The 60,948-nt window shown below is 35.9% G+C and overlaps 1 protein-coding gene across 1 annotated transcript; it reads right to left on the minus strand.

Annotated features, from left to right (window-relative positions):
• Positions 1-20,303: 20,303 nt before the first annotated feature.
• Positions 20,304-60,012, minus strand: LOC131034551 (protein RETICULATA-RELATED 4, chloroplastic). Its single transcript, XM_057966063.2, has 8 exons — positions 59,230-60,012; positions 41,126-41,194; positions 32,686-32,817; positions 32,531-32,584; positions 32,347-32,391; positions 30,774-30,913; positions 20,694-20,819; positions 20,304-20,573 (listed from the first exon to the last, which is right to left on the minus strand). The coding sequence occupies exons 1-8, from the start codon at positions 59,764-59,766 to the stop codon at positions 20,525-20,527; spliced, it is 1,152 nt and encodes a 383-aa protein (XP_057822046.2). The 5' UTR covers positions 59,767-60,012; the 3' UTR covers positions 20,304-20,524.
• Between the last annotated feature and the right edge of the window lie 936 nt (positions 60,013-60,948).

The following is a 60,948-nucleotide window of genomic DNA, read 5'->3' on the forward strand; positions in this document are numbered from 1 at the left end:
CTCCTAGAGGCAGAATATCAGAAGAACTGGGCAAAGACCTTAAGAAAGTGACCCCACCAAAGTTTGACGGGAAAACCATAGGTGACAGTGCAGAGGCATGGATCATAGAGATGGAGAAGTACTTTCTTCTTAGAGACTTATCTTATGAGACTAAAGCTATATGGGCTGCCTACCAACTCTCAAGAGAAGCTGCTACTTGGTGGGACAATGAGAGAGCACAACATAACTTTCAACCCGGAGAACTTACTTGGAACCTTTTCCTTCAACTTTTTCGAAGCAGGTGGCTCCCACAACACTTCTTCAATAGTAAGATAAAGGAGTTTCAAAAACTAACTCAAGGAAACATGACAGTGACTCAATACTGGGAAAAGTTCTCACACTTGCTAAAGTATGTGCCACAATACCAGACAAATGAGAACTTTAGAATCCGCAAGTTTATCTTAGGATTGCGACCGCAAATAGGAGCAGAAGTGGAAATGCATAGTCCAGAGACCATGGCAACTGCATTTGAGAATGCAACTATGCAAGAACAAAAGTTAATACAGATATATGAAGCTAGAAATAACAGAAACTTGGAGTTAAAGAAGAGAAAGTTTCAAAATAATAATCAGAAGGATGGAACTCAACATATCAGGAACCTGAAGAGGAACAATACTGGGGACAATAAGGGTCAAAACTTCAACAATAGAGGAAACAATAATTATGGCAATAACAAGTACAATGATAGAAATAACAATGGGAAGGATAAGCTAGAGTATAAGATGGGACCCAGAGGTGGGTGTTTCATCTGTGGAGGAAAGCATTATGCTAATCAGTGTGATCAACGCACAATAGAGAAAGGAAGAGAAAGACAACCACATCACCAGATTCATGCCGTAGTTGACAATCGCCAAGCAGACTTCCAAGCCTCACCTATCCAGCTTGATGGTAACCTTTTTGAACATGCAGTTTCCATTCTTATAGATACAGGTGCTACTGAATGTTTTGTGGATACTAGAGTTGTATCTAAGTTAAATGTTAAGCCTGGTTATATGTCTGAACCTTGGAATGTTCAATATGGGAATCGGGCAGAGCAGAGGGTAGACCAATGTTTGGCATGCAGTGAATTACTACTTCCCAACTTCCTCACTGAAGTAAATATTTATGTAGCTCCATTAGGAAGTTATGATGCCATCTTAGGAATAAATTAGTTGACCGAGCATAAGGCTATAGTAAATTGTGAGGATAAACTTGTGGAGTGTTTTGATGACTTAGGCAATCAAGTAAAGATACAAGGGGATAAGAATCCTTTGCAACTTAGACAAATTTCTGCAATGCAACTTAAGAAGGCCCAAAGGAAAGGTTGTGAAATTTACTTGATGCACATTAAGGATCTAAGGGAGGATAACACGGGACTTGATACACACCCTATCCTTCAAGAGTTCCAAGATGTCTTCCCAGAGGAATTGCCAGGATTGCCACCTAAGAGGGAGTTTGATTTTACTATTGACTTGCACCCAGGGACTGAACCCCAATCTAAGGCACCTTACAGGATGGCAACCACGGAGTTATACGAGCTAAAGGTGCAATTGTAGGAGTTAATGGACAAGGGTCTGATTAGACCAAGTGTGTCACCATGGGGAGCACCCGTAATCTTCGTCAAGAAGAAGGATGGTACACTCCGCTTATGCATTGATTATAGAATGTTGAACAAAGTCACCATCAAGAATAGGTACCCACTCCCAAGGATTGATGAGTTGTTTGATCAAATGAAAGGTGCAAAAGTTTTCTCCAAGATTGATCTCAGGTCTGGGTACCATCAGCTTAGAATAAGGGATACAGATATACAAAAGATAACTTTTAGAACTCGTTATGGACATTATGAGTTTGTGGTGTTACCCTTTGGGTTGACAAATGCTCCTGCAGGCTTTATGGACCTAATGAATAGTGTTTTTAGAGATTGTCTAGATGACTTCGTCCTAATTTTCATAAATGATATCCTCATCCACTCCAGATCTATAAAGGAGCATGAAAAGCATTTGAGAATAGTCTTGCAAAGACTAAGGGAACATAAGCTCTATGGTAAATTGTCTAAATGTGCCTTCTTCCAAAAGAAAATACACTACCTAGGGCACATCATTTCCAAAGATGGAGTCTCCGTCGATCCTGAGAAGATCAAGGCAATCACAGAATGGCCAGCCCCTCGAAGTGTTACTGAGGTTCGCAGTTTCATGGGGTTAGCTGGATACTATAGGAAGTTTGTATAAGGGTTCTCTAAGATTGCAGCTCCTATTAGTACACTCCAAAGGAAGGGAAGAAAATTTGATTAGACAGAAGAATGTGAGCAAGCCTTCAACTTATTAAAATAGAAGTTGACATCAGCACCTATACTTACCATACCCGACCCAAATGGACCATTCACAGTTATCACCGATGCATCAGGAGAGGGAATAGGAGGAGAATTAATGCAAAACGAACAGGTGGTAGCTTATGAGTCCAGGAAGTTGAAGATACATGAAGCCAACTATGCACCACATGATTTAGAATTGGTTGCTATTGTTCATGCCCTCCAAATGTGGAGACACTACCTTTTGGGTAAGCCCTTTGAGCTAAAGACTGATCATCATGGGTTGCGGTACATCTTTACCCAGCCAAATTTGAATGCAAGGCAAAGAAGGTGGTTAGAGTTCTTAAGTGAGTACGATTTTGGGATAGATTACATCAAAAGGAAATAAAATCAAGTGGTTGATGCTTTAAGCAGAAGAAGACACCTAGCAGTGATAGCCACCACCCGGACTACCTTGAGACAACAGGTGTTGGATAATCTTCAAGGGGATGAGCATTATGACTTAGTCAAAAATGCCTTAGAGACTAATCCTTCTGACCACCGTTTTGATGGGTACATGTTGGAACCAGATGGACTTCTTAGATACATAAGGAGGATGTATATTCCCAATAAAGGGGGATTAAGGGATTTGATCTTAGAGGAGATGCATAACGTACCCTATGTTGGACACCCTGGTGTGAATAAGATGGCTGCGGATATAAAATCATTATACTTTTGGCCTGGACTTAAGAAGGTTCTGGTAACCTATGTAAGGCAATGTTTTGAATATCAACGAGTCAAGGCTGAGCATATGCATCCGGCAGGGTTGTTATTTTCGTACCGTGTACCGAATTACAAGTGGCAAGTCATTAGTATGGATTTTATCCAGGGATTACCTATGTCCAGATATAAGCATGACATGATACTAGTTGTGGTAGACAAATTGACCAAAGTAACTCTACCTCATACCCGGAAATATTAAGGATGGATCAGTAACCCTAGCACAAAAGTTTGTTAAAGAGATCTTTCGGTTACATGGGGTACCTGAGACAATTATTTCAGACAGGGATGTGAGAATGACTTCACGGTTTTGTACCACCCTGAATGCAGCTTTGGGGACAAGGTTGAACTTTAGCACAGCCTATCATCCTCAGACAGATGGACAAACTAAGAGGGTAAATCAGGTAGTAGAAGACCTATTAAGGATGTACTGTATGGACCAACAGTACAAATGGGAAGATTTTCTTGCCTTAGTGGAGTTTGCATATAATAACTCCTATCACTCCTCTATAGGCATGGCACCATTTGAGGCTCTTTATGGACGTAAGTGTAGGACACCTGTTAGCTGGGACCAGGTAGAAGATAGAGTTTTAATTGGACCAGAATTACTCAAGGAGATGGAAGAACAGATGATATTAATAAAATCTAGACTTAAGGAAGCAGCTGATAGACAAAAGAGCTATGTAGATAAGAATAGGACCTTTCGACAGTTTTTAGCAGGTCCTTACCTTTTGACATCCTGGAAGTGGTTAATCCAGTTGCTTACCAACTTGCCCTACCACTAGCTCTTGCCCGGATCCACAATGTTTTTCATGTTTCATTGCTTAAGCCCTACCATCCCAATATAAATCATATCCTTGATTGGCATTCACTACAGGTACAGGACCCAGAGGTGGTGCTAGTGGAGCCTACTCGAATCATTGATAGGTGTACTATTAAGTTGCGCAAGAGAGAGATCTTGCAATATAAGATCCAATGGGATCAATATTTAGAGGACGGTGCTACATGGGAAAACGCTGAGGATATTGAGCATTCTTTCCCACATTTATTTTGATAGACTCAGTTATTATTTTTATGCATGTTTTGTTTTGTAATAAGACATCGGGCGATGTCTCTTCCTCGTGGGGAAGGATGTCACGACTCGAATTAGACCTCAGTTAGATTTATTTATTATGTCGGATACCTTTTGATTAACTTTTAATAATGATGGATGATACTGTGCGGTTTAGTGACAATGATGATGGTTAGTTATTTTATGATGTTACTTTACTGTTATGATTAATAATACTTAATAATGATGTTTTGTTGATATGATGTCGTTATTTAATAATGATGAATAATATTGTTATGATATTTAATGATGTTAATATTTTGCTAGATTTTTTTATGTAATGGGATCTGACGAATTTTTGTCAAGTATAAGTTGCAGGGTAACCGTCGAAGGCGGACATATGACCGAGGAGGGGTTTTTCTAGCTCGCCAGTAGCAACCTAAGTATTGGAACCCTGTGCAAAGTACCCAGTTAGATTAGCAATTAATAAATTAAATTATGGAGTCTAATATAAATTGATAAAATAAAATAAAAGGATAATAAAAGGATAAATTATTAAATCAAGCTAGAAATTTATTTATAATATAATTATTTAAAAGAGAGTAAATAAATTAATTAGTTGAGTAATTAAAAATAAAATGTATTGATAATTAATATATAAAACATAAAAAAAACTATGTAAGATATAAATAAATACTAAAATTAGAGGACTAATTAAAATAAAAAATGAGATTGATTCAAGAAATTAATTAAAATATTAGTTAATAAATTTAAATAAATGATCAAGGCATGCAAAAATACAATGTTGGAGTAAACTTATGTACTAAAAATATAGACGACATGCGAGAGCCTAATAATTAATTATTTTCTTAAAAACTAAATCTTTAACAAATTGTAATTTAATAAAATCAATTAATTATTTTGTGAGTTCTAATTTTAATAATTAGTTTTATTTTAAGAATTTAATCATGCAAACAATTAAATTTTATTTTTAGAGAATTTAATGTTTATAAATATAGGAATAAACCTGTTATTTGATCATTCCAATTCTTTTTGAGCTTCTTGATTTGTGTGATTGCTATGAAGTCGACAAGGTAGATTGAAGAGATTGTCTGAAATTTGGGAAACGCCTGGGATTCTTCTTTGTCACAGCCAGTTGTGTTGTCAATGCTATCTTCTCGATGTATCTTAAAAATTAGAAACTAGTTTTTGGGGAAATTTACTAGGTTTTTGCATTTTAAATATTTCTAATTAATGTGAAAATTTCAGAGAAAGAAATGACTGAAACATTACGACTGTATTTGGAAAGTCTTGATAGTGGTAAATTCTAACACCAATATTGATTTAAGAATTTTTAAGAAAAGAATAAAAGCAATAAAAATATTTAATATATATATATTAGGAATTGATTTTAAAGATTATATTAACTTAAACAGAGATTCTTAATTTAGAATTATTGAAAATATTAAAATTAAATTTTGATTTGAGGAAATTATATTATAAAGGGAAAATTTATAAAAATTTATAAAGAAAACATATAATAATATTATTCTGACATTAATCCGTGGAGGGTTAATTATTTTTCTGTCTATGAGGGATGATTATGGAACGAGAGTGCTTGTTTATGGGCTAACCAGGGAAGGGTGATTTTCTTCACCTCCCCAATAGGGTAATGATGGCCATCATATTTATTTATTTATTTTTCTCCCTGCCATAACACATGTAGTTAGTTCAACCAAGATGGGTTGTTAGTTCTACATGATTGCACAGGATTCCTTTACTACTAGTTGGTACCTGCTTGCTAGGATACTCCGTTGTGAGGGACGGGAGCTTATCAAGAGCACCGAGAAGCTTATACTTCATTTGGTTGGGCGGATAAAACGCCTAGGTCATATGTCTGTCATTCGGTTTGCGAGAGGAGGTTATCTAGGTCAAATGGAGGCGACACATCCGGAGACAAAGAAAGTGAGAGATTCCAGATAAAATTTTATGTAATAATTGAAGATGTATATTTTATTTCATTGTAAAGACCAGAATGGTCGCATGTAGAAGTTATGAAAAAAGGACCTATAAGGTCACATGATGTAAAGCGACAAGAAGTCGCCATGCAATGTAACTGACAAAGAAAAAAGAAAAGAAAAAAAGGCTACTAACATACTAACCCACTAACATGCATGATTTACTTTCTTAGATTAGTTTTCATTTACGCATGCATGCATGGTCATATTTAATTATTTGGTAGATTATTTAATTATGAGTATTTGCATGTTAATCTAATTCGTAATAATTTCATGCATACGATTTACGCTACTCATGCACACACGTAACTCGACATCGTAACTAATTATGGTTTGCATTCTATTCGGTCCTCATGCGTAATTTTAGTTTGTTATTTTTTTTGCATGCACATTTAATTTCTACATGTTATTTATGAGTTGCATGGTTGTTCAATTACTTATCTATTACTTGCATGTTGATAATTATTGCTTTTGCATGTGCAATAATGGTTAATTTAATCCTTAATTAAAACAGTGAGTTTAAGTTTGGTTTAACTAGGGTTAGGACAAGCAGGTCCTTACAAAACTTAATAGCGCAGCATACTTTGGGGCGGATGCCAAACCTTTCAGCTGCAAAAATATAACAATAAAACATGGATCTTCTAGTGAAAACCACATTGTGGCAGTGTTTGATCCCATAAAAGTAAAAAAGAAAGAGTGTATCCAATGGTGAAAACCTCTCTGAGGTGCCTGAGGATGAAAGGTTTGACATCCTCCCCTCTAGTACACAGCAGGAACGATCAACGATTCTCATCGAGGAAACAAAAGAATACAATGTGGGGACTCCTGAAACTCCTCACCACATACATCTGACATCTCTTTTAACTTCAGAGGAACAACCCAAGTTTGTCGAATTCTTCCAGAAGCACCAGATTAACTTTGCATGGTCATATGTAGACATGTCTGGTCTTGATCCGGATTTAGTCATGCATCACCTCACCATAGCAGAAGGAGCCAAGCCTGTCAAGCAGAAGCTTTGCAAGATGCATCCTCAAATTGCAGTACTAGTCAAAGCATAACTTAAGAAACTCCTAGATGTTGGTTTCATTAGACCAATTGATTATGCAGATTGGATATCCAATATTGTGCCTGTCGGCAAGCCAAATGGGGGCATCTGTATTTGTACTAACTTTAGAGATCTGAACAAGGCATGTCCTAAAGATCACTTCCCCCTACCAAACATCAACATAATAGTAGACCTAACAACAGGACATGCCATGCTTTCTCTCATGGATGGCTTTTCAGGATACAATCAGATAAAGATCGCACCAGAGGATCAACATAAGACAGCCTTCACATGTCCATGGGGCACATACTGCTGGAATGTAATGCCTTTCGGTCTCAAGAATGCAGGAGTGACCTATCAACGAGAAACGAGAAATGACCACCATCTTCCATGACATGATGCATACCATAATGGAAGATTATGTTGATGACTTACTGGCAAAATCACTCACAAGAGAAGGTCATCTAGACATATTGGAGAAAATCTTTGACAAACTGGAACAATATCATGTTCGGCTCAACCCAAAGAAATGTGTCTTTGGAGTAACCTCAGGGAAGCTTCTAGGATACATTGTCTCAAGCAAAGGCATTGAAGTCGATCCAACAAAGGTCAAAGCATCATGGACATGCCACCTCCAAAGAACATCAGCCAACTAAGGACACTACAAGGACAACTACAATCCATCTGAAGATTCATTGCACAACTGGCAGATAAGTGTCACCCCTTTACACACCTGCTACATAAGAACATCTATTTTCAATGGGATGCCAGATGCCAACAAGCATTCCAAATGCTTAAAGACTATCTCATGAATACACCATTGTTGGTCCCACCAGATCCGAGTAGACCTTTATTACTCTATATTTCAGCAACTAATACAGCATTAGGTGTACTACTGGCACAACATAATGCAGAAGGGAAATAGTGCGTTGTTTACTACATCTCTCGCACACTAGTTGGCTATGAACTCAATTACACACCTATTGAGCGAGCTTGCCTAGCAGTAATCTTGGCAGCCACTAAATTAAGGCACTATCTGTTAACACACAAGGTACAACTCATTGCAAAGATTGATCCACTCAAGTACTTACTCAGTAAAGCTGCATTGACTGGCCGCTTGGCCAAATGGGTGATGATTCTCAGTGAATTTGACATCGAGTATGTGGACCGTAAGGCTATCAAAGGGCAAGTTATTGCAGATCAATTGGTTGATGCACCACTCATAGGTGATCATCCCCTCATTTCCAATTTTTTCAGATGAAGAGATATTCATGATCACGACAGCACAACCATGGAAACTATACTTTGATGGTTCATACACTAGGCATGGCTCGGGGGCAAGCATTCTGTTTATCACACCTCAAGGTGACAGCATCCCAAAATCTTACAGACTCACATTTCCATGCACCAACAACATAACAGAGTATGAGGCCTTGATCACAGAACTCAAGCTAGCCATACAATGAAAGTTACAAGAACTACAAGTATATGGCGACTCCCAACTAGTCATTAGACAAGCAACTGATGAATATCAGACAAAGGATGACAAACTCATGTTGTACAAACAAATGGTGGACAAATTAAAGGCATCATTCACTACTATCACCTTTGAACAAATACCAAGAGATCAGAATCGAGCTGCTGACGCTATGGCTACTATTGCATCTCTCCTAGATCTTCCATAGAATTCAACACGCTACGAGTTCTTGGTCGAACAACTTTGGATTCCCGCTTATGATATCCCCGAATCCGAGATGATATGTCACCTTATCGGTTCTGAATCCCCATGGTACGGTGAGTTCTACACCTATCTTCGTGATCACACACTTCCTCCTAACCAATCAAATAACCAACGTAAAACTTTCATTCACCAAACCGCTTGATATATCATTATTGTTGAAACCCTATACTGATGCAGTCTTGATGGTACTCTCCTTTGATGTCTGGAATAGGATGAGATAACAAAGGCCTTGGAAGAGGTACATGAAGGAATTTATGGAACTCATGCAAGTGGCCCGACACTAGCTAAGAAGATCATACAAGATGGATACTATTGGCCATCAATGGAAAAAGACTCCTACTACTTTGTCAGAAAGTGCAAAAAATGCCAAGTTCATGGAGACCTGATACATGCACCCACACAGGAATTGCAACCAATCACAACACCATGGCCCTTTTGTCAATGGGGACTTGACCTTGTGGGTAAAATCCATCCATCTTCATCCAACGGCCACAAATTCATTATTACCGCCACTGAATACTTCACAAAGTGGATCGAAGTTGTTCCACTTACCCAAGTCACTGGCAAGCAAATCGCCTCATTCATCCTCAATTACATCATCTATCGGTATGGTGTACCCATGTCCATCATCATAGATAACGGTCTTCCTTTCAAAAATCAGGATGTCCATGAACTCTGTGAGAAATTTCACATCCAACACCGCTTTTCCACTCCCTATTACCCACAAGGCAATGGTCAAGCCGAAGCATCAAACAAGAACATATTGAGAATCTTAAAGAAGACAGTCAATGATGTCGGTCGTGATTGGCATGTTCAATTGAATCTAGCACTATGGGCGTATCAAACTAGCATTCGAACCCCTATAGGCGCAACTCCCTACTCATTGGTCTATGGTGCACAAGTTATCTTACCTGTTGAGGTCGAGATACCATCTCTACGGGTTTCCTTGCACAATCTCATCGATGATGAAGCATACAAAGTATCCCATCTCCAAGACTTAGAGCTACTTGATGAGAAACGACAAGCTGCATATAATCACCTCAAGGCCTATCAGCAGTGCATGAGCAGAAGCTACAATCACCGAGTTAGACCTCGTACATTTGAGGTAGGTGATCTTGTTCTTTGAGAGAATCCTCATAACCAACCCAACCGAGAACATCAGGGAAAGTTTGAATCAAACTGGCTGGGTCCATATGTTATCACTGTTGTCTTTGAGTCCGAGGCATATCAGTTGGCTACTTCAGAAGGAGAACCGCTAGCAGATCCGATCAACAACATGCACCTCAAACGGTTTTATACATAAGCTGCACAGAGCATCAGGCTCCCATACATACCGGCAAAAACATCAAAAAACATTCAGATAAATGTCCTAAAGAAAATACAAAAAAAAAAAAAAAAAATCAAAATAGTAAAGAGAAAAATCATGCATCCAAACGGTGAACAAACCACTCTGGTGGCACCTTGGGTAAGTGCGATGGTGAAAACCTGGCAAACAGGCACCACTCGTAAAGGCTATGGCTCCATTGTCTTTCATACTTGTTGCGATCACATTCACTACATTCACTCATCCATCAGTCCAAAACCATGGTTTGTTATTGATCTGCAATCAAGGATAGTACTTCATGCGTCTTGCATCTCACTTTTTCATAGTCATGCCTAAAACTGGGGGCAATACCCTTAACCTATTTGATGGAAGTGGATTCTACATTACTTGTGATTCATTGATTCTTCGTTTAAAACTATCTCACAAAATCCAAAAACATTCAAAACTATCTCACAAAATCCAAAAACATTCAAAACTGTCTCTCCAAATACCAAAAACATTGGAAAATTATCTCACAAAATACCAAAAACAATCATCAAAATACCAAAAACATTCAAAATCACAAAAATCCAAAAACATCAGAAAACGTCAAACAAAAACATGGCAACACCTTGTACATACTCATCCGAGTTGATACCAAACAAACATTGTGAAATACTCAAAATGATGATCACTTATCAAAATCAACCAAACAACCAACATCAACACACAAACTATCTTAACAAGGATGCATCCTTCCTTATCAAAACAAAGACAAGATGACATTTTCTTTGACAAGAAAATTCTATTTAAGCTATCAAAATACTTGATTGATTTGTAGGTTATTCATTCATTTATATATATCAGGTTCCTATGCTACTCCGGGATATCCGCAAGTGATTAAGAGTAGCCGAGATGGTTCCTGTGGCATTGTTTGTATGTCTCTTGCAAATTATTCCGATGAAGTTATGGGGCATGTACTAATGGTGTCTACGTGGGAAGTTCACTAAGCTACGTGATCTTATGCAAAATGCAGTCATAGATCACTACGGCTTGCTGACTACAGCGTATACCTCGACCATATGAGCATGAACCATTATCGAGGATCCATATTCTTTATTCTTTATATATGTTGTTTGCTTACAGGTACAATTCTCCATCTTTGGTTCCTACTGCCTCATCCATGCTCGATAATGATTTATCTCTTACTACGGTATGAACTTGTCTCAGGATATGATCGACAAAAGATCAAGGAGGACGTTCCAAGTCATGCATGAAAGGAGATAATCCTTGTCTATTCTGCAAGCAATACTCGGGTCAACTTGATCCATTATATCAAGTTGCTTGTATTAACTTGCTATATCAAAATCCATGTAAGGAATACTCTATTTTCTTACAACATTTTAAAGCTCAATGATGAAAAATAAAGCACTATGGATCATCATTCCATCTCATCTGTATATATTGCATTCTGTTGCATTCCATCCATCCATCCATTCATAAATAGCTACATATCATTCATACATAGTAATGACAATGGATACTCTATTTTCCTCTTCTTCCATAGGAATGCATCATAGGTCCTCCATTTCTTCTATCTAACATCAAACCCCACCCTCGCCCTCTCTATCTTGGTAATCAGCATCACATACCCTACATCATCTCCCATCAACCCAATCAAGCCAATTACTCTGTCTACACAGGCACATCGACTCACACACACCTAGACTATCAACAGATACTCTGATCAAGTATCTTCGGGTCTCAACAGGTAATCGATTATGGAAAACCTAGACTACAATAGGCATTTATCATAATGACCTAGTCTCAACGGGGCTGCTATGATTCACCACAACTATCCATCACACGCACACACTATCAATTGATCAACCAATCAAACACAATCATAACGGACAATTCCATCAATTGTCCAAGTCTCAACGAGTATTTTGCTTCAAATACCTTGACTTCATCAGGCAATTACATCAATTGTCTAAGTCACCATCAAGTCACTTTGATTCACTTACTCAGACTTTATCCTATCCAAGCGAACAACTGACATCAACTGTCATGCTTTGACTCGACCGGGGCAATTAAACCGATTGCACCAGATTGTCCAACCATTTTGATCAATTATATAGCATCAATAAAAACCGCAACACCACATTTGCACCATATCTCCTGCATAACCTATGGGTACTCACTGGCTTGCCATTTCTCCGTATTCACTCTATTTTTTTCCATTCTTTCACCATTATTGCTAATTTCTTCTATTCTACCTTCCCTCCACTTCTCGCTCTTTTTCGAGAGATCGCCCAATTTTTCAAAAAAAATCGGCCCATATCTCGAGGGGGCATACCACCCACTAAATTAACATTTATGGGGCATATTTTTTCACACCTATTTTTCTTTCTTTGAAACGACGCGATAAAATTGCACCGTCTCAAAGAGGGGCAAATGTAGTCACATAAATCTGTCCACTTAATTAAATGAATATTTAGTATTTATTTGATTAATTAACCATCAATCAATAATTAATTAAATTAATATTTAATTAATTCATCTTAACCCTCTTCTTCTATTAATTAAATAAATTATTCAATTTATTTGATTTAATTCACTTAACCAAATTCAGACCATTAATTAAATAAATAAATCATATTTGTTCAATTAAATCTTCTCTCACATTTAAATAAATTAATATTTATTTAAAACCTCCAAAATCTCATCTCTCGCATTTAAATAAATTAACATTTATTTAAATCACCTTTATCCTCCACCCACTTGCATTTTCCTACAAATGCAAGTTGCACAACTATTTGAAATAAATTATTTATTTAAAATCCTATTTATCCTCACCCACTTGAAACCTTTAATGGTTTCCCTTAAAGTCTTCAAACTTAATGGCTTCCTTCTAGAGTCTTCTCAAGCCTTTAATGGTTTCCCTTTTCAAACTCAATGGCTTCCTTCTATAGTCTTCTTAAGTCTTTAATGGTTTCCCTTAAAGTCTTCAAACTTAATGGCTTCCCTTAAAGTCTTCTTAAGACTTTAATGGTTTCCCTTAAAGTCTTCAAACTGAATGGCTTCCTTCTAGAGTCTTCTTATGCCTTTAAAGGTTTCCCTTAAAGTCTTCAAGCATTTAATGTTTTGTCTTCCTTTTTTCTCATTTAAATAAATTAATATTTATTTGAAATGCAAATTACACCATTTAATTGAAATAAATGATTTTATTTCAATTGAAAATCTCAAAATTCCTCCCACTTGCATTCTCCTACAAAATCCACTTGCATGCCTAAATCCCTTCTAGATTCTTCTAACTCCTTCTAATTAGCCTATCCCTATCCTAATCATTGTCACATTCCTAAATAAAAGGAAGTCACTTCTCAAAAACCTCCAAAGTCTTCAATAACCATTAAAGGCTTTATGTCTTCAAATGGTTAACCTCTAAAGTCTTCCAAACCATTAAAGGCTCTTACATAACCATTTATGGTTAACTCACCTTTTACCTTTGGTTAGAGACTTTCCTCTAACTTAACCATCATTTTGACTCATGGGTCTCTTCAAAGCATTTATTTTTTTGACTAAGGTAACCATCATGTCCCCTCAAGAATTCAATGCTCCTTATCTCTCCTCTCAAGCCTCCTCATGGTGACACTTGTCAACATGGGATTGGATTGAAAGTCTCACATGGATTGAATATCTTTCAATCCTAACCCTTGTTAAGATTGCTCAATCTTAACCCTTCATTTCCCCATTTCTTATATAAATAGAACCCTTCTCCTCAAGCAAAGAAAGGAAGCATTAGAGTATTGTTGTTATACTAGTATTAGCATAGAGATTTTTCATAGCATCACTATCTACACTTGCATAGCATTTGCTTATCATATTCAACCATCTTGAATCTTCATATGGCATCCATGGCTAGTGCTAAAAGCTGAGAGCTACACTCATGTGGAACTTGAAGAGGAGAGGAACAAGGGAGGAGCAACTATGAGCATCTTGATTAGCATTTGGAGGTGTATAGTTTATCTATTCTATGTTTGTATGCTTTATATTTCATGCTTAATATCTCTCTTGATATGTCTGTTTAGGATAATCTTTTGTTGCTAACACTAACGTTTGTTTCTTGCGCTCTTGTGTGTGTTGCCATCAAACAGATTTTCTAATCCTTTTTGCAGAGCATCAATATATTTTTTAACTTCTTTTAAATGTAATAAAATAGAATTTATATTAATAATTAAACATATTATTATTATAAATACTTTTATTAATATGTCTCGAAAATCAAATAGTAAGTATATATATACTTATCAAAACTTAAATAGAAAAGTTTATTTAAAAAAAAATTATATTGCATACTATATAAATTCTATTTAGTATGAAATTATTTCTAATTTCTAAAACTTATTTTTAGGAAGAAAAAGTAATTTTCTTTTTAAAAAGAGAGAAAAGAAGTTTCTTTTAAAATTCAATTAGAAACTTAAAATATAAAATTCATATTATAATTGCTTTTATGTGAAAAAGTAACCATTCTAAAGAAAAGTAAGAACTTTAATATAAAATAGTTTTTTGTACTTTCTAAAAAACTAAAACTCCTCCATTCCCACGTAAGGATAAAGAAAATTAAAATAGAAACTTAGCTTTTCATGAGTGGAAGACTTTGAGAGATGAATGATAAGATAAGAACTAATCAACTCATGTACTAAAAAAAAATACAAATTTCTTAAAAATAAGACATTTTTAACGTAAGAAAGAAAATTGATAGTTAGCATGGAAATAAAGTTATGATTGTCATATGGAAGGAGAGCATTCAAAACTATTACAGAGGCGATTCATTTTCTCATGTCTGAATAAATTGAGAGCTTGCAATGAAAAGAATGAAAAATAGGAATAACATTCAGATGGGAATATTATTTGTTTGGGACACAACAAAGAAAGAGAACATGAGCGAGGAGGACTGCTCTTTCATAGCTATGTTTATGCAAGTACAAGAATCAATTATTTTCATTGGCAGTTGCATGCATTTGTATTGAAAGAATGTTATCATACAAAAACTATGTTTTGCATGCTATTTAGATTTTAGTTGAAACCCTTTTATAGAATGTTAGAATATGATGTGGAATCTGGAATCAAATCTCACTAGTTTCCAAGTCTGCAAATAAAGAAATTGAGTTCTATACCTCCTTTAACTCTTGTAGTGAAAACTACATTTATTTAGACTAATACCAATCCCTGCAAGGGATCTTCCCTGTGCATATTATTTACTACTTCGATCTACCGGCACTTAAACGATATCAACACATGCCCCATGATTCTTCAAATTGCAAACATAATATACCATTTCTAAAATTGATGATTCTGACCTCTTTCCTAATAATGGGTGAATTTCCTTAGATGGTTCATGTACTCTTTTCTCAACCTCTTGAGTCTTCTTGACGCTTAGTATTCTAGGGAGATACCATTCCTTAAGGTGCAGACTGTGAATTTCGTTGAATGCTCTCTTCTACTTGTATCTCAATTTTTGGTGCATACCATACATTTAAGATTTCTTTGTTATATATTTGCATAGTGGTTTGTCTCTATGATTCTATGTTATAGTGAAAGTTTATTGCTAACAAGATTTTAACTTACTATAGGCATAAACTCTCACTTTCACCTTCAATCAAATTAGGGATAACACATGTAAATGAAAGTGTAGGAAGTATCTTTTGGGAATGTCAATAAAGTAATCTTGATCTTATTATAAGAGTGGTTCAAAGGTCAATCTTTAAAGTTATTTTAATTCTTTTGTTGAAATTAATAATAATTTGAGAATTTTTTTTCTTAGAACTAAGTGGTTACCCTAGTGATAGTCTCCCTTTTTTGTTGGGTTAATGATCTCATTATCTTTGCATTTTTATTTTTATCTTGAAATGTTGAAAGCATTGTGAAATTTGCGAGTTGTGAATACACTAGCTTAATTGGCTCTATGATGCAAGTTGTTTCTTACTTAGAACTTTTGCATGTTCTAACAAGATAAACATTATATTCAATGCTTAGAAACGGTATATAACCCTGTCCTTAGGATCAATATAAGTAAGAAGTCATGGGACATAGGAATAAGGGTGAGTTAACGTATTATATCTTTGAGTTCGTGATAATTGTAATTGAATATAGTCCTTATTGTTATTATAGATCACATGTGTTTTAGTGACTTGTTGGATATAAATTTTGCCCCATGATGACTTATTCTTTATATTCCCTTGACTAGACAATATAAATATCCTCATAGAACTATTGCATTGAGGTTATTTTTAGATCTTTTAAGTAGAAATGTATAAAGTGCATAGACCATTGTACTTGAGACTTGTATGCTCTTGTACTCTCAACATTTTGTTATGCATAATTGTGTTATTAACATGAATTGAACTTTAAAATGGGCTTTCTTATCAAACAAGTTTCAGATAGATATGCAAGGATTGTGCATTTATTTTCTTATAAGTAAACGGTCTCATCCCAATAACATTGGATTTGTAGTTATCCATCATACATTATATGATTGAGAGGGTACTCAAACTTGTGAATTGACTTCAAGTAGATAAGCAAAGTTGGTGCTTCTATCTGTTTTTGTGTGCTTATATGTGTTTTTGAGCTTATATATGATTGGTTAAAAGATGTGTTGACAATACTTTCAAGAGTCACTAGTATGATGTGCTCCTTTTATGAAATTCATGTATTAATTGATATTGTTGCATTAGCACTAGATGTAGACCTGTTACACAACACAAAATTTCATTATTCTTGTCGAATTTGTATTGTCAGTCTACCTCATGTTGGGTCGGGTATCTTTCGTATCATGAAATATTTCGAGGAAGTGTAACTACTTCGTGGTAGGGCGGATATGTGCTCCGACAATGTCCTCGCCCCTAATGTGATTGTGGGAGACAGATGCCAAAGTTCCTATCTTAGTGGTCTTCATGATTCATTTCTTATGTATTCTTATAATTGACCTTGTGGTCTATTGTAAAGGAACATGCTCCCATATGTTTAGCTTTGTTATAGGTTGTGTATTCAATCTTTATTTTGAAATGTAATTTTATGTCTCCATTCTTGTATATCTAGACATGTGGAATATTTAATGCTTTATTTTATGAATTTTTCTATGAATTATGTAGATTATATTATTTTGAAATTATGGAGGTCCTTACAATGGCATATTTTAAAGGTATATGTTTCCTTATGTTCTACCTTGTTGGCTTATGTCCTCTAGCCTTATGTCAAAATGTAATTTCATGTCTCTAATCTTATATATTTGAATGCACAACATTAATTTATGCTTGACTGTGTATACTTTATGGATAATGTTAGTTTGATATTATGGTGGTCCTTACATGCTATTGTTATGCACACTCCCCCTTAATGGAAACTCTTTATGGGGAAGCATTAAATTAAATTTGGAGCATATAATGCCTAAAGGTCTTATATTATGCCCTTTAAGTCTTACATCTAGGATTTAGCCAGTAGGTGGTGTCATGTACACTCCCCCTAAATGGCATCACCTAGAAGCCAATCACTATACATAGGTTTTTTAAGTGATGGCTAAGACTCCAATATATAGCATGTGCCCATTATCTTTAATGTGCTTTTATGATGGGACTGGAGAGAACTTTTATGATGAAATACTTTCACTCAGTGAGGTGCCCATGATCTTCATAGTGCTTTTCTCTCTTTAAAAATGATATTCTTTGGACGGAGTAAAATAACTTCAAGTTAGATGGTACTTTTACATATATCCAATTGAACTCTTCCATAAATCTTCAAATCCACATTGATTCTTCAAGAACTACTTTCATAGTTAACCCATTTCATTCAAAGAAACAATAGAAGTAGCATTTTTATTAAATATTGCACCATCCATGTAATAGTACCTACACCATATGTTTTGAACGCATATTCTATATTAGAATCACCAATATAGTTAATAACATAGTAATCAGTCAAACTTGATTCTTGGTGCAATGAAAAAACAATCTTATGCATTTATCATTTACCAAAGATCATATAGTATTCCCCATAAAAGTAGCAAGGAGATCAAAATATATTTTCATAAGTATAAGCATGAATAATTAGTTGTCTTGTTTAAAAGAAAAGTAGACATGTTACTACATATAGTAATGATCCATAAAAATTTAAGCAACAGGTGAGCTATCCTTTCAAGGCTAGCTCCCCAAACACTGTAATAGGGTGATAGCCACCCATTATAATGATCAATATAAGATATTTATTTATAAAAAAGGAATCAAATGCAACATAGAGCAACAAGCATCCTTGCAAAGAGATGTATACTCAAATTACGTTATATTCAAATCTCATCATCCTCAATATGATTGAGTCTAGAAGACCTCATCATTATAGTCTCTTAGGCAGTTTTTACATGCATATAGTCTCGTGAGCAATAAATAATTAAAATGTCTCATTAACAGTCACCCAATAAAAATGATTAATACAACTTATGTAGGATAAAAAAGACTATCTATTCATTTATGTGGTTATACCTACAACAAATGAGGCAACTTAATGTGATTATAAATTAATGTACAACATTAATAATTTTAAAAAAGAGGATGAATTAATGAGTTTTAAAATAATAGAAAGGGAACACCACGAGTTGTAAAAAAAAATAGCCTTACAAATGTGTTGATTAAGCATAAAAAAGTTTCCCATCAATTTTTATATCTTCAAATATATAACCTATTGAAATAATTAGTTTAGTATAGACTAATCTGCTCTAATACAATGTTAAAATTCTGATCATTATAAACAAGATAAATAAATAAGATGAGAATCGTAAAATCATAAATTTACACCTTACACAAGATATACATGCGGAAAACCTTTTCGAATAAAAAAACCCTATAAAGTGTCATTTTATTAAAACAATTACAAAATATAGTCTATAATAAATAGATTGAACCTAGGGACACGTGTCGTTACTTTCACATAGCCAATGGTACCTCTTCTACACATTGATACAACTCACTATAAAACTCCAAATTTGCACACTTTCAAATGACAAAGAACCTTCTTAAATATGAGAGGAAGGATGACTTCAATGGTCACAAAAGATGGCTTCACTAGTTACACCCTTTCAGTAACCCCCATTCATAAATAAATTAATAATCTAATAGTTATTAGATTACAATTGTTTCAAATGGGACACGCTTTTTATAACCTTATATTACAACAATAAATAAATGTTATAAGGGTATGACCCTTAATAACATTATGTTCTAACAATAATCTCATTCTAAGCTTTCCCATAATAATTGTGTTCACTACCCACCTGAACTACTCCTAAAGGAACTCATCAGCCTTTATGAATGTACAAAATATTTTCCCAATACAACCTAAGCCTTAACTTTCCAAAAATATTGAAAGTATGTCATAAGATTTACAAGGTAGATGGTACCTTAATCCGAAAAATATGGTCCCTACCTTTTTGTTATTGCTTGTTTCTTTCAACGTAGGGGGCACCTTGAGAATCTATCAATGCATATCATTTTTTATTTTTTTGGGAGGGTTATTCAGTATTATCCAGTCCCCCACCGCATTAAGAATTATCTTTGTTTTACACGATGTTTGGTGGCATCAGCGATTTTCTTCAGAAAAGAAAACCACTTTGGTTTTATACAAGTCTGAGAGCTTAATCATGGCAAAATATGCATGTAAAAATTGGCTACTGTGCAGTCTAATCAAATAAGCAAGAGCAAATTTGGTCAAGGGGGAATAGTTGAAGGGGAACGTGCTGTCAGAACACATTACCATCGACAAAAAAAAATCCAAGGCAGATGTAGATCTGTTCATATAAAAAGGAATCATTTTCTTAAATATTTACGATACAATTCATTTATTGGAAGAAACCTTTGTCTTATGCAAGTCAATAGCTTATTCCTGGAAAAATATGCATGTAAAAACTGCCTAAGAGACTATATTCAGTCTTATTGGATAAACAAGAACAAATTTAATCAAAAGGGGAACCTTTGAAAGGGAACATGCTATCAAACACATTGGCATCAACAGAAAAATCAAAAGACCATGTAGATCTGTTCATTATAAAAAAGAATAATTTTCCTAAATGTTTAGGACACAATCATTGATTGCAAAAAACACTGTTGGGAGGTGTATTTTAAGTTTTGGTGCCATCTCTACTTAAAATAATTGATGCCTCCCCATATGCACTGGAGGACTATCCATCCAAATCTTGATCACAAAACAAATTATAATCTATTTCAAACAACAATTTTACTCCCGTATCTTCTGTATTCCGGTCCAACGAGCATAGTCTACCCACCTGTTCACAAAGAAAATAGGAATACTCTTATCATATGCAGCATAAACTTGCTCTCATTTTAACTTGGAAATAGCCCAAGCTACATGAATGCATTTTTTTCTAATAAACTGAAAAACTTACATTAATGAGCCCAAGAACGTGTTTCCTGTTCTTACAGCAAAGCATAACATGCTTAGCACCAATTTCTGTTTATGAAACAAAGGTTCCAAAATCCTTTGCTCAATAACACCGGCCAATAATTGGTACCTAAATTAAAAAGCCAAGAAACAGTCGATGTTAAATTTACCAAGATCAACTGTATGAGAAATTCACTGGCAAAATATATTTGATAATATAAAATATACATTCAGCAGAAGTCTAACAACCTAGTCAAGCCAAGTACAGGACCTGCATACCAGACACAAGGATATGTTACAATTGTACTATTATCTGACTAGTAGAACCGTTATATTTCTGCAATTGCAAATTGCACTCCATCTAATGCATAAATCAATATCAAAATTTAAAGATCAATTGTCCAGATTACTATTCATCACTCCTACCCAATCACCAAATAAAGGAAATGTCACTTTTGCTTATTGGAAGAGATTCTCCCAGCTGCAAGTTCACCCGTCATTGATGACCCTGGACTGTCATCTTGTAGCTGATTACAGGAGATTCTTTGAGAACCAGAATGGCAGGGTGAAGAGAATTCAAGAATTTCTAGTAATTCCAGCGAGGGAATCACACATAGAAATCTGGACACAGTGGAGTCCCTTCCCGTGTTCATCAAGTTGCCCTCACACTCAAGATATGCTATTGACAGCCGCAACCTACAAAATAGTCAACATTTGCTGAAACAAGTCCTCCATGTGGGTTGTACAATGAATCTGCAGGCCTCTGTTGATTAAGGCTTTGGACAGACCCAGTCTGTATTGAGCCTGTCTTGGCAGCATGATTGCCTAACACCTCAACATTCAAGAAAAGATCCCAGGGAGCCTCCAACCTGAATCAGCCTGTACCATGCAGAATGTTGGTTAGAAGAAGTGAGGGAATGAGTTCCTACTGTCATTTTGTGCCTCATTTGCCCTTCCTTGCCATCAACTAGGTGTCTATCTAAAACCATCACGAGTTTGTGAGTTCCATGTTTTGCATTCAACCCATTGTTTACAACCAATCTAAGATATCCTAAATGGATCTCCTAGATGTCAAAAGATGGAAAAATCCATAAAATATTTAAATCTGGGCTGTTTCTGGTATTTTTTTTAGTGTAAGTGTTACAGTCGGCCTTTTGGAATTTGGGGGTTGTCCATACCTTCATAGCTTCCCTGTTGATCCTGTCATCCTAAGAGTATGCTCTTCGTCAAGTGTTTCTTTTTGGAGTTTCAGATCATGGCATCCTTGTTGAACTTGTCATCCCTAACATGCCTTTCCCCAAAAATCTGCTTTCCCCTTCTAAGTCATTTTTGTAAGAGTTTTGGAGTTTCTCATCCCCCAATACCATATATTTGGCATGTGGTATTTGTTATTCTCTAGCCTCAAAGCCCAAAAGTCATAAAGAATCTAAGTTCTTTGCATACATCGGACTTTCTCACCCATCCCTTCCCCTGGTGCCCATTCCCCTTTATCTCCACTTCTTGATCCCCAATATGTTGCACTTCAAAAAGTTCAAGGCTTTTCAAATTGGACTTTTGGCCTTACCCTTAATCAAGTACCTTTTTCCACCAACTTCGAAAGTCCGAAACTCCGGTGATTCTTCTAGGTCTTTTGGAGTCAAACTGTTGATCATTCCCTAATCAAGTACTCATTTCGGCCCAACCCTGAAACTCTAAAACTCCACCAACTGTTCTAAATAACCTTGCAGAGTAGGACTTTCACCCATCCCTTAACTTGGTACCAAGTTAAGCCTTGTCCAAAACTCCAATCTTAAGAACCTTTCCTTCGTCATGATTCCCATGTCAGCATCCCGACCTCACATCTCCCTCGGCATTAATTCCCTATCACCCCCGACTCCTCAATCCCCGTTCCTTTTCGGGATTTCAGGCTTTGCCTTCATGACATGCTTGTCGAACTTCCCTATCATAGCATGCCAAATCTCAAAACCCCATCATTCAAAGCCTGAAGATCCCAACTACCCTCGAGGTGACCCAGAACTGCCACTAATGCATCTATTATGCCCACCAATTACCAAATTAGATCTGATGGCACCCAAAAATCATTCTCTATGCAGGTTGGCAAAAATTCAAAGCAGAAAAGCGACGCTCAACCCATACCACAATTCAATGATTGATACACCATTCCACAATCTATTATTTTAGTGAATTTCTTGGACAATTTTCTGGTCCTTGCACTCAACTCCACAAACCATCAATGCTCCAAGATATCGCGAGGGCTGCAAAGAATGTTATTTCACATTTCTAGATGATCAAATAAAATCTCGAATGGACATTCTCCTGTAAAGTGCATTAATGAGTAGGATGGCTAGATCTTGGGCGTTCTCTACAATGTACCCATGGTGGATCACCGAATTAATTGCAGATTTGGTGCTCTCCTTCAAAAATATTAAGGACCCAGCAATCTTCATTCAACAATCAGTTCTCAGATCAAACAGACCATAGACAAAATAGAAAAACATCTTTATAATATTTTTTCCTCTTTCTAAAAATTGTTAAAGAAACTTGTTCAAACTTTGCAACCAATAAAAGAAGTTTTTTACCTTTTCTCATCATAATTGTATGTTGTGTATTCTATCACTTGACAACATGGTTTGTGGATCCTTTTACTTCCCTTGCAATTATGATTAGGTGTTCTTACTTTCATGTACAAATGATCTTTTGCCTCCCTTGTGAGATGTATGTTGTATATGCTTAGCCGCAGAAGTTATTTGTGGATTTCTAGTCCTTTAGAACCTATTTCAAGGTCTATTGTGGCTATTCCTCCCTCTTAATGCTTGTTGAACCCCTTACCTTCATAAATGCTTGCAGGACCTGGTGAAAACATAGATTTGTTTGAGTTTGCAAGTTTTTGCAAGTTTAACATGCTGTTATGAGTATTGATGAATAGCTTCGGTCAATATCCTTCAGGGCCGACGATATAACTAATTGGCCTAATTGGCCTATCGGCCTTAGACCAATTAATAATATCGTTGAATATTAAATGGTTAAGTAAGCAAACACAATTTGCATATATCAATAATGTAATCATTCCTTAATGTGCCGATTTATATAAATCCCGCCAACCTTTAAGAGACGTGTTAATATAACTGATGCATAATTATATTATAACTAATCTTCATTCATGGGACATGTTGATTAGAAGCCGACCCTTGGAGGAGTTGTGTTGGTTGAAGGCACATCTGATCGGGTATATATATGAAGTTTTGTATCCCTCTCTAAAACATATCTAAGGACACACTCATATAACAATTCGTGGACATTCTACAGACATTCATTTCTTCAGCAGTTTATTGATATTCTACAGCAGATAGAAGACTATCTACAGCAGGTTGAGCATCAACTAAGGAATTCCGATACTTTATTGCAGATCGTATATTCTCTATATTGAATTGTTGTCATATATATATAGCTTCAAGAGTGAAGCAAATTCTTTGTAAAGTCTCTTGAGATAATTGAGATAATAAAGACATATTTCATTGCTGGGTTTTTCACCTTCAAGAGGAAGGTTTTCCCAGGATAATATCTGTGCATTTGTGTGAATTATTGTGTTATCTAATCTGATCATAAAACATACCAATGAGCAAGGAGAAAATTAAATCTTGGTGCATCACTGTTTTTCACTTTCAGTTGTTTACCTTATCCCTTTCTCTATGAATTATTAGAGTAGGATTAGACATTAATTTTTATCTATGTTGAGTTGGATCAACACTTACACTTGGACATAGAAAGGAACCAGCTTCTCTAGAGGTTTGATCTCAAGTTAAACAAGGTGCCACTTTTGAAATATCAACTCCATCATGTTTCTGAAATATTGAACCAAGTTCAATAAGGGTGCAATTTCAGCTAACAATGTTCCATGATTCTGTCAATCTCACTAAAGATAATATCAAGCATAGTTCACAAACTTATACTCGACTCAAACTTGGCAAACTCAAAATTTAAAAACTCTACTACAAAAACTCAGGAAAAACTTGGGAGCTTAAAAAATGCATACAGAAAGAAAGTGTAAGATTTTCACTCTACAATCATATTTCTTTGTCAATTGATTGCATTTTAGAACATGGTTTTAAGTATACAAGCATTTTTAGGGCATTCTTTTCAATATACAATCGTGTTTTTTAGTCTTTAGTCCCATTTTAGGTCATGTTTATAGTATACAAGGATTTCTAGCACACCTTTTTAGTATATAGTCACATTTTTCAATGTATAGGCATTTTAGGGCACAATTTTTTGGGCAATTTTTTCCCACGTTTCAGCAAGTCACTAGTTAACCCTAGAAAACCTCAACATAAGATGTTTTATATGAGTTTCCAAAACTATGATACCAAGCATGTTGAATGGTGGTTGTACTTTGTGATGTCATAAATTTTAGTAATATTGATTTGTGAACTTTAGCCAATTTCCGCGTTCTTCCAAAAGCTTCTTGGTGTGTTGGGAAAAGCTCCAAACTTATTGAAATGCTCAGGGTTCGTCATCAATGAATTTGTTTTTTGTCAATGAGCTCAATTAGCCTTGGTGAGTCTAGTGATGCTTTCAGAATCGATTTCTGACCTTTTGTGTGCTCTCCAAATTTCTTGGAGGAGCAGTCTATTTTAATAAGCCACCTGGTTGGCTCCGATCATCATCCCAAGTGTTCAACATCATGTCGGTATGATCAGAGTTTGATTCCAATACAGTTTCAGTGCTTTCAGCAACTTGGGTGAGTTATTGAGTTATTAATTAATATTTCACTAGTGTTGTCTAATGCTGAGAAATTATGAATGGACAACTTCGCATAATAGCTCATTTTAAAGATGAGGATGTGTGTTCTATTATGGACAATAGGTTAGGAGCTCTTTGCACATAAAAAATAATATAATTCACCTAAAAGGTCCTTCGAGGGAAAAAAAAGGGAATTATTTTATTTTTAAATTGGTATTTCCCCTCCGATTAAATCATAAACTTGTGGATTTGATATTGTTGTGCTACTGGAATTAACCTTAGTTCGTCCAAAGCTTTTTGAAGATGAAAACCCTCTTGGCCTTGCAAGTTTCAGGGAGTAAAATCCCCCTAACTAGCTGAGTGGTTCCATACAAGGATCACCATTGTGCTTCAAATTGAAGCTTTCAGTTTGAATTGCAATTATAAAGATCTTTGCAGTGTTTTGATGTTGCAGATTTTTTATGTGCTGTGTCGACGAATGCTGGATTGTACCATCATTCCATGCCAGGCCATTCAAACTTGGAAATGCAGGTATAAGGAGGTTTTGATATATTTTATTGGTTGTTTGATTGTTATTATTCTTCAATTTGCAGCTTGTACGACATATGGTGGGTAGATTGCAGACTTTGAGGACCATACCACATGCTGGGCCTTGTCTATAAGGGTTTGATTTCATATAGTGAAGCGCCTAGTTTTGTGAGGGTTTTTAACTTGGTGTGGAATCACCCCAATCAACGTATCATATTCTATGTGTAGACACCCAAACTTGTCATGTTTAAATTAAATAAATATTTTGTTTATTTAATTATCTAAGCCTAATTCTTCTATTAATTAAATAAATCTTTATTTATTTAATTAATTCATTTATCCTCTTCTAGCCTTATTTCTCATTTAAATAAATACATTTATTTATTTAAATTATTCTTTTCCTAAATTAAATAAATATTTTTATTTATTTAATTATCATACTTCTTCTATTAATTAAATAAATCTTTATTTATTTAATTAATTCATTAACCTTTTCTACACATGACACATGTCATTCATCTCTTAATTCCTACACTACCTACCTCTTTCATTATTTTGGTATTTCTTTTACCTACCCTCTAATCCTAGCCGACCTCTCTTTTTACACCTCTCAATCTTAACCCTCCATTTCATATTGTGTCTTCTATTTAAGAAGATGCCTTCTTCATTATCAAACCCTAATCGTTCATGCGAATCACTCATGCTAATGATCTTTCATGCAACTTGCTACACTACGATCCTACTTGCAACCACATTCCGTTCTTTGTTGAACTCTTGTGCATACAAAAATCTGAGAGCAAATATATCAAGCAAGATCAATGGAGATAGGAAGAATGGAGATCAAAACCCTATTGGACATGTGATGGTATAATCTTTGTGATTTTGTTTTATTTTGCATTGTCTTAGGTAATCTTCATATGTTATGGTGGATCTTTGTTGATTGTTAGGCTAGGGTTTAGTGGTTGGATTCATTTAGCCTTTCAATATTGTTATTATTGTTATCCATTTTCACCATATACACTATGCATTATCGTGGTGGAGAAACGGTTACACGGTGAGTTTGATGAAGTTATTGCTGTTGTACCTGTCGTACCAGCAATAAGAATTACTGTTTCAGACTTATGTATGTCTGATTTCTATATCAGACTGATATATATCCTTATTTCATGTTGGGATTTGTTTTGAAGAAGTTATCTTGTTAACTGTCTTAACAAAATTCTGTCCTTCCTCTGCATTCCCACCATTTCCAGTTGATTGCTCATTTAACCCGATATCTGTAATAACCACCTTAGATTTTTATTTTTTTTTGTTTTGAAAAAATTGCATAAATTGAGAGTAAGATGCAATGCAGAATCCTTCCCATTTTCTGATCACCCAGATCCCGGAATGGGCAAGGTGAGATATGCAATGACTGAATGGAAACCAAAATTGAACAGCTATTTGTGGATCGCTTCATTGACCATAATGTTGGGTTTTCTTTAGTAGAGCATCTCAGCATAGATCAAGAAAATGCGATGACTAGATATGTGATTGTTAAATGGCAACCAAAATTGAACAGCTATTTGTGGATTGCTTCATTGACCATATTGTAGGGTTTTTGTTAGTAGAGCATCTCAGTTTAGATCAAGAAACTGTTGGTTTATTCTACACAAAGAACTTGATTATGACTAAGACTGCTAATATGATTTATTCATTTCTGTAAAAGGTTATTATTTCAGCTTTATAGCTAACAGATTGTAACCTCATTGTTTATTGCTCCAAATTTTGATCTAGTGATCCAAGGTACTGGTATCTGATTAAGACTATGGTTAGTAGGTTATTATTTTAGCTTCATAGCTAACAGATTCTATCATCTTTGTCTATTAGAAGCAGTATAAACAAAAAAATCTGATCTTTTAGTTATAGTCTTGTATGTGGATGACCTTGTCCTTGTAGGTAATAGCAAAAAGCTTATTAAAAGGTGCAATCTGGAGTTGGCCCCTGAGTTTAATATGAAGTATATCAGCCTCGTGCACTATTTTCTAGGTCTTGCAGTGTGGCAAGATACAAGGGCAGTCTTCCTAGGTCAATAAGTGCATGTTAGAGATTCCATAGAAATTTCAGATGATAGATTGTTAGCTCCTTGCTACTTGAATGGTTCTGAATCTTAAGTTGACTATTAACTCAAAATTAGCTTTGGTGAATCCTTTAGTGTAAAGACAGTTGATAGGTCTCCTCCTGTATTCATTGAATACTCAACCTAATATTTTCTCTACAGTGAATATATTGACTCAAATCATGGTTGAGCCAAGGCAAACTCAATAGACTGCTGCAAAACATGCGCTCTAACATTCAAAGGGCACAATTCATTATGGTTTAAAATATGTTGGGGATGGAGAGCTAATGCTACATACCTTTGTGGATTTAGGCTAGGCAAGTGATGCTAGTGCTAGGAAGAGCACTTCAGTTTTGTGGTTTAGCTTGGGGTTGGATATGATATCCTAGTTGAACAATAAGCAGGCAATAGTGGCATTGCATAATACATAGTCTCCTCGGCTAGTTGTGAGCTTATTTCACTTCACAAGTTAAATAGAAAAAAATTACTAATCAAATGTTGGACCTAACAATAGTAACTGTGACAATCAAAGTTGCATCAAACTCTCTGAGAATCCAATGTCTTATGGTCATTCCAACAATACAGACATCAGTGCCATTTCCACAGAGACGATCAGAAAGGAGCCATAGTTGTTAAGTATATATGCTCATTTCACAGGTTTCAGATATTTTGACAAAGTCTTCACCAAAAAGGAAGTTTGAAATACTGAGGGACAATCTAAGCTTGACGGGTAACACCTTCCTCCCAAAGAGGGTGTGTGTTGCTTGGCCGTTGTTCTCCTTCAACAGGGCACAAAAATCAGCAGGTTTGTTTTATTTCTATCCTTAGCTAACAATAAATCCTGTATTTAGCATGAAAATGTTTTTCTTATATATAGAAGGATTATAAAGATTAGCTGCTGTTCTTATTTCTAGTACAACGTATCTTATATCTTTTGTTTTATTTGCTTTGTGCATCAGATTTTTAGAACAGAGCTATTTAGCCTATTTTCCTAAACTTGACACTCCACTGAGATGGGTGTTTAAAAATCCTAGAAGCATCTCTTATTCTATAAAAGAGGCGTAACGCATATAACTGAAAGCAGGGCAGAACATATAGAGAGAGTAATTTTGAGTGCAGTGTAACCTTTCAGTTTAATAAAAAATAATTTTTTAAGTGTTTGCTGTTCATATTTTCAGCAGTGTTTTTGCAGGTTATAATACTCAGATCTGCTGTTTTCATTTTAGATTTAATTTACAGTCTGTTTTTATTGAAGTTTTAATTTACAGTTAAGGATCTGTTTACCAGGGTCTGAAAGTTTAACATTCAGCTGGCTCAACAAGAAGTTTGACCAGGTATGTTAGTAGCTATAACTTGAATCATTCACCCAGAAACATGAAAATTGAAGCATATATCAAGAAAAATAAACTTGTGGTCCTTACTGACTACGTAAGCACCAATGATTTTACTGACACATTGACTCACATTTTTTGTCCATATTGCTAAAGCTCTTGATGTCATGTTAGTTGTTGCTGAACAAATTTGTTAAAGAAATTGTTATAAGGTCACACTCGCTATAAAAGATTATACAGTTTATAAAACTTTCTATACCTTGCCTCTTGTTACAATTGATATGGCTTTGGATATTAATAGTTTACAAGAATGGAATACATTTATTGTGAATTTACAAAAAAAATTCCTCAGTTTTAGCTGTGCAAATTCAGAATTACACAAAGAATTTATATCCCCACCAACTAAGCTGGATCATCTAATAAAATGGAAAAATGGTTTGGGAAGGATCTCCAAAAATTGTAGCCAAGCATCATACCATTCAAGTACTTGTGAAGAAGGCATATAACACATATCTTATCGAGTATTTCTATCAAGAGAAGGATTTAGGGTAATGTCATTTTTCATGGCTTTGCATCCTTCTTTCCCTACCCCTTGGGCGCAACGCATTTCAAGCCTTCATAGTTGTAAAAATAAATTCCTAATTGCATCAGTCAAAGGCTTTTGGCATGTCCACATTAATAAACACCTTTAATCAGTATTGATTAAAAAGCTACTGACATAAAAATCTATTCATTTCATTGGACAGATTTTTATAGCTATAACTGATTCAGTATTGCAAACAAAAAAGGCTTGATTCTACTTTTCTAATGGAATTTATAGTTTATGCTTATAGTACGACTAAAGATATCATTCAGATTACGTAATGCACCAGCTAAGTTTCAAAGAGTGATGGCATACTCGTTTAAGAAACTAGATACAGGTCCAGTAGATAGTTTCTTAGCAACTAGTTAATAAAGAATGAACTATGTACATTAATTCAAAAAAGGTATGCATGGATACGTGCACAAGTGTTTTTTTGTTTAGCATGGAGAAGTTAGTGATCATGGATTAGCTCCTGAAACAGATAAAATTCCTGTAACTTAAACCACAAATACAGTGACTATCTGAGGCATGTGGGCTATTACAGACAATGCTGCATAGAGATTGTGGTAACTGGTAACTGTCACTATGAAATGAAGTTAGTCACTGAAATTACTGACAAGTTGACAACCATAAACACGTCACACTTTACCTTCAAACACCAATCCCTTAAAGCTGGACAATCCTGAACATAATCTTGTAAACGCGTATTATATCCAAATAGCAACAAGCTTCACAATACAACAGAATGGAGGGAAATCAACAGGGCTACACTTTTACATCACAATCATCAAAAAGTAATCAACATACCGTAGGTTGCTTGAAACTGCCATATATACTCCATAGGCTACACTTGTGGATATTACTGGCACATCTTCTGCTTCCCCAGCAAATTCTTTATCAACTGCCTTTCTTGCATTTATCAATAAATTTGTTGCTCCCGTACCAATCTGTAAATAATTAACTAGCATGTTACAAACTTATCTATGCAAGCAAAGGTGCAAAAAGGATCAAACTTACTCTCTTTTTCAAACTTTATTGTAGTGAAGTCTTTTTCAAACCACAACATCAAACACAAATAGCCTGACACCAACACCATAGTTAAATATACATTCACTTGATGTACTAAAATTGCTCAAAAGAGCAATGACATCAAAGTAGGGACTCATTGAATTGCCTGTCCTAATGGCTTCCATATCTCCATTATTGGTAACACCTATATAAGTTATATTCCAAATGCTAGCATAGTTGCACAAAAACCAAATTAAGTGACCTTCCTGACATTTCTCATGATTACCTTCAGAATGATATGTTTCAATGTCTATAGCCTTCCAACTTCTTTACAAGTTTCCAGTATCATCTGATGTCTTGAATACTGGATCAGCAAAAATCTTGACATTGCAAAACGAAGATGAAAATCTAAAGACATTTGTATCCAGGGCTGTACTTAGGATGGGAAGACTTAAACATAAGGAATGGCAAAAAATCTATCAATGTGGTATGTTTGGGAAATTGTCAACGTTTAAGCCTTAAAACTTATGACCACATAGGTGGTCTTGTTATCCGTAACAATTAAATTATAGGTTTCTCCTTAGAGAAAAGCATACAAGTGGTCAATAAAGTTCAAACCAAATTAAGTGAAGCTTATGTTCTAGATTTCTCTTTAGAGAACAGCATATAAAAGCTCAATTGACCAAATTGAGTCAAGCTGTTATCAAATGTAAGATGGAAATCAGCATAGCATCATGATCCATAATACCATATCATACATCCAATCAAGAAAATTATTAGAATAGCCATGATAAAATAGTAAGCCATCGTGGATATCATCCTCCACCTGCTACAAGTCTGAAAAGCAATATACAGGCTAGATCCATTGCAAGGTAGCAAGCATGGAATGAACGGACCTAAGTGAGAAGTTTCCATGTCTGTATGGCATATCGGAAATCTACATTTTATCAGCATCAACATCTTGAAGTAACTTTTCTATGGATATCTGACAAACCTTCAAGGTTGATTTTAACTGTTTTTTAAACACATCAAAAATTTAAGCTAATATAGAATTCCTTGTTCCTCAAATGTACAATTAAATCAAAATGCTAAAAAAATAAACTCCTAAAATTGCAATTTCCTTGCCTTTTTATTTGTCAATCCTTAAACACCAAATGCATTTGTGGACTAAATGACGTGCAATAGATGAGCTTGTCCTACCATCTAGGATACGACACATCATTTGCATTCCAATTGCTTTTGTACAAATTATCCACTGCCACTAATTAAAATCAATCTTAGGGCCTGACACATGATTTAATTTGAAAGAAAATTAACCAAGATTCATGCATAACTAAATTAAGAGCAAATATCTTAAATGCATGATTCTTACCAAGGATGCTGAGGTTCCCACACAGAACAACTTTGCTCCATTGCGCTGCAAGAATTCAACACTGTTGAGTTGCCAATAAATAGAAGTTCTCTACTTTCACAAACATGTTAACTTAAATATAAGCAATAGCTTTAATAAGTAAACACCAAAAAGAAACAAGAAAGATATATTGCTAGATTCTTACCACAATTGCTCCTACTCGTTGAAGTAAGGAATAAGATGTGCCTCTCAAAGCAACCTGTAGATCATTAAAAAGCATTATTCTTCAAGAATGAAAAAGAATAGCCAGTTCTGTGATCCATGTTCCTGTCATCAAACCCTCCTGTCAATAGCACTCACCTGGAAAGCATTATCTGGACAGTTGTAAAAGAATTTGCTAATCATTCCAGCTTCAAGAGCAAGTGCCGGACGGAGGGAAACAGTAGGGGCAGGAAGCCATACAAGCATAAAATCTGCAACTATGGCCATAACCTGAAATCAAAACAATATAAAGTGCATAAGAACCAAAAATGTGAAAAGATTCCGTGTGACCTGACAACTTGAAATAATGGTATCTGGATAGGAAAAAAATCGAATACAATGAAAATGCAGTACTGTTACTATATGTGAAAGTGAAGAAAAATATATACATTAACTACAAAAAGAGTCAAAAAAATAGAACTCAACACAACACTTAGCCTCAGATTTCTTTTAGAAACAACTATCATTTAAAAGTACACACATAAAGTGACATATCCTTTAGGGATAAAAGCAGCCGCTAAACTTCAAGTTCAGTATGTTATGAACAAATTACAATGTAGAAATCGCACTATAGCTCAAGTAATGCTAACAATCGCACTGCAACAGCTTTGAATCAATCCAAAAGGAAAGAAACCTTAAAAAATGTTCAAATACTGCTAACATACATTGTAACAAGGTTAGTTATTGTAAGCTACACTTGAGTGTAGCAAGAGGTATTCGTTGTGAATGGATGGTTTACATATCTTAATAACAAGCTTTGATCTCTAAAGGCATAGAAGCACTGTCATTATAATATCAAATTTGTATAAATATGAACTTTCTTAGTATTTCTTTTATTAGTTGTGCTGATCCTGCAGTATTATCTTAACTTTCCTTTCACTCTACTCACCAAATAAAGTGATAGGCCTTTCTCACGCTGTTCAATCCCAGAGAACCACATAGAGTCAGACCTTCCAAAGGATCAAACCTGTATGAGAGTAGGTTTATAGACAATCTGCACACCTGAAGTTGGTATGTAATAACAACCCTGGATTTACTTTTTTAGTTTTTTGCCATATAAGCATCACCATAAACCAACATTGAATATTATTAAATTAGCTGTCACCAAAGCTGATATATCTTTCAGTGCTGATCACAAAAACTGAGCAATAACATTGGCATATACACTTCAGCATCCAACACCAACTAGCTGGAATAATACACTAACACTAATCTACAGCAAGATAAATTGAAAATGAGCATGATAGAGAGCATTGCAGGTCTTTCATAACATGAATGAGCAATTACAGGACCGCTGCTAACAGTTGCAGGTCCAACCAGCAATGTAACTCCTCAAAACTCCCACCAGCCTTGCACAGATTGCCTCCTCCAAAGACGACCCAGCAACTTCACAAATACCCAACACTATTAAATAGCCTCACGACAACAAATGAACAAAAGTTTGCAGATCTGAACGTTCCCTTTCAATCATACCCATCACCAACAGGGTGCTGAAACAGAAGCGGCCAGCAACAATAATTCAAAAACTCATCAAATCTCAGTTTGTTCAGTGCACAAAGATCTGAATACAGTAGAATATTATGAAGAAAATCCCCCAAAACCCTAGGCATTTAACTTATCTTTTCTTTAAAAATTTAAGTTTAATTTGGCATTTACTAATATATTATTTATTATTATGCATTGCCTGCAGTTATTTTGAGTTCTCATTATAGTTCTAAAATTGTTTTTAATCAAAATGTTCTCAGCAATTTCAATGCAAGTATATATATCTTTTACATTTATTCTACTGGATGTTCATAGATGCAGCCTCAGATTGCAAGTAGGTGGATATGCTGGTCCAAATTATCTACAAATACAATTTTGGGACCTCTTGTGTTCATGCATTGAACAATGCACTGAAAGAAACTGTCAAAGTAGATTGGATCAAACAAATAGTCTTGGATGCTAAGGACGTGCAGATGTTTATCTACAACCACCACACATCCTTGGCAAGTTAGCACTATTCACTATTCAGGTCTTTTTATTGGAAGGAATTTATCAAACCTATAGAGACACATTATTCTAGCTACTTCATTCTATATGCACTTAAAGAAGCTGGCAAGGTAGATTGGATCTAACAAATAGTCTCGGATGCTAAGAATCTGCAGATGTTTATCTACAATCCCCAGACATCTTTGGCAAGTTAGCACTATTCACTATTCACTGTATTCAGGTCTTTTTTATAGGAAGGAATTCCTCAAACCTATAGAAACATATTAGTCTAGCTGCTTCATTCTATTGGAAAACATTATTGATGTTCAAGAAGCTTGACATTGATGATCATGTCTAGGGAGTGCAGAGCATGGAAAGAGCCCAAGATTGATATGGAGAAGGGTGAAGGGTCTGGTGGCTGCTGAACGCTTGGAATCAAATCAAGTATATCATTTCATTTGTTGTGATAGTGATTCATTAAGCTGACATAGACTCTCCTAAGAGTGGAGAGACTAATAAGACTTTTGGCAATATGCTTGGTAAGATTAGAGCAAAAATTCAAATGCTAAGCACCGCATCTTAGAATTATATCATAATAATCTTCTTCCCACATTCAGCATAGGTGGGAGCAAACTCTCCTAAACATAGAGCAGCATGTGCAGTGAATCCCAAAGAAAACTCCTAGGTGTGTGAGCAACTCCAATTGATGATGATGTGAAAAAGGGTTTCATAAAAGCCTTGAAAAAAATTGTATGCTAACTGAAGGGAATGATAAACATAATCCCACTTGCTATTAATGGAAGAGTTACTACAAAGTTACAAAATCTAAAGCCATTCAGCAGAGAAGAGCAAATAAGACAAAATTTACCCTAGTTAACCCTTTCAGAAAAAAAATCAGCAGTCAATAGCATTATTCAAATTGCATTCACAGTAAAATATTTCAATACAATAAGAATCAAGTTTGTGCTATTCAAGAAATCGTAAAGATGCAAAAGCTTTAGGTAGCTACAACCACCAACTTCCTAGAACAATTTCAACAACAATTACGTACTCCAACATCATCTGTCCATCAAATCTCCAAACTCAGCATTAGATTTATAACCAAAACCAACTTCAACTTGAACACCTAAATTCATGCAATAAAGCAAGATAAAGCAAAAGCCACCTTTCAAAAATAACAAGCTTAAAAAAGTTAAGTTGACTTGCAAGTTAAAGCAAACATATAATGCAAGCAAACTCTACTCCCACAAAACAAGGAATTGACCCGACTTTAGCTTGTGTACAAGACATGCATACTTAACATTCTCCAACTTGTTTACATTGCAAGGGGAACTACAGCAGCATAAAATAACAAATAGGAGCAGCAACATGCATCCAATCTATACCAATGGTATTTCCTAGTGCTCACTGACTTCATCAACAAATCCATGTCATTCTCCAAGGTATCTAGATTCTCAATGATTACCCTCTTGTCCTCTACCATGCCACAAACAAAATGATATCAAACATCAATGTGCTCTGTCCGTGCATGAAACATAGATTTCTTGGCCAAACAAATAGCACTTTAACTATCACATCAATCTGGACTTTACCATGTCTCAAGCCCACATCTAAGTATAACCTCTAAACCCAAGCTACCTCTTTACAAACATTCAGTAGCCGCAATGTACACAACTTACCTAGTCAAAAGAACAACCAAAGCTTGTTCTTTGTTCATCCAACTCACTACACCACCAAACAACAAAACACATAACCTCTAGTAGATCTCTTGCAATCAATGTCCCTAGCCCAATTTGCATCTATGAAACCTAGTATATTTAGCACCTTGCCCAATTCAGGTCCTCCTTCGTAGCAAGTACAATACTCTAAAGCAATTAAAGTGTCAAAAAGATATTTGAAGGCCTTTTTACTAGCAATCCAATTATTTGCTCAGGTTGGACATAAACCTACTCAAAATTCTTATTGCCTAGTCTTGTACAAACCATCACATACATTAGGCTTCCAAAAGCACTAGCATGCAGAACACAACTAGGCTTCCAAAAGCACTAGCTCACATAACACAATAAGCTTACAAAAGCACTAGCACATGGAACACAACTCATGTCCTCTATCTTATCTTTTGTCTTACAACATTGTTCAACTAACAATTTAGCACACAAGAATAGGAAAATTCATTGGCTTACTATCCTACATTTTAAACAACTATAGTAAGCCATTGTTCATGATCAACTAGGAGGTCTTTCATCATTAGCTTCCATAGCTGAAAACTGATTCTATTGAATTTTTCAATTTCCATTCTTCTAGAAGCACTAACTATTTCTCTATACCTGAAAAAGATTCACCTATAGAAAAATCCCACTAAGACCAACGATTAAGAAACAAGGGTTTACGCTTTTTAAACAAGGATCAAGAGTCGATCAAGCTCTAATAACAAATGAAGGAAATGATGAAAATAATTCTAACTTAATAGAAGATAAATAAAAAATAACATATAATTTGCCCTAGGAAACCCTTTCATGTAAAAAGAAGAAAAACCCAACAAACAGTAGCACTTTTCAGATCGCATTCTTAGAAAAATATTACAAGACAATATGAATCAGTTCTGTACCATTTGAATTATCTTTGTCAACCACCAGCTGACCAGAGCAAAATTAGTCAGTCCAAAGTCATTTGTCCATCTTATCTTCAAACTGAGTATTGGATTTATAACCAAAACGCAACTTGAGCACCCCAACTCATGCAACAAAGCAAGATAAAACAAAAGCCTCCAAAGAATGACTAGTACTAAAAGCAAACTTGCAATGCAAGCAAGCTCAACTCCACAAAACAAATAACTGAATTATCAATTCAAATAACTCCCATCAAAAGTGCACCGACTTCAGCTATCCTGAGTGTGAGTTACAATGTTTACAACACTTGCAAGGCGTACAACACACACACACCTAACCGAACACTAGTTATGAGGTGTAGATATTGAGATAAGAGTGGGTCAAGTTTTTGTTGATCTTATTGGCTTCTCCAAATCAACTATAGAGGATTCACATACAATTGCCTAAACTAAACATGTTGGATGGTGGCAACTTATAGGTAGTCCTACTCCGTCCCTATGCATGATTGTCGCCTACCTTCTACAGTTCCTCTACTACTTAGAGGAATTGGCCTATTTGTAGCTTCATCCACTCTATCAAGAGAAGCAGGCTTACCTCTCATGGAAAGGAGAAACTAGTAGCTATGCATAATACCTTGCATCTCTTAAATTGCAAGAGGATCAAGTACAAAGAGACTCCTACAATGCAATGGGATGTTGAACTTGAGGAGCCTTCACTACTTCATGAAGACAGCAGATAACTAGCATTAATCGGTGTTCCTTTGGAGCAGCTACATAGTTCATAGTCAGAAGGTGATAGTGAATTATGGAGACACAACTAATGCTCAATTCTTCATAAAAGAGCTCAAAGTAATGATAGTGATTGGGCATTGCCATTTGGCAATTTGCCATTTTGGAAGCTGTATTAAGTCGAACATAGCATATTGAGTATTGCATACTCTAATGATATTGGCATAATACATAGAAGTTTTTCATTTTAACATTTGCAATATATACTTACTACTAATAATGTTTCATCTAAATTTTAAATATTTCACATTTCATATCATAAAGTTTTAGTTTTCAAATGTTTCCAAACTTTAATATATATATAAAAAAAATCCAGGGTCCAAATTAATTAACCTATGTAAGAAGTTAGGGAGTTCAACCAACAGTTCAAGTGATGAGCTATATTCTTCACAAACCACTCAAAATATCTAAGGTCCCATCAGCCAATGTAGGAGGTTAGGGAGCTCAACCAATGAGTTGAGAGGTGAGCAAACCACTCAATTTCGAGCCAAATTTGAGCACGTGCAATGGGCAACAACTCAACCAATACCTAAAGGAGAGAACCCCCCCACATTATTCAACCAACGCCAACCTAATATAATTGGGAGAGGATTCGTCCGAATTACTCACCAAAAATCCAAGGACCATGCTCCTAACATCTGGGCCGGTTTGACCAATGCCAACACCCCTGTCCCTTATCATATTTGTCATACCTGTTTCAAAAATCTCAAGGAAAAACTTCCCATACAGAAACCCACCCTCATTTCTGAAACTTCATGTATCATAGATTCAAAAAATAGTTTTAAACGTCAACTCAAATGGCTCTTTTTTGAAACAATGATGTTACAGTGTAATTGTAACTTCTTTTTTAAACAGGCATTACAATTGTGACTTCTTTTTCCCATACACCTAATCCCACACTAAAAGGAGGGGAGTTCCTACCTAGGCTTGAAGACCCACAGCACAACATATTACATGGTGCCCCACAACTCAAACCATAGTCTTACTAGGACAGTGAACGGCTATAACCAGTTCATCTACACCTTATTGGTTGTATCTTCTAACTATAGAAAGCAGATAATTATGAAAATTACAATTGCAGCTTTCCGCTACAGCAGGATTGACCTATGTGTCCCTTCTTTCGTGGTGGACTCTAGTATCTTTTATCATTTATAATTCATCATTAATCTGAAACAAGCCAAAGGATTGTTAACACACAAAAAATCCTTGCACAACAAAAAAATTGCAACTTAAACTTGTAGTGGAAAGGAAACAAAGGGATTTGAAATATCCCCAATGGAATTCACCCCAAATTTTCACCTTTTTCAGCTTGGTTATTTTGTCAAAGTTCAAACAGTTTGCATACATTCCTTGAAAAGTATCAAACTGAAATATTTAAAGAAGTTTCCTGATTTGTTTAAAAGGTTTGCTTTCACTGTTCTGTTGTTTTGAATTTGGTGCCAAGATTGTAATGTAAGTATTTTGCTTTCATGCTCATAAGCCAAATAAACAACTTGCATAACAGGATAGCAAGAATTTCTTGTATTAAAATCTCATATTCAAAAGGCAGAGATAATGATAAATTATCCAACCTGATACATATTGCAGAAATCAGGGAATAAACACAATTGAACAGCGGTAAGCAATCAGCAAGATGAAACTTAGCTCTGCTATTCTTTGTACAATCCACAGTTGGCAAGAAGAAAGCTAAATACTTTTTGTGTATCCCCACTATTCTGATGCTATATGCCCAGAACCCTTAATTTCCACACAAAACGTATCTTCAACTAGCTGCCAATGTAATTGCCACCTTTTGCCTATGAGGAGTCATGATCAGATTTGAAGTTGAATGCAGCAATCTTCATTTTCAACGCAAGTAAAGAATATACTCATTTTAAACTTAATTGCTGTTCAGACTAATTTACAATATGTAGTGAACATTAATCGGCCAAGAAGAATATGGTTGACCCTGGAATCTAAGATAGCAATAAGCTGCCTAGGAAGCCCATGACTCCAAGATGTGGAGGTTTCACACTCTAACACCCAACAATGGCATCGGTGGTTATGTCTGCAAGCATATACGACTTGCAGAAGAAACCCATGAACTTAAGTGAAGAGGCTCCTCTAAAGTCACAGGGAGTATGCCATCCACAAGAGGTGAAAACCATCAAACACCTTGCTGTGCCCAACCTGAGACTCCTGCACTGGTATGAAGAGGATGTAATAACAGGCGACCAACATATTGTTTTGTTCATCCACTCACAATGCTTAAGACTTTTCAAACTCTCATAACCTCATGTCCTTTATTTTCGAAAGGAAGAAAACTCATATTGATCCAGAGACGAGAATGGATTTGAAACTTAAAACTTCCACCCAGCAATTATGTATAATTTCTTCATAAATTCCAAATGCCAATATATGAAATATTTTGTTTCATATGTCCAGCAAAACCTTAGAAAGGAGCATTTGCCTCAAGAAAAATTTTAATTCCACCCACCAAAATATATTTATTCTTTCACACTTAAATATTAGTGTTGCATAATCTCTTTACCCAAAACTTTATTCTGAATAGGAAATCTATGCATCTGAAGTTAATCTTTTATTCATGAAAGTTATACAAATACCTCTGAAAATCACTACAATTCCTGATATTTGTCTTTCCCAAATTTCCTAAAACATCATGAGTATAGAAAATATCATCCAAAGACTGGCAATGTTTAGCATTTTCCATGTTCACTTTTTTTACCAAATCATTGACCAACTCATTGACCAACTCAAGAAACTCTATCCGAAAACAAGTTAAAAATAAAGCCTCAAATGCTCAGAAAACTTCAAGGATTTTCTAGGCAAATAAATGATTAAAAACATAGCAGATGGCAAAGGATTTGAAAGAAATTCTAGTTAAACACAAATATCCTGTATATGCACCATTATTTTCCAGAGATTTGGCATTAAGTAAATGTACTAATCAAATTTTAAGGCAAATATAATGTTTCAAAATCATTGAATCTCCCTGACAAGGCCACTTAACTTCTAGCAATGATTAGAACATACTAGTTAGCTATAATTCCAATTTCCTACTATAAGTAATAATCACAAAGCTCAGATCTAAACTAATGTCGTGCCTGCTTCAAGATCACCATTTCCAGAAAAGATGCACATCACTTCAGAAAGTTAAAAGGAATCCCTTACCACATCTGCTATGACAAAATCTAGCTCTTTTGTGAAATTTTCTCTTCGGCGTTCTAGCTCTGCTGCTGTCTACAAATACAATTTCACAAAAACATCATTATCATAATATGTCTAAAGTTTCAATAATAAGATAAAACATTACACCACTTTTCTTGTACAGTTCATTAGATAATGTTTTCCTTGTATTTTATAACTTCCCTGAAACAAAAGAAACCTTAATATTTTTTAAACATATTCGAAAATTAATTCACATTCGACACTCACACAAAACAACAGAACTGAAATTTAATAATATCAATTATCTAACTAAACAATTTCCTCATTATGACCAAGATATAAAAAATCTTTATTATTTTAATAGCTAAATTTGTACTGCTTTTTCTTATCTGAAAGTATTTAAACAATGCAACTGTAACATATAAACAAAAGCCCCCTAATATATATCCATATGGAAACTACTACTAAATTCCAGATTCTGATTGGATGAGTTGCATTAAAATGTGTCAAGGGTGAGTTCACATTGGAATGGGAATACAGGATCAAGCAGGATTGTTCTAGTCAATGTTCAAAAGTCAAATCAAATAAAGATGTTACCCTTTGCAGTGATGAAATATTCAGCTTACACTCAAAAGCTAAGAACTCTAGCCTTCTATGTTCTTAATCACTATTGTTGCCTTTTGTAATGTCCCCTCTTTTGAAATTAAGCCAAGTTGAAACCCAAAACACCAATCATATATTAACATTTCCCATGGGTCTAATGGGATTAAAACTATAACGAAGAAGGCCTCAAGTAAAGTTAAAATATAAAATAAGGAGGTCTCTTATAATTGAAGTTTACTTTAAATAGTTCCTCTTGAATATTAATCAGAGGTCATAAAGGATATTTGAAGAATTATGCCTTTCGTAGGAAAACTTTATTTAAGAGAGACCAAGCAAGAAGTCAGAAATATCATATCATTATCGAATTCTCTTTATGGGTGCACTTTTCCAAAGTTTCAGAATTTTTCATTTCTGGACAAAAACCTGTGCTTGCTGAAGGCGGATCTTGGGGACAAAACCTCCATCTTCTGGGTTCCTATTTGGGGACAAAAACACTCAAAATTGTTAGAGATAGTCTCATCCAAATATTATGTTTGTGCTTCAGAGATTGGATTTGGGACAAAATTCTCATCTCCATTGTGCTTTAGTCAAGTAATTTGATTAATACATTCTGATATCAATTGATTATTTAGATTACTCAAATCTTTTTCGAAGACAACGAAAGGAAAAGATCTAATGATAAAAATGCCGTTACGAGTTGATGTGTAACTAATTGCTGCTGGAATTACTATTCCACAATCACTATCAGACTGCACAGCAGGTCTTATTTCAGTGGTCGTCACCAGTTTTGGGATGTCATTATGGGTGTTCATGAACAGATGCACCAATAGTAATTGTAGTCTTCCAAATGAATCAGTAATTAAGGTGTGATCCTATGTGGAAGTTGTTGACGTGTTTTTTATGACAGCGTCGAACACAGAATAAAGTTGCCTAACGGTCACTTCACTCTCTCTTGATCAAAGTACAATTGCATGCTAAGATTGCAAAAAGTTCAAACAATCAACTCCAAGGTTCCTTTATGCTACGGACGTGACTCAATTGGCTGATGTGATTGCTAGTAATCCAAGGGGCCTTACGTTTGCATCATTCTTTCACTTCTTTGTTGTGGCTGGAACTCCATCATCAGATATGACAATTCTGCGATGCTGCTACTTCGAATGGACTAAAATGAACTGAAAGAAAAGGGAAAGGGTTCAAAAGGATCTAAATCCACTCCTAAGGGCAGTGATAACAATGAATAGTGCTCTGGTGGACAAATTTCAAATAAACCAAGCTCTGTTTCGCCAAGATAAACTACAACTCCGCAAGAACTGGTGCAATCTTCTGAGGATGTTGGAGGATTTTAATATTGAGAAAAGTGCATCTGAAAACCCAACACAACGCAATCCAAACGACTATTCACAATTGAACTTAGCACAAATTTGGGGGGTTCAGGCTAACTTTACACTGCAACTTACAATCAGCAAGATGCAAAAAGTATGAACCATGGAAATTCATCAAACACCATTACATTCTCCATTGGAATCAAAGCACTAAACTAATTCTAATCTAAGTGAGGAAGGTGAAACCATGCAAGCTTTAAAAAAATAACTTAAGTGGACACCATCAAAGAACAATGTTTCACTATTATTATCTCAAAGCTTATCGCAACAATTTCATACAAAGCTCCCTCTTTTACAAATGAGGGGGGTCACCCCTTATATAGGCTTCAAGCCCTGGCTACATGCAAAACCCTAATTAGGGTTTTCCCTAAAAGATTCTCCACTCAAGATGCAACAAGGTGGGAATCTCCAATTAATAACCCATCATGCCCATATACAATTAATTCAAAAGTACCCAAAATAGTATCCATTGCGCATTAAATGCACCACCTCCTTCAAACTCGCCCAACATGCGTTGAATATTCATCCATGCAAAAATCACCCCATTATGTCATAAATGCTCCATCATTTCCACATGCAGCGGCTGCATGCAAAAGGAATCTGCCATAAATTCAACATGCAATGACCAGGTTGCCATTTGGTCAAATATTCCGGCAATGAATGCGCCACCATACTGCCATGCGTTCAATAGATCCTTGCCATGCGAATGGACCTTGCCGTCATATATCCGCTCCTGCACATCTAGAATTGTTGGAGAGGGAAAATTCGATTCAGTAAGAATTTTCTTGAAGTCTCTTCAACTTTCCTTGCTCAGAGAAGGTTTTTCATCAATTCTGCACATTTCCTATTTTTTAGGAAAATTTCCAAATTAGGGTTCCGCGGTCTAGGAGAGAGAAAATTCTCCTACGAATCCAAATCTGTAAAACTTTTGAAATTTGGATGTGATTTGATGCCCGAGAATGGATTTTTCAATTTTTTTCCCTGGAGGGGAAATTTCTTGTTCAGTTCATCCCTGATTCCTTCCTTGCCTTAGAAATTTTATGTTCAATTCATCCTTGGGTGTATTTCTTCCTTGCTTGGAATTTTGTCCTGAAGGAAGGAATTTCCAACACTTAGCCAAATTTTCACATTTCCAAGAATTTCGTCGTGAAGGAAGGAATTTCCAACACTTAGCCAAATTTTCACCTTTTTCAGGAACTCTGTCATGAAGGAAGGAATTTCCAACACTTAGCCAAATTTTCACCTTTTTCAGGAACTCTGTAATGAAGGAAGGAATTTCCAACACTTAGTCAATTTTTCACCTTTCCTGGAATTATGTCCTGAAGGAAGGAATTTCCATTACTTTGTGAATTGTCCATGTCTCCTTTTCAACATCCCTATTTTTTAGGGATCCTCCTAAAATTTAGGAGCCAGGTTCATTGGATGAAGAATTTCACCCCGATTCCGAATCTATAAAATTTTCCACACTTGGTCGAGATTTGGTGTCTAAAAATAGCATATTCGAAAATTCGCCCGAGAGGAATTATGCGTTTTATTCTTCCTTGACTCCTTGGATTCCATGCCTTAGGCAAAATTTCAATTTTTTAGCTTGGGTGAAATTTTCACCATGCCAAGGATTCATGAATTTTCTTTCTGTGAATGGCTTCATGAATTCAGCGCCCCAGCCCAGACCTGGGCGCATTTTGCTCTTTCCATGGAGAGGTGGATTTTTGCACTTGTGAATGACTTCATGAATTAAGCGCCCCAACCCAGACCTGGGCGCATTTTGGCTCTGTCCATGGAGAGGTGGATTATTGCACTTGTGAATGGCATCTTCAATTCAGCGCCCCAGCACAGACCTGGGTGCATTTTGGCTCTGTCCATGGAGAGGTGGATTATTGCACTTGTGAATGGCATCTTCAATTCAGCGCCCCAACCCAGTCTTGGGCGCATTTTCACCACGTTCATGGATTCATGGATTTTTCCATCATTTCAAGCTCTTCGTCAGGATATATATATGAAATATAACATTTAAGTATAAGAAAGGAAAAAGACATATTGAAGTTATATTTCATATATATTGTCAGGATGTTTGAGAGTGGTTTCAGGTCCATAGGAATCATAATGCAAATTCTAGATTTTGGAAGATCTTCCAAATTTCCAGACTTAGTCAAATTTCAGGCCATTTTCGGATCAGGGTGACATTGATGGATTGATGTGAATTTCTAGACTTGGATGACCATGCTTGCTTTCCTCTTCTGGAATAGGAGATCCAAACTTAGCCAAATTTTGACCACTGTCTGTGCTGAGATGCCACTTTGGGAGTTTGAAGGTGGATTTTCTAGACTTAGAACAATTTTGTGCCTTCCACTTCAGGGATGATTCTCATACTTAGCCATTTTAGACCCCTGCCTGTCTGCTTTCAACTTTCCAGATTTAGAAGTGATTGTGCATGTTGATTCTTCGTTGTCTGCTAGCCTGAACCTGCCACAAATAGACTTTCCCGAAATAGAAACTTTCCAAAATGTCAGAGTTAGAGCTTAAAACAAGACGCAGGAATGACTTACTATAAATAGAAACTTACTAAAAATAGAAATTACTAAAAATAGTAAGTTTGATTTTTGGCAAAATGGCGAGATTCCGGGACTCGGAAAAATCCCTAAAAAATAGGAACTTTCTAAAAATAGAAAGTTGCTCCGTTTTGGCTCAAATTTTACTGGGAGGTTCCTTGAAGGGTCCTAATTCCAATCGTATGTTCAATTCTTCCAAAACCCTAATAGAAACCCCCTAAAATCTAGGACAAAAGGCAGAAACCCTAAAAAGGGACAAAACATGCCCTAGACTTCACCAAACTCGCTCAAACGAAAAGCAGACTTGATCAATCTGACCCCCGAACACTTGCAAAGCAAAGAGACCAACGAGACTGCTGCGAAAAGACCACAAAAACGCAAGCCAAAAAAACCGGGAGGGCCTAAAAAGAAGGGGGTCCACATTTGCAATGGGGCGATGTGTGAAAACGTCACAACAGAAGTCATGGGAACACAAACCATTGGATGTTCATCAGAAATTAAGCGTGCAGCTTTGGTTACAATCCACCATCGCTCTATGAGTCTATAAGAATCTCATCCTGACAATAGCAAATGAAGGGGCAGATCGCTGAGGAATAAGTTTGCTGAAAGTGCTACATGTTCAATGCTAAATTAAAAGGGAAATATCAGCTGAAGAGACTATAACTTAATGTCAATAGACCATTCCATGATTCTTGATTTGAGATTAAGATTTCCAGAAAGATCTGGAATTATTCCAATTTGTCCAATTCGGGACATAAACCTTTTTAGCATCATCCTGTCTTTTAAAATCAAGTGTAGGGCTTTAATAGTCAATATCAGTAGCTTAATGCAATCTTTATGCCTAAAACGATTTTTGTAATCCTTACCAAAGACAGATCCAACTCATTCTATTTAGAAGTTTGTGTCATACATATTATACAGTTAAGATTCAACACATCATGTGTCAAACACTCTCTGTAATGATCAAGGGCTGCTAATATTTTGTTCGCCGTGCTCTTGTACATTTGTGTATATATTTGTCATGGAGATGCTCATGGGGATTCCTTCCTTGCCGCTCATAAAATAATGGTGATACTGATAAACACAAATTTCAAATTTTGTTATAACACTATGTCCTTACAGTGATCTTAAACCTGTCCTCCTACTTCATATCAAATGCACATTCACATACAGGAATACAGGGGGTGACATATTCCCTAACAGCAGAAAGAAATAAAACATTAATTCAAACAAAAGCCACACAACTCCTAACCAAGCTTATACATCAACCAATTTGGTAAATGTCTTCCTCTGAAAATTTTGGTTCTAATTTATATATGTTATGGATTCTCAGAAGGATACAGAAGAAAACTCACATGCTTTACCAAGTAAAATGCAGAATACTTCCACAACCATTGACAAAAAGGTTTTACCGTCCTATGCAGCTTCAAAGATGGAACAAAGAATACTTGCAAAGGCTTCCTAAGATTAAGGGATCGTGTATAACATAAAAACAAAATCCATGTTAAAGGTGTGCAAGCTTTGCCAACTCAAACATTCCAGCCTCTGAACTAGGGCATCCAGTAAAATTGAACTCTGGTTGCAAAAGGAATTAGGAGAAATACATAGTAATCTTATTCCCAAACCAAATCCTCCAGTTAACTCGAACTGTATACCGTATGGTACTTGTGCATGTACGCACTTGCATTTTGAAGCTCAACCTTCATTGCTATTTTCTGAACTCCATAAATTATGTGAATTGTATCTACTATCTAAAATGTTGATGTGTTTATTTCTGTTGATTTATTATATGTAATTTCATTCTTTTATTTGAATTTTTTTAAATTAATATATTGCATTTTTCAACACTTTTGTACCCAAACACCCAGATTTCAAAAGTAATGTAACCAATCAAAGAGGGAAAAATTAAAGGAAAATGAAAGGAGTAGAGCAGAATCCAAGTGCTTTTTTGTCCCAAAGATGAAACAGAAGCAAGTGCTAACCAGTCATTCAAGTCCTCTAAACGAGCACAAGGTTCTAAGGCCAACCACTTATGAAAGTCAATTAACTTACCTCTCTCCAAGACTCAAGACCATAAGCCAGAACTGGGGCAGGTAGTGTCATTTTTCCAGCCAGAAAAGCAAGCATCCTTGGGAACATCTGTGAAAATGCCTTGGCCTATGGCGACCAGTGCAGAGAGATGAAACTTGGTCCAAGAAAATTTTGAACCTCTTTGTCAGGGAGGCAGAGCTTTGTTCAGCTTCCGTTGAAGAATACTAAAACATCCAGAGTTTTAAGTGTGTTCAAACAATTTTGACAACTGCATGCCTTTCAACACATCATCTTTATGGATGAAAAACTTGCAGAAGATGTGAAAAAACCATAAGATCTTTGCAGGAACAGTGCAGAAATAAGTGTTGGAGATAGGTGAAACAAGAGTTGAGACCTGGGCAAAATATCAGCAGGATTTTTGGAAGCAGTATCTTTTCAAGACATCTCCTTGGGGTTGACCTGACAAATTCAAAATTGCAACTGAAAATGGAGAACCTTATGGAAGCATAACCTTCTTGCTACTAAGCATAACGTGTATGATTACTCAAACATCAAATTAAATAGTTCCCAATGAGAACATGCAGAAAACTTACAATAAAACTAGGATGTGGAGAGAAAACCAAGACATAGTCATTGCACCCAACCATAGGTGAACTCAAGGCCAAGTCCCTCCAATTGACCCACTTGCTCTTAGATACAACAGATATGTCCCTTCTATTAACCTTCTTGCTACTAAGCATAACAGATATGATTACTCAAACATCAAATTGTATAGCTCCCAATGAGAACATGCAGAAACTTACAAGAAAATTATGATGTAGGGAGAAAACCAAGACATAGTCATTGCACCCAACCATACCCCTCATTAGCATCAACATTGTGGTCGAATCAAACATTCATCAGCACGATGTCATTTTTATGTTGTGTAGGGAGATGGCCACTCACCTCAACAATGTGGCAAAGGCTCGAGCAACTTATAATGCTCTTTAAGTAGCCTAACAAAACGAGCAAGCGTCCTCACAATAACCATAACTAGAATTAGCACTTGAGAAAAATGACAAGGGTGATTCACCCTCCTTGAGACGAACCCCAAAACAACCAACAAAACCTCTCCACCCTTTCGGCAAAATAGTGAGGCTAATAATGCAAGCCAATCACATGAAGCCATCCCAGTGGCTATCATTGTCACCTTGGTATAAAGAATTAGAATGCTAGGAGCAAAATGTGCTAAATGGCCTCATCAAAATTCATAATAGGGTAACACAAGGCCACAAACTCCTAAGCATCACACAAACACCAACCCTTTAATCACCATCCCTATTAACCCAAAACCAAGGGCCTCCTTAATGACCTTCATACTTCAGCCTATACTCACACTATGTGGGTAATGAGGCTTTCTTACCTCCACCTCTAGCATGACCATTTGACATGACAATCACGTACCAATAAAGTAGGGTACCTATAAATGAAGCACAAAACTATACAACCCCTCCCAGATTCCAACATAGGAATCCTAGGTACCAATATTTTTTACGCTTATTGAGTTTCAACAACCAAATGAAACCATTAAGGTTATCTAATCCCCCTTGTAGGATCCACCTTTAGAGGACTACCACCTTCCACACATGACCCCTTTTTGGGATGTACCTAGAACTTAAAAGGAATTTTTGGATCACGTAGTACAAAGCATTATGTTACCTAGGCCATTCCCTAATCTTCCAAAAAACAAAAGAGAAAAGGATCTAAATGCTTACAAAAAAATTAACAACATAGTTGTCTAAGAACTCTTGCCTTGGGATGCAATAATTGCTCAAATCATCCCAAAAACCTTTGAAAGAATTGAATTTGATTGGTATTTACTAGTTACTTGAGGGTTCAATCAATTCCTTCTAGCAATTCCTCAAGTCGTTCATAATAGCATTTAACATGAACAAGATTATAAAAACCGGAATTAGACAATTCCTAAATATAAAATAGGACAAAAACAAATCAATTGGTCGTCTTCTAACCCAATGGAGGCAAGTCTTGTACTCTTCTACCAAAACTCCACATAAAGTTCATCAAGGACTCTATGATCTCTTCTTGCATGCCTTGAACAAAGATACACAAGAGGAAGTCCAAAAATTCCTTATAAACCATTTGAGGAAGCCTTAGAGAGTACTCTTCAATTCAACCATGTAGTCATTGATATTGGCAAAAAAACCTAAAAGGCAAACAAAAGGCTAATCACTCAAGACCAAAACAATAACCGAAACACAAATAACAAATACAAAAATCTTTCTATGTTAAAAAATTTTAAAAGCAACAAAAGTGCCACTACAAATTGATTTTCACCCCACCCATCAAAAATAACAATGGTGCTAACAATCACAATTACAATAGTAAAAACCAAAACAACATAAATCAATGGAAGCAAAATGTCCATGAAAAAGCAAAAACCATGGATTATCCCCTTAGAAACAACAATTACACAATGGATAACTAAACTTTGAACAATTGTCCCTTCAAAGGAACCAATATTGCAAGCCTAAGGATTTCAATCCCACAAATTTGTACTTTGCATAAATAAGGGGACATGACACAAAGACTTGTCAAGACTATAACAAATTCATCTCCAAGTTACCTGAGGTTCAACAATGTCTATTCATAGACATATTCCTCCATCCCAAGCAACAACAACCAAGAATCTGTTGCTACCAAAATTTGTATCTAAGCATCTATGAAAGTCCTTTCCCACCACATGCGCAAACAAGGTTAATCCATCCCCTATTTGTCAAGGTCAATTATTATCTCACATCACAAAGAAATAAAAATGGCATCTCAATTCGGGATTAAAAGGAAAAAAGATGTTGAGATAAATTGAAGTTGTTCAAGATGACAATGGCTAAATGGTTAACCAACCAAAACACATTGGACATATGGTCTCTACAACTCAACCAGCTCCTAACCCAATTGGTCCTTATGACTTAATAAAGGATCGAAAGAAATATTTCACCAATATATTATTTATCAACCTTTGGAGAAACACTTCTAGAAGCAATTGATTCAAAATATCTAAACCATATGACCGTGCCTCTAGAAGAACAAGTGAAGTAGGTAGACTTAGATCTTAATCTACCACACATAGAATTGTAAGATATTGGGTTTCTCTTCAACCGCAAGCAAATGCCTTCAAAGCCTGAAATGCCCAAAAGAGAAGACCCATCTTGCATTTGCAGTGTTGGGTTTATAACACCTGCAATAAGAGAGTTCTAGTTAATGATGTAGCCACAGTAAACATTGCTCTTTTCTCTCTTTGACAAAGAATGGGATATGGAGAATCAAACTTTTTATCTTGTAGGGACAACCTATGTGGGTATGATAACTTAAAAAGCTGCACAATAGGAAAGATCGTACTTCATGTCACCCTTGGCTCAAAAACTGATCCCTGCCATGTTTAACACTATTGACAAATAAAAGCTACAGATTATTGTTAGGAAGACCCCAGATGCACAAGATTCAAGCCATTCCTTCCACTTTCTAAGAAGTCAAATTCCAAGTTAGATTCCTCTACTTGGGAAAGTTATATGTAGCAAAAGGAGATCCAAAACCACTTGACATGGTCAAGAACGATTTAACAACGAAGAGGGCAGGAATACCAATCAATTATGAATTGCCTACTAACAAAATAACAATCCATAACCAGTCCTACAAATCAGCCTCACTAGAAAGGGTGAAGAACCCAAGAGCATAGTTAAGAAACATGGGCCATCCACATTTGAAAAGAGTGAAAGCTCAAAAGGAATGGCCACGTCTCATCAAAGGTTACCACAAAATATCTGATGAGCAATTTAAATTCCTTTTGACACTCATCCAATAGAGACCTACTTTCCTTTCAACACAAGAGTTGTTCCCACTAACAAGATCAAAAAAAATTTGCATGATAGAACTCACCATTGATACTAAAGAAGAGAAATTTTATACCAACACCAGAAGTAAAGCCAAAACCCATAAGAAACATAAACAAGATACACACGAATAACATTCCACTTAGCAACATTGAGCAATTAAACAAAGACTTGGAGGGACAGCAAGATCAAGTTAAGAGATTAGAATTGCCAACCAAAGATGAGGTGATTGAGGGAGAATTCTCAACAATTCATATGGCAATTAGAAAACCAAATCTACTAATCATAGAGCTACCAAAATAGTGTGAAAACTTATCCACGGACATCCACCCTCCTAGGAATGGAAGCATACGAATTTGCATTGTCCTCAAGGAGCAACAAGAGCCCCAAACTTCCCATAGGCTATGTAATTTCTTACAATACATCAATTATAATAGAAACATAGTAAAAAACTTCGTAAGATGAACAAAAACCTAAAAAAGCTATTTGTCCAACAAAGGAGTCACCTATTGGACATCAATTCCATCAAAATTCCTTTTTAAGGTTAAAAGAGGATATGGGATCAGGACCTCCTATGAAGTTGAAAGTCAAAAACAAAAGGATGTCCATCCAAACTAGCAAAGTAGGCGACCTTATTCTAAAGATTGATGGTGTGATCAACGAAAGAGTTAGCAAAGGCCAGAAATCTGAACCTAACTTGATTGACCCATACTTGTTAAAGAAGACTTCAGGAACGATGCTTGTCACTTATGCGCAATCGAAGGTTAAGAATTTGGAGAAACTGTCAATGCATTCCACCTTAAAATTATTACATATAATTTCAAAGTATTCCACCTTCATTGCATTATGTTCACCCAATCCTATCATCTTATGTATTCATTCTTCTCTAATACTTATTCTAATAAGAAAAATAAGAGCCATAGGTTGCTAGTAAATTGCATAACTATGCTAGATCAAGAGATCTATGTTATCACACACCCTATCATCCTTATAGCCGAATAAATTTTGAATAAGTAAATTTTGCGCAAGAAATTGATCCTAGTCCAAGCTAGTGTTAGTTTCTAATTTTGTTCCTATCAAATAGCCAAGCCTACTATATTACCTAGACGCTAGAAGGCAATCCTAATTATCCTCAAAAAAGGAGGAAATCTTAGAGGTGAGTCGGTACCCATTTGGTTGAGTTTAGCCCCTTACCTTGCATAATCCTCAAAGCCCTCACTTCTTCATAGTAGCATGGGACCAGGTCTTGGGGAATGCTCAGAACAAAACAAAAAACAAATTAGAGAGAGAGAGAGAGAGTAAAAAGGAATATGAAAGCATAGTGTGCACTCTCACAAACTAGACAAAACAACCAAGTGTAATGTCCCCTATTGGGGTATAACTGATTTTTGCCCAAAAGTAACAATTCCAACAATACAATTTGTTTACAAACAGCATTCTATAACTAAATCATAAATAGCTATTGAACTTAAAAGTAAATAAACAGTTAACATCAATGAAATGATCCAGTTTGAAATGAGGAGGGCGGGAGGGGAGGCAGGAGCGAGGGTTTCAGGGGAGTCTGATGGCGGAGAAGATGAAGAGGATGATGACGATGATGGTGGGAATGCTTCCCCCAGTCAACACTTGGATGTTGGGCTGCGTTTTGTGGCTTGTTCCTTTTGCGGTTGGAGTGTTTGGATGGGGGTGTCTTTGGCTAGGGCTCCAAGGGAAGATGATGGCGATGGGGAAGCCAGAGATTTTAATGGGATTGAGGGTTGTGGGGGATGTGTTGTGGTATCCTCCTTTCCCTTTCTCTGCACAGTTCTTGCCGTCTCTGGCGGGGGCTCTTTTGCTTGTTTCCTTCCTGTGTTCAGGGCAGCTGTTCTTTCCTTGTCATGGGCTACTTTTGGTGGCTCTCCTTTTGCATAGGCATATTTATTCGACAAGATAAACTTCTATACTTTTGAAATGGTTCGCATGCGTAGCGGGTGGGCTGCGATTAGGGTTTCTTAAGCTACTTCTAACACCGTTGTGGGAGATGTTGTTGACCCAGTTGAGTGGTCCTGTTTTTTGGATGGGGTTCTATGTTTTTTGAGGTTTATGGGCCTATTAGCTACGCAAGGGATGGTAACCTATTCTTTTGCCCAATTGTCTTTTGGGTTTCTAATATTGGTTATCCCCTTTGTCTTTCTTTTCTGGAGACCTTTGTTGTTTCTGCTCTATTGGGGGTTGTTCATCCTGCTCTGTTGGGCCCTTTTGAGAGTAGCGTTTGTCTTTTTGTCTTATGGGTTGTGGTCTTGCTCGTTTGGAGGGTCATAGTTTTTATCTTTTGGGGCAGCCACACAGTGATTGTTAAGGTTTCTTATTCTGGTCTTCCTTTGGAGGTGGTCTTGGTTTATTTCAAGGTGGAGACAAGGTTGGCTGGAGAAGATGTGTCTTGTGGTTTTGTGGTGATTGATGCCCTTTGTGTTAGTGGTGCTCTTAATGCTATCTTGGAGGCCACTATTGTGGTGGAGTTTTGGGGGGGTAGGAAATCTTGCTCTTGCTCCCAAGGTTGTTGATCTGTTCCTAGAGGGTGTTGTTTGTTCTTGCCTCTTTCATGTCCTCACCCTTTCTTGCATTTTGTTCTCTTTGAGGGGATGGTTAAGTGGTTTGGTCATCCGGATGTTGTTTGGAGTACCTTCTTTGTGGGTTGTATTGAATGTCTCTATCCTTTTTGGCCCCTTACTTGGCTTACCCCTTATTTTTTGGTTTCTACCTCAGCATCTTTGGTTCAAAGTTACAAGACTCGGACTCGGACTCAGCGCCCAGACTCTACCGAGACTCGGCAAATTGAAAAACCCAAGAAATTCAAATATTTTTAATGATTTTAAACTTCTTTCATGCATTTTTTAATAAATAAACATTAAAGACACAATAATCTCATCAAATAGAAGCACATACACAAGTTTACATTGATCACATAAGAATAAATGCAAATTTTAGGCTTGCGCTGAAGGAAATAAGCTAAACTAAATAACACATTAGAAATATAGATAGTGTCAAATGTCTACAAAATTCATGGAATATGAAATCCATGTCATCAAAAGTTCAAAACATATATCAAGTTCAACATAAAAGCTAGAGCCTAGAAGTCTAAGGCTCGGAGGAGCCAATATCAGTGATCATTGATCACTCGACCTCGCAACCGTCCTATGTGTGCACCTAAGATAGGTCTTGGAACATTCTACAGCCATGATATCTGCCTGTGTCTCAGCCTCAGCCTCAGCCTCAAGGACATCAACATCCTCATCCATTGTTGTTATATGGAGCCTAATTAGACTCGAAGGTTAAATTTTCCCTTTTATCAACGCAATTTCCCCCCAAATTATTCAATGGGGTTTGGGAGCAGCCCCCCCAAGACAGGGTCCAGTGGCAACGCCCCTGCCACGGTACATGGTAGGGTCGAGGAGCAGCGCCCCCAAAAGCTCAAACGACTTTTATTTCATTCCTCTATTTAATCTTTATCTGCATTTAATTGATATTTTCTACATGCAATTCCTAACATCCACATCATCCTTGGACATATTCACCGTTTATTCCACTTAAAACAAAGACTTTTTAATTTTTTTTGGCTTTTTTAATGTTGCCTGGGCGACACAGTCCAGGCCTCGGGACTTGGCGAGTCTGCCAAGACCCGACCAGACTTGGTCAAGTTCAAGTCCAAAGGTGCCTGGCCTCGACAAGGACGACCCGCCTTGGGACTCAACAAGTCTTGTAACTATGCTTTGGTTTTCTCTAGTTCTTCCTATAGAGGTGGCCCTATCTTCTTTAGAGGTGAATATGGATGGTGTTGGAGATGACCCATCTTCTATTGAGGTGAAGGTGGATGCTGCGGTTGAGGCTAGGAAATGTTGTTGGGAAGCTGATGATGTGTTGTCTCTTGGCTATTTGGGAACAGAGACTGGTCTTTCTACTGATTTCTTTCCTTTTTCTCCTATTGAGGTGGAGAGAGTGGAAGGTATGATTTTCTCAGTGCTGCTCATCCTCAAGCTTAAGGTTATGGGAGCCTTGTTAAAACCCATTACTATGGTTAAGGGGGCCTGGAAAACCCCTATGGTCATGATTATCTAAGTTTTCAAGTGAATGGCTTCGGCCTTCTTATGTTTTCAGCTAGTTCTTCAATGATTTCATTTTGATGCTAGGTTGTTGGTGGGCTGTTGGTTGTATCTTATAGCAGCTTCCTTCTTTGGGTTCCGGATTTGTGCAAAATCCGAGGGTTTCAAGTCCCTTCGAAACCTTTTGTAAAGGGTTTCTGGTCCCCTCAAAACCTATTTGGTTCTTAATCAAAAACATCAATGAAATGATGATTAACATCACCTATTTGGATCTATTCTATAGTTTCACTTCCAACAATCAACCATGCTAGGGAATGGAGGAGAGGGTATGATAGGGCACAGGAAACTGTTCGCGTATAAGTCAAATTTCAATGTCTTTTTCCTTTCTTATACTTTAAGTTATATTTCATGTATATATTGACAGGATGATTGAGAGTGGTTTCAAATCTCTAGGAGTTATAATGCAAATTCTAGGTTTTATAAGATCTTATAAATTTTCAATCAGTCAAATTTCAGTAATCAGCAAGCTCCTATCAGCATTCTCTTGCTCTCTCTATCTCACTCACTTTATTTGCCCTGAACTCTAGCCTATCTCTCTCCCTATCACTCTTCCTCTATCCCCTCTCTATACCTCTCTCTATCTCACTCTCTACTCTTTCCGTCAAGATCTAGACCTATCTCTCTACTTCTCTCTCACCCTCAAACCCCCATAAAGTGTGCTAACCTCAACCTCATTTTGGTGTTGCCCCCAAACCCCCATCAAATGAATCATGATCATAATAATCTACATAATACATATCCCTTGTTGCAAATCTTTGCATATTCATAGTTAGAAAAATATTATGGCTGCTACATCATTCAGGACCTACCTTAAATGCCTTCATAGGAAGGATGCAAGCTCCTCTAAGCCATAGACTTCTAATTATTGTTTTGATATTTGTTTGTAACTTTTGATGTCATGGATTTCATATTCCATGAGTTTTGTATACATTTGACAGTATTTATATATCTAAGTATGTTGTTTCCTTCAGCTACAATTTGTGTTTATACTTATCTGGTCGATGTATACTTGTGTATGTGATCAAATTAACTTCTATTTGATGATGTTATTGTGTCTTTAAGGTATATTAAATAAAGGGTGCATGAAACACGTTTTAAATCCTTAAAAATCTCAACATTCCTTGGGTTTTTCACTTGCCAAGTCTTTGACAAGTCTATGCCAAGTCTTTGACAAGTCACCCTCGCTGAGACTGCACCAAGTTCGAGTCTTGTAACTATGACCCTTACTAATCTCACGCATGATTGTTTGTAGGAAGATAAATTGATTAGTTTATTAACTCTAAGAATTTAGATAGATTGATAATTCAAATTAATAAATAAATCAAATATTCATAAGAGATAAAATAGACAATTGACTTAACCACATGTTCATACCAAATCCTTTTGCTTAAAACAAATAGCCACTTTCCCTGAATTCATATATATATATATATATAGTCATGTATGTATATATGTCTGTGTATGTATGGTGATATGTGTATGTGCATATATATATGTGTGTGTGTGTGTGTGTGTGTGTGTGTATGTGTATGTATATATGTGTATGTGTGTGTGTGTGGTGATTCAATTGAATGAATTCCTTTGATTGTATGATTTGAGGTATTGGTGAGTGATGATTAAGAGATTGTTGATTAGATGATTGATGACTGATGATGTAATGGATGTTGGTTTGATAAATTGGTAAATGATGATTGAATGAATGCCAATTTGATAGAGTGATTTGTTGATTAATTGTTTGCTTGATTAGATGATTAATGATTTCTTTTGTGGCTTAATGACTGATGATTGATAAGTGATCCTTGAATGATTGGAATGATCTATTTTATATTTCATTGGTGAAAGAGTCACTACCCTCCACCGTTGCCCTTTGAGAATAATAAATTATTTTCCAAATGGAACTCCCTTGGATATCCTCCTTAAATGAAACCTTCTCCCCTTTATATCTTCTAATGTGGGGGAGAAGTCACACCTCTTCACAATGTCTTCCCTTTGCAAGAATCGCATCCTTTCACAATTACCAACCTTTGAAAGAGTCACAACCTTTCACAATTTTCACCTTTTGAAAGAGTACAACTCTTCATCATTTATGCCCTTTGAATTAGTCACAACCTTTCACAATTACCACCCTTTGAAAGAGCACAACCCTTCATAATTTTTTCCTTTTGAAGGAGTCACTTCCTTATTTTCTTCCCATTCCGTTTTTCTTCTATAAACTCTATCGATTCACATGCTCCTCCTTTCTTCTTTCCTCCATATCCCCTTTCTAATGAGCTCTTCTCCCTTTTATATCTCATGTTTGAGGGAGACACAACTTTTCATTTCATGCCTCTTGACCATTCATTAAACTTAATTAAATTTTAATTATATTATATCTTATTTTTGTATTATTTTATAATATTATTTATCAATAAATCCTATTTCAAAGAGGGGACATTCACCAAGAGCCCTACTTCACCTCTTAAAAGTCATCCTTCATTTGGGACATAATCCTTTACCCAAGTTTTCAATGTTGGCCTTTTATGATCTAAGTGTAGTGAATACCTATACAGCCAAAGTTACTTGATGTAACTTCTTGTTATGTACGTTTGGTATGGATTCGGATCAATCTTTTCCTATTATGACCTATTTCAGATTGGACTTTTCAAACTTTCCCATTCCCACTTATCTTCCCTTCAATCCTACAACTTGGAAGTATGGTATATAGGTAACATCATAGTTAACCTATAACTCTAGTAGATCAAAAAAAAAGGAAAAGCATCTCATATTATATTGTTTTCAAAATATTTGCATCATTACTATTAAATACATAAATTATCATGAGGTAAAAGTCAAGGTTGATGCAATTTCCTAAGCAAAGGAGCAAGATGATTCAATATCAAGGGTAGGATTGATTGAACTTCTTGGAGCTATCCAAGGCACTCCTTAAACTAGATAGACCACATTGGTCATTTCTAAGGCATGAGTTGTGTTATATTCATGAGTTGACCAATAACACGAATACCCTAGGAATGGTGCACTATAGGACCACAAAGAACTACATTGCAACAAAAAAGAGCAAAAATGTTGGAGTCTCAGAGCCCTCAAAGGGCTTGAAATTGAAGAGTAGATTGATGCTTCTCTCTGCGGGTTGTTTCTTCTTCGATGGAATTAATCAACAGTTGCTCAATCTTATCCCAAAAGATGGAATTTTTACGTCCCCATGGACTAAGCAATCTACGTTAAGGTAATGATTTTATTTAAGCCTAAAATTTAAACGTCTATTAACTGGAAAGGTTCAAGCGGATCAAATTTCAATGCAAATGGGTTATTAAAATTCAAATAAAATGTATTTAAATTTATGTTCGTTTATAATATTGTTATTCAGCAGAGAAAGCCCATATCTATATACTTCAACTATTTGTATCCAAAATAAAAATATAAAATTGAATTGTCACAAAATTTAAGTGTATTGTTTTTAAACTGTGTGACAATTTTTAATATCAAACTTTATGATCAAAAATAAGCTAAAAAAATTACCTTGGTAAAGATGCCAACACCGCATTCCATGGCAACCTTTGCAAGAAATAGATCGTCAGCTAGCAATCTCTCCTTGAATCCGCCGAACTGCAGAAGCCAGCGAAAGAACGACGACTTCTCCAATTCAAGGTAGCGATTGATGATGGGGGCAGGAACCCTCCCTGCCTTCACAGCCGTCGCCAAATCTGACGGAATGCTGTCCAGCGACCTTCCCATCACCGCCAGCGCCATCATTGCCTCCGACCTGTTCTTCTCATTCTCCTCGCCCTCTCCGTCGCCTCCGCTTCCCCCGCCACCGTTATTTCCAATCCCCGCGCCACCTCCTCCGCCTGTAGAAGCCGCTCTTAAAGAAAGTCTTCTTCTCCTTGTCCATTCTGATTCGCTCCGCACAATGCCAAATTTATTATTACTGTGGCATATGCTTAAGCTGGAGCTTCTAGCTCTGCCATTGCAGCGGAATACAGAAGAGGAATAAGAAGACTGTAATTTGGAAGACCCAGTCTTGGGAAAATGTGAAGTCGACAGATACAGAGCCATCTGACTTCCTTCCCTTGCTCGTCGTTGTTCTGTTGGGTTTAGGGTTAGAATCTATTCATTTAAACTATATCGCTGGCCTTGGTTGTTATAGAAATTTGGTTGGTAGCTGCCATTTTGCTTGAGATTTCCACCGGACTATCCACCACCGAACATTTTCGATTCTGATTTTTCCCTTTTTAATTCAGAAATTTAGATAAATGGTTTCCATTTTCTCAATTGCTACGTTCCCAACTTCGCGTTACTCTTTACATATTTTTAAAGCATTATAGAGAGAGAATTTTAGGTAAAATTAGAGCGTGTTATTTATTTTTTGAGAATGGACCCGCCAGGCCAACGTCCAACGAAAATCCTACAGTTGACCGTATTTATTAATTAATTGAATTTTAAATTATTTTTTATATTTTGTATTAAAAATTGATTAGTAAATATGGTGAAATGTCTATTTAGAGTGTTGGATAGACAATATTATCATGGAACTCAGAACTTGAATTCTATGGAACATAGGAGTGGTTGACACAAAATGATATTTTATCATAGAATGTGTTGCATATGAAGATATTCATACTCAATATAAAAATGATTTGGAGGTGCGTAGTCTAGATGAGCTATTTGAAGAAGCAAAACTTTAGAAAGCTGTTGAGAATTGTTAATGTTTCAACCATTGATCTCTTAGACTATTGGTCTTATGGACATTATTAAAATTCCTTCATTCATTCATTCAATAAATTTATTTATTATAATAATTATTAATAATAATATTATTAGTGGAAGGATTTTTTGTGTAGAAAATAGTATGTATCTACATATATGAGAATAAAAATGATATATATGAATAATAGTAAGAGAATAAATGTCTCGCATTACATAAAACAAATGCATTTAGCTAAATATTTTTCATATGATAAAAACTCATTTAATAAATTCCAATAGAAGACCCATTAATTGAGCATGTTCCAATAGTTATGGTAGTATTTATTGATTTGGTTGTTAGTGTTGATCATGAGTACTCATAATTAAATGAAATGTGTTCCTTAGATCTAAAAAGTAACAAATCATGTGATGTCAATTCAATGCAAGAGGTAATAAAACATAATTTAATGCACAATTGTTATAACTTATTTCACATACATTTGTCTACCTTTTTTCAGCATTTTTGGACACCTCAATAAAAAAAAATGTTGA

The sequence above is a fragment of the Cryptomeria japonica genome, chromosome 5, assembly GCF_030272615.1.
Source record: "Cryptomeria japonica chromosome 5, Sugi_1.0, whole genome shotgun sequence".
NCBI lineage: Eukaryota > Viridiplantae > Streptophyta > Pinopsida > Cupressales > Cupressaceae > Cryptomeria > Cryptomeria japonica.

Excerpts from the sequence above, each read along its gene's own strand:
- LOC131034551 (XM_057966063.2), bottom strand. The coding sequence starts at position 59,766 with ATGGCTCTGTATCTGTCGACTTCACATTTTCCCAAGACTGGGTCTTCC. Across the intron at positions 41,195-59,229 it reads GTGTTGGCATCTTTACCAAG|ACAGCAGCAGAGCTAGAACG; the intron begins GTAATTTTTTTA and ends TTGTATTTGTAG. Across the intron at positions 32,392-32,530 it reads AACGAGTAGGAGCAATTGTG|CGCAATGGAGCAAAGTTGTT; the intron begins GTAAGAATCTAG and ends GAATTCTTGCAG.